Here is a 72,089-nt window from a genome sequence, read left to right as displayed (position 1 = left end):
GTAAAATAATATCATAATAAAAATACTTTCAAAACATCACATTGCCAGCATATTTTATGCAATTTGTCATCTTTCTAGTCCTATGTTTTAAGTGATTCCATTGAATTTCATTGAGAAGGACATATTAAATTATCTGTTCCCTTATAGCTTTACCTTGAGACTCTTTTCCTGATTTGTATTTTTTTGCTGTCATTAATAATAAAGCAGTTATTGCTAGGATGGTGTTTTTATTATATATTTATAGACATAGAATTAATTAGAAAAATAAAACACTTCATACACAACACACATTGTAAAATAGTTGCAAGAGATCATGATAATTTATACTATTAGTAATTGTGAATGGAAATGGAGGTCACTTAAAATCTGTAGATCCCATTTTTAATAACAAGTTTATCCCTTGTGATCAACTTAGAGAAATTTTTATATAAGGAGATATTTGCTTTTCTGCATAATAACTTTTAGTTATAACTAGGTACTAAATTTCTCAGAAATGACTGCTCCTTTCTTTAAAATCTTAATCAAAATAATACACATATTATTTAAACAATAAATTGCTCTGTTTAAATCAATACTTTTTATTTATAAATTATGCATTTATAAATATTATTTACAGATGAACTATCTATTGAAAGACATTCCCTTTCTTGTGCAACTGTTTCCTCAAAATAATAATTGTCTTCTATTTTGTTTTAATTTTTTATGTATCTTTCATTAACTCATCCCCAAACACTACCAGAAGTGTAAATATCCACCATTATGTTCAAATGCATTCATTAATCTATGAGACATAATCTTTATTTTACTGGTCAGGAAATCTGTTCTCTGTCCTGAAGGGAGACACTATTTCTGTCTTCCAAAGGCTACTTGCTATATAAACATCCTTGAAAGATAGTCTGAAACATCCTATCCTGAAAGATAGACTGAAACAGAAGCTGACATAAGACAGAGAGAAATGTGAGAGACTTATGGAGAAATGTCTTTCATTAATATACTTGAGTCTATTTCTGGGCTTTCTATTCTATTACGCTGGTCTAGCTGTCTGTTCATGTTAGTACCACATTCCTTAAATTATAGAGGCTTCATAGTATGTTTTAATACCTTGTAGGAGTAGACACCCTTATAGGTTTTCCTGGTTAGTATTTTCCTGACTATTGCATTTATTATAAATCAACTTAAGGAAAAGTGACATCTTTATGTTGTTGAGTCATTCCATCTAAGAACAGTGGGTGTGTATTTATGCAAGTTTACTTTTTGCTTTTCAGGAGTTGTCTAAATTTTTCTAACATAGTTTTATACATTTATTGTTCTGTTTATTTCTAAATATTTAATCTTTTTGCCATTGCAGTTTTTCTGTTTTAGTGCAATTTAAATGATTGTTTGCATATATGAATACTATTGATTTCTGTGTATTACTTTATCTTATTTAATTTTTTGTTTGTTTGTTTGTTTTGAGCTAGCTTTATCATTAATTCTCTGGGTGTTCCAGGTATGCTATAATATCTTCTTATTTACCAATTCCTATTCCTCTCATTAATTTATCTCATTTAAATGCATTTAATACCTCTTGTACAGTGTTACCGATCGTGTCTTGCCTTGTTCCTTATCTTAGAAGAATTCAGTATTTCATCATTAAGATGCTAACGGATTAAGTTATATTTCTATATCTTGTCATGTTAAGAAAACGTCAATCAATTTCTATTTTCTTGAGAATTTTTAGAAAATAAGAAACAAATTAGGAAATATTTCAGAGGTTTCTTTAGCATTTATGAAAATAATAATACTATTAATTCTCCTTCGATCTACTTATATTACTGGATTTCCTAATATTGGACCAACCTTTCATTCCTAGAGAATATTCCACATGGTCATGCAGTATTATTTTCTCAATGTAGTGTTGAATTCCATTTGCTAATATTTTATTTAGTACTCTTGCGTTGATATTCCTAAGTGATATTGGTCTATACTACAGTTTTTTTTTTTGTACTATGTTAGGTTTACATATCAGTGTTATATTTGCTTGGTTAAAAATAATTGGGACATTTTCTTTCATTTTCAGTGCTCTGAAACAACCTACAGGACATTTGATTATCTTTTTTTGGAGATGTTGGAGGAGTTCCACAATGAAACTTTCTATGTTTTGTGGTGTGTGTGTGTGTGTGTGTGTGTGTGTATGTGTCTGTGTGTGTGTGTGTGTGTAGGGAGGGATATTCTTCTTTAATCTACGTTAATTGTTGTGTTTAGGCTTTCTATCTCTAATGTAATCTGTATTTCCCCTGAAAATTAGACATATCAATTAGATTTTCAAATATATTTGTAGAGAAGTCTGAAAATCCGTTTCATAATTTAATATTTTTATGTTGAATTTTTTGTAATTTTGTATTTTATATATTTGTATTTCTTTTTTTTCTAAAATAAGCTGATGGCTGTATTTGTTAATTTAAAAAACCCCTGGAGTTTGATGAATTAGTTAGGTTTACAATTTTCCTATTCTCTGTCTCATTAACTTCAATGTATCTTTATAATTTCCTTATGTTTTCTTTTGGTTAAGGTTGTTGTTCTTTCTCTACTTTTGGCACAAAAATTAATTCATTTATTTGCATTCTATTAATTACAACATGTCTTTAATCTTCTCATTTATTTCTGACTCCTGCTAAAAATGTATCTTTGTGTAAGTACTGTTTTCATTATTATTTTTAAAATTTTTAAATTTTAGTTTGTGTTTCACTTTTCAAAAGAGTTACTTAGTATAATGAAAACTTCTCAAAAAGTTGAGAAATACTAATAAGTATTTCGTAGAGATAATTGGTTAGACTTGCAATATCCTTACCTAGTTTTTGACCCCTTGATCTGTCTTGTACCCAGAGTGTTTTGTTAAAGTTTATGAAAATATTTCTATTCACGTCTTCCTGCATCTTCTACAGCTTTTTATTCATTACAGAGAGGTATTTTCTGTAATATTTACTATATAGTTTATTTACAACTATTACATCTTTATTGTGAATTATGGTTTTTAGCATTAAAAAGTAACTCCATTATCATATTTAGTCGTAAATTGTACTTTGTCTGACACCAGGATCGTTATTCCTACTGTTTTTATTCACCTAGTATAATTTTGTTCATGTTTATTTTTAACCTTTGTTTTGTGTCTGTCTCTCATATGCAGCTTATAGTTGAGTCTACCTTTTTGAGCCAAATCGAAATCACTTTTCTTTTAATAGGTTAACTAACCCATTCATTTTAATTATACTACTCATATGTTTGTTCCCAACTTTGATAATGTCTTATTATTATATATATTTTATATTATGCTTATTTTTTTTCCTACAAGATGCTTATTTTTTGCTTTTTACATTTTATTTTTTAAAGTTGTTTTTATATTTAGGAAGGCTTTTGTTTTTGTTCTAGTGCTTACTTTTATATGCTAAATTTTACAAATGCCTTTAGTTCTCTGTTTTCTTATTTAATGTTTACTAGGTGTGTCTATTTTTAATGGTATCTCTTTACTTCCACCTGTTGCCTTTATATCAATCAATGAGCTAATTCTATTTCTTGTCCTCCATTTTTAGTATATTATTTTTATTTTTTACACAGCATGTTTGTGAGATGCTTTCTTTATCTCTTTCTTTGCTGAAATTTGTTTCTATTTATCAATTTCAGAAGAAACTCATCCTCTAGGAAATTCCTTAAGAATAGCTCAGAAGTATAGAATTCTAAAGCTTTCATTACATTTAATATTTGAAGTCAACTTGTATGATATAACATACTTGGTTCATACTTTCTTTAACTATTTTTCTTTTTAATGCTGTTCCATTTTTGCCTTCTTATGGTTGCGTTTGACAAGACTTATACTAGTCCATCACTTCTTTTCCCTCTGAAATGTGATCTTTGGCTTAGAGGATGTGAGACATTTTTGTCTTTATCATTTAAAGTCTAATACTTTTACAAGGCTTTGTCTGTGAATATTCTGGTACATTTTCTCATATAGTTGATGGGGTAAATGTTGGTCTTTTTATTTCTGGACATCTTATTGAAATATAGTTTTAAATATTAGTGCATTTATGTTGGTTTGCCATTTTCTTTTCCTTTAAGGGATTCCAATTATATTCATGCATTCTTTCTTTTTCTTTTCTTTTTTTTCTTCTGGTTTTCTTTCTTAATACTTTTCTTTAAGACCTCTTATTTACAACTGTCCTGTGGGTATCCTGTAACTAAGTCTGCATTTCTAAAAACATTTTATCTTTTTTCTTCCATATCTATTCTTTTTATTTCTTCCTGTTTTATGTCCATCTTATTATTAATTATTGACATTTTGATTTAAATTTTTTTTCAAAGTACTTGTTGGAATATATTTTATTCTCAGCTTGGACAGTTGTCTTACACATTTCTTCTGCTTTGTTTTAGGGTTGGGTTTTCATCAATTGAGGTGTGTTAAAACTCATTACCTGGTTTATTTTTTGTAGCAACATTGCATTGATTTATTTAGTTTTCTCCTGTTTATTTTGTGGTTTTGGGATAATTTGCAAGATTCTTAGTTCAGTGGTATTATTTTCTCTCAGTAGAATAAAATCAAGTTTCTTTAGTTGATTTTACTTTTAGGTTGTAATAGGGGCAGGAGTTGTGTGCTTCTAATTTTTTGGTCTTTTATTTTTATGTTACAGATTACTAAATTTTTTTTAAAAAATTTTCCTGTTTACTATACAATTTCCAAAGTATACTTTTCCTTTCTTTTGCATTTTTCTTTTCCAGAAACTATACCTTGAAAAGACTGCAGGTTTAAACCATATCCATTTAAGTATCTTCTCTGTTATTAGTGCTTTCACACACCAGAATACATTTCTAATAGTTTCACATTTAGCCTAAACTTTCTCTTTGAAATTTTGGAGCAACCTTAGACCTCTTGCAAGTTCCATACTTCTTTCTGCTCCTACAGTTTTTCACAAAATGCTCTTGTTCATCACAGAGGCTTGTCATGGTAGTGTGAGATGTCATTCACTAGACTTTTGTGTTTTTTTAATTATTAAAAAAAGCATGATTATTTTGAAGCTTGGCTATTTTGTGTCTTCTGGTTATCTGAAGAGCATGGTTTGTGTAGTTTTATATGTTCTTTTGTTCTGTATTCTTTTAGAAAGCTCTGTGGGGAGGGAACAAAGATATAGGCAGCCATAATTTTTTTGGCCATCCAAAAATTTCCTCTTTTCCTTTATAGATAGACTTAACAAAGTCCTACAACATTCCCCCTCTTCCTCTTTATCCTCTACTTGGAGAGGTATCTATTGCCACAAATCCTGAACATTCAGCTTTTGCAGTGCATGCAAAGTTTGTTCTTGCCTTTCCTCACTGCCAAAGTGAGATCTGGATATTTTTTGGCTTTGCTGTCATTTGGCTCTGCTAAGTCACGCTAATCAGTGACTGGAAAGCATTCACTTACTGACCTGCTTTCCAGCTACCAAACGTTACTATTAACTCTTCTCCCATTTTCCCTATATTTGGGCTTTTTTTTTTTTTTTGCCTTTGAACTGTATGTACTTTTACACCTGTGAGTTCTAGAATATTTGATTTCTGGAAGGTGTGAGGGTTTATGAGTGTTTTTAATCCACAATCTTTATCCAGAGGTTTTCGTTTGTTTGCTTTTGTTTAGACACAGTGTCTTGCTCTGTTACTTAGGCTGGAGTGCAGTGGGATGATTTTAACTCATTTTAACTTTGAACTCCGCGGCTCAAGTGATCTTCCCACCTCAGCTTCCAGATTAGCTGGGATTACAGGCACATGACACCACATCTAGGTAATTTAAAAATGCATATTTTTTATTTTATTTGTTTTTTGTAAAGATGGAGTTTGCCATGTTGCTCAGGCTGTTTATTCAGAGGTTTAAACTATTTTCATATGAGACATAGCTAAAGCTTTTCAGGACAAAATTACCCTTGTTATGTATTCTGAGAAAGTTATAATATGCAAGACAGAAAGGATGTTGTCCTCTAGTGTTTTAGAAAGAAAGGAGAATTTGGGCAATAATTCTTCATTTGTATGATATATTAACATTTCTTGGGATCTTTTAAAAAATAATATAGCATCTTAAGCCTTACTCCTGTAGTTTTGGATTTAGTAAGTCTGAGTTAGAACCTTAATATATATACTTAATCATCCCAAGTGAATTCTGGTGCTGTTATTTTAGGGATTGCACTTTGAGACATAATAAACTATGGATAGACTTTAAAAAATAAATTAGAGCCATTTCCATATTTCTATGAATTTCCATGGTAATTTAAACTGTTACTGGAAACACCTTGAGAGGCTTGGCTATGGTAGCTATTACTATTATTCATCAATATTCAATTCTCCTCTACTACTGGGACAAAGAAAAATTTGTTTGTATACCCTCTTAAATGTACCTATAACAAAATATTAGGAAAATTAAAGCAGTTAAAATAAGGTAATAATGTCTATTTCATTTGTTAATTAATTTTCATAACACACTAGCCTCTATGGAGTTGCTCAAAAGAGTAAATAAACCCTTATTAGTACTTATTCTGGAGGATTTCATGTGGGAGGCACCTCTGTTGAAAAATCAATACTTTTATTTTTGGACATTTGTTCTTTTGATATTTGATTTGCAGTTTATACTTGAAACTATTCTTTCATTTTTGTTTGTGATGTTTTACTCTGCATACAATTTCTTCTTCTAACAGCTGTCATGGAATCCCTGTCTGTACCTCACCTCAGTTTTGGTTTCTCTAGATGATAAGTGACAATGTTTTTTTGGTGGGGGTGGGGTAAGAAAGGTAAGAAGATAAACCAAAACTCACAGATGTTGCAGGTGTCTTCCCTCCTCTCCCCTCCCCTTTCCTCCCCTTCCTTTCTTCTCTTCTTTTTCTTTTCTTTCAACAGAGTCTCACTCTGTCACCCAGGCTGGAGTGCAGTGGCGCAATCTTGGCTTACTGCAACCTCCACCTCCCGGGTTCAAGCAATTCTCCTGCCTCAGCCTCCCAGCTTGCTGGGATTACCGGTGCCCACCACTATGCCTGGCTAATTTTTTATTTTTAGTAGAGATGGCATTTCACCATGTTGGCCAGGCTGGTCTCGAACTCCTGACTTCAAATGATTGGCCCACTTTAGCTGCCGAAAGTGCTGGGATTGCAGAGGTGAACCACCGTGACTAGCCAAGAGACAGTTTTTTTTAGGTGGTCCCAGGTCTCCCTCTGTTCAGTGGAACTAGAATATGCTACACAGCCTATATTCTATGTCTGCCATTTATAAACATATCTTCTATACTTCATTAAGACACATTCAGACATTTTTGGATGATGAAATAAGAAAGATATATCACTAGGAACATGTTTATTATATGCTTTTTCCTAATACAGAAATATATTCTTTGTTAATTTAATAAATATACAAGAAATATAGGGGAGATGAAGTGTGACCTTCAAAGATAAAAGATGATTGCAGTAGTAACTGATATAGTATTTTGAGTAGAAAACTGTTTAGTCACTGTTGGCAGAAAATGACTTTAAATTTTCGTTAGAACAGCTCTGGAAGCAGCTACACTCTTGTACCCAATTAAGTGTCTTCTGTTTGTTAACTTTTATTGAAAACTTATTATTCACCAGACACTGTTCTGATTCTCTGTATGGAAAAAGTCAATTAATCCTTATCATAATGCTGTGAAGTAGGTGCTATTATTACCTTCACTTTAAAGATAAATAGATGAGCATGATGAATATAGTTAATAATAATTTATTGTTTGATTAAAATTTACTAAGACAGTAGATTTCAAGTGTCCTTACAACACACACACACACTCTCACGCACAGTGGTAACTATGTGTAGTGAAGTATATGTTAATTGATTTGTGGTAATCATTACACAGTGTACATGTGTATCAAGTTACCACGTTGTACATCTTGAATATATTCAATTTACATTAGTCAATTATATCTCAATAAAACTGGAAAAAATAAATATAAATAATCTGAAAAACAAGAAAAATTAAGTAATTTGTCCCTGATTACTTAGGTAATAATTGAAGGAACTAAGATTTGTGCCTAGGTTTCTTCCTCAGAGTTTTTGATCTTAAAAATTGCACTATGGTTATTTATTTAACTTGTGGCAGATGGCATTATCCATCTGTGTCTCGGAGATAATTCAAACCTTCTAGCCTGAGGCCTTGCACACAAAGTTTAATATTTATAGGCTATGTCTCTGTATTTAAACAATGCAAGGCATACTTACACTCTTCACTAACCAAAAGGCCATGTAGCAGAAAAAAAAATGTTTTGCCTCCTTTATTTGAATGAATTCAAAATTAGCAAAGTCTGGTTACCTGTAGAAGCAGAAAATTAGAAATATTATAAATTAGGAAGCAACAATAATGCATCTGCAAAGCTCTTCTTAACCCGTTTTCAAAGTTATAGAGATTTTACGTAGGAAATAGTATTCTCAAGAACACTATGCTTTGTCTGTTTGTGTTATTACATATATTTTTCTTACTATTCATGAGATTTCTCAAGAGGTATGCTTTCATAAACTGTGAATCAAACAATACCTATTGTGTAATGCTGAGATGGACAGCAGTCATGCCTTTATTACATTTCACAGTGTATTATTTGGGGATTAAAGTGGAAGAAATCCAGATGGCTGCAATAATTTTGTCTTGGGTAATTTTTCACTTGTTCAATAGACGTTACTGATACATAATATTGAAAGCCAACTTGTAAAAGAAGTTTGGAACCATCTCTACCAAAGGGAATTCTGCCATAGCTAGTTCACTATCCCAGAGAAAACAAGATGTGATCACAACATGTTCCGTCTTACTTACTTGTTCTTTCATTTGCTTGGGATGCATGTAGTTTTAAATGTTACTTATTACTAATTCAACCAATGAAGCAAATATATTAGCAGAGACTGGACATTAAAAATTTTTAGGGAAATATTTTGGGTATATATATAGTTTTACGTCTCCTTCTTTATTTAATCAATTCAAATGGAAATTGAACCCCAGGTTAAAACCTCCAAGGTAGCAACTTTCAGAATTTGTGTATATCCCAAGTGGAAATCGGTGTCTTCTTTGAGGCTTGTATTTTGTGAGATATATCTGAAACTCTGGCTTCAACAAGGATGTGTAAACATTTTTGTAAGCGGCAGACACTCTTTTCAAATACAGACTGCCTCTTGTTCTTTGTGTATATCCAGCATCTAAATCAGTACCTGGCACAGAACAGGCAATTGATACACATCTGTAGAGTGAATGAAATAAACAATAATAATATTTGTCTCTGTTGGATAGTTTTTTTCCATGTAGAAAACTTTTATTTATTTATTTATTTTTATCTTTGTTGCAGTGTCTACTTTTTTTTCTGGGCTCTGTATTCTGTTGTATTCATCTCTGTGTCTGTTTTTATGCCAGTACCATACTATTTTTTAAAAAATCAACTTACTTTAAATTAACAAATAAAAAATTATACAGCAATCCACCCCTTATCTGTGGGGAATACATTCCAAGACCTACAGTAAATACCTGTAACCTCAGAAAGTAATGAACCCTATTATACATACCATGTATTTTAATACCATAAATATATAACTACAATAAAGTTTAAATTATAAATCAGGCAAAATAAGAGATTAATAACAATAATAATAAAATAGAAGAATTAAGTAAAATAAGGGTTACTTGAACATAAGCACTAGTAACCTAGACTACTAAGTGACTGATATTCAGGTAGTGTATACTGTTTAGGTATGCTGCACAAAGGAATGATTTGCATCCTGGGCAGGTAGGAGTTGGAGGGAAGAGATTTCATCACTATTCAAAATGGCATGCAATTTAAAACATATACATTGTTTATTTATGGAAGTTTCCATTTAATATTTTGGACCATGATTGACCTAACTAAGGCAACTGAAACCATGGGAAGCAAAACCGTGGATAAGGGGGAACTACTGTATACATTTATGGTGTACAACATGATATTCTGAAATATGTATACATGTTGAAGGGCTAAATCATATTAATTGACATATACATTTTGTCATACACTCATAGTGTATGTTTAATATATGCATATCTCCCATTGGTCATCAATGAAAATACCATAAATCTCAAATTATCTAAATCTGACTTATTGAGGCAAAGAGCAAAAACTAGAATTTCAACGGGATACAGTATGGTGAGGTATGTGTTGTTACTTGGAAGAAATCCTGAAATTGTATAAAGGGAATATTTAAATTTGATTTAATAAGCCATTATCAACATTGGAGACAGTGAAATCTGAATATTGTTTTGGGATTTGAATGCAGAATGTGAATTGTTTCTGAGAATGTGGAAGCAGAATATGGAAGCAAAAAAGACAAAAACACCTGTCTGTAGATGTGTGCTAATTGTTTAATAAAGGGGAAAATAAACATATATTTCAACTGTACACAATAACCTTGTGGTTAATTTAAATAATGACCTCTCAACTTATTTTAGGTTTCGGGGTATAATAATTCACTATGCTTTTCACTGATTCCAAGACAAGACAAAGAAGTGACAAATAATTGGAGATCTGCTCAGTATAAGTAGGGGCCGTAAGAGAATCTAAGCTATTGCTTGGGAGTGGGTACAGTAACCTCTGAGCAGAGGGCAATCTTGGTGGAGCAAGAATTTAATAAGCGTGGGTTAGAAGCCAAAAGAAGAAGCACCTGTTACATTTTCTTTCCATTTTTAATTATTTATAATTCCTTAAATACTTACCCATGTTGAATTAGAATTAGAATAGTCGAAAACCCCAGATCATGCTCACTGAAGGTGACACTAAAAAATACAAAGTAATGATGATGTGTGAAGTTAAATGCTGAGAATAAAACGAGATTTGAGTTTAGGACTGTGTAGATCTTCACAACGTGTCAGCATTCTATAGTTTGAAGTAGTGAGGTTTCTAGAGCTTTGGACAAGCCATAATTAATTTATTAGAGCAAAAGCACACCAAAAGCACACCGAAAGTCAAGCAAAAGATTTTTGAACTGGCTGATTTTTTTTTTTTTTTTGCCTTATTTACCACTCCTCCTTTCCATGTTCATTTGATCATCACAAGCTACCAGTTTATTAACCAAAACATTCCCTCATTGTTATGTGTATTGATTTTATGGTACATGTCCAAAGGAAAAAAAAAAGCTTCTTAATAAATAAGCTCTTTGAAACTCAGTGCTCCAGGTAATTGTATTTGTTCTAACACATTCTTCTTCTGTAAATAATTTTCATTGTTTTGGATATACATTTTTATTTGTTTTCATCTGAAAGCCTGTTCAAGACATTTTCTTCCTGGCTTTTGAAATATTGACAAATTCTCAACATATATCATTTTGGACTCTCATGGATGAACCACCCTCTTTCTCAGAAGTTAGCAAAATCTACTTTTGTCTGATCAGCCAAATTGGCTCTATTGCTGCCTCTTAACTATGCCTTTTAACAAGTGCCAAGACACATTGCGAGAAAATTGCAAATGGGAGAAACATGAGCATTTGTTGAGATTCTCTCTACTATCTGATTAGGAGATTATGTTACTTGTCCTTTGTGGAGTAGAATTCTCACTTATAAAAATTTTCCCTATCCAGTAATTTTTCAATGTCCCCAGGAGAATTCCTGGGAAGTTAAACCTGAGAACGCTGTTACAGAATCTTCCTGAAGTCCAGGACCTTTTAGAGTAGTTGAATAAAAAATAACATTCCAGAGTACATACTTCGGTTATTCAGAACAACACAATCTATAAAAACAGAAAGAAATATAGTAAAAAATTTCTTTATGTACCTATTCACCTTTTGAAATGCAGTGATTAATTTATCTTAGCAAATTAGTCTTGTAAGTGTAACTTGCCTTTACTCTTCTCTCTCAACATTCTCTCCTGTGAAATCTTGTTAAGACACTTATGGGCTTAACTGTCACCCATGTGGAAAATGTTTCTACATTTATCTCTCTCATCATGGCAACATTTTCTAGTCCAGTCTTTGTGATATTTTAAAGCCATATAATGGAATTTAATAATAGCCACTGCATTATTTTTATATAATGCTTTTAACCTTTAAAACACTTTTACCTTAGATTTTATATTAGAATAATGTCTTATGATACTCAAATCATGTTAGTTTGCCACTCTGGCACTAGAATGTATTAAATGGAAGGCAGACAAAATTATGTTAGAAATAGTTATTTTTCACATGAAGAAAGTATTGATTCTTGCTTTACATTTCTTGTTCAATATCTGAAATATTGTTTTTAGTCCATGATATTACACAGTAAGAGGAACGAATGGAAGCTATCCAGATTATAAAATTCCTGCAAAGCAATAATATAAGCAATAGCTGAGAATGGTTAACTGGATAAAGGGAACAATTTGGAGTTTTGTGTGGTACTACAAGAAGTAATACCAATAGATGAAAGTTAAAGTGAGATGGAATTAAGTGCAATTTAAGGAATACCTTTTTTTAATGCATGCTTATATCTGTGGCTCCTAGAGTTTTATCTGGCAAATGGCTAGCTCACAGGAAATGTTTGTCATTGTAGATGATCGAAGATGCATATATTGAGCTTTCTCTAAAAGGAGTGAGTTCATTGTCACTGCATATATCAGGTAGAGGTTGTATAATCTTTCACTGAAAATGTTGTATAAAGAAGTCTTGCATTGGGAGTGAGCTTGCACTACATGCATCACCTCTTAGTTTCTTTCCGTATTTATGTATGTGTAATTGTATAAATTCTTATCCCTATTGAACAGCCTTATGTTGGTGTCTCTATGCTATGTCTAACACTTAACAAGGTAAGAGTTTTCCTTTTAACATGAAGGTCTTTCTCTCTTTTTTGCAGATGTGCTTTTCAGTCCCTCAAAATAGTAGGCTACTAATAGTCCATTGTTAACCAGAAGTCTGATCGATAACGTAAGCAGTCAATTAAGACATCTTTTATATATGCATTGTATAGTATATTCTTACAATAAAGTAAGCTAAAGAAAATAAAATACTGCTAAGAAAATCATAAGGAAGAGAAAATACATCTACAGTACCTCATTGTATTTACTAATACGATAAGTTTACATAATCCATTTATAAGATGAATTGTCTATCTGAAATGTGGGGCAACCACAGCTGCAGACCTCAGCTTACTATACATATGAAGTAATTCAACTTTTTCTTGTGATATCATGACTTCTCTGCTTCTTGGAAGCACTTTCAGCATCACTAGTGGCACTTTATCTGGGTCCCATGATATTATCCAAGGTTTACAGTTTTGCACTAAACATGATGAAAAATAAGCACAATCACTTTTTACTATGATACATAATTTACTGGAGAGATGAACTGCTCATGAGGAGATGATTAGTGTCATCTTAAGCAGATACTTGCAACACGAGCTCATTGAAATAGAACAGAGATTATGAAATTATTATAGCAGTGCAGTATGTACTTCAGTTCATTTTATACAGTTATGATTTAATACTGCATATTTACATTTGTTTATATTTCTCTCAACTGCTAATGGTATCATATAGGTCTGTAGGTGCGTGTGTGCAACTTTTTAATATTTAACTTTTTATGGGACTGATGTGCTACCTACCGCACTAATGAGGCACCTAAATTTTAACATTTTATAGTAGATTTGTGTATATTTTATTGTAGTAAATTATAAAATAGTATATATATTTTATGCATTCATGACATATCTAACTTTTTCTTAATTTTTTCCATATTTCCAGGCTACACAGTTTATCTTTAAATTATTGCAAATCTTCAAAAAGTTTTCCAATATATTTATTGAAAACATAATCCATAGATAAGTGGACCCATGCAGTTCAAATCTATGTTGTTCAAGGATCAAGTATATATAGGAAAATGATAGACTTTTGCATATTAACCTTATATGCTTCAACTTTGCTCTATTGCTCATTCCAGGAGTTTTACAAAATTGATTCTTTTGAATTTTAGTTTGTTTGTTTCAGTATTATTGAGATAAAACTATATATAGATATATAACTATATATATAAAATTTATATATACATGAACCTGCCTTGCAAGGCATGTTAAAAGAAAACTTTATATATATATATAACTGTAGATCTCTCTATATAGATCTATAACTATAGAAAACATTTATATATAAATCTATAACTATAGATCTGTATCTATAGATCTATAGATGTATAATATTATACATCTATAGATCTATAGATGTATAATATTATATATCTATACATCTATATATCTACATATATAGTTATAGATCCATATATATATAAAGATTTTCTTTTAACATGCCTTGCAAGGCAGATTCATTGGCAACAAATTTCCTACAATTTTGCTTGTTTAAGAAAGTCTTATTTTTTTCTTTACTTTTGATTATGATTACTAATTTCACCAGGTTCAAAATTCTAGGTTGGTGATTTCTTTGTCTTAATACTTCAGATGCTTCAGTTCACTCTCTTCTTGGCTGTATGGTTTCTGAGGAGTTGGATACAATTCTTACCTTTGCTCCTCTGTAAGAAAAGTGTTTTTCTCCTCTGGCTTCTTTCAAGATTTTCTTTTTTATTTTTGATTTTCTGTGACTGGAATATAACATGCCTAGGTATATTTATTTATTTAGGCATTTATCCTGCTTTTCTTTTCTAACGTTCCTAGATCTGTGGTTTGATGTCTGACATTAATTTGGGGGAAATTAGTAATCATTGTTTCAAATATTTGTTACATTTCTTTCTCTTTTTCTCTTCTCCTGGTATTCCCATTCACATGTACCTTTTGTAGTATCTCAACAGTCCTTGGAAAATCTGTTTTGGTGTTTTATTTAAGTCTTTGTTCTCTTTGTTTTTTAGCTTTAGAGATTCTATTGATATATCCCCAAGCTCAGAGATTCTTCCTAAACAGTATTCAGTCTACTAATAAGCCCATCAAATATATATTATTTTATGTTATGGTGTTCTTGACATCTTAACATTTCTTTTGTTCTTTCTTGAATGTCCATCTCTCTGCTTTGAGCGTCCATTTTTTCTTGCATACTGTCTGCTTTCTCCATTAGTGGCCTTGGCATATTAATCATAGTTGTTCTACATTCCTGCTTTGAAAATTCCAACTTTCCTCCTTTGATAATTTTCCTGCTTTGATAATTCCAACACTCCTGTCTTATCTGAGTCTGCTTCTGTCATATCTGACTCTCTTCTCAAATTATGTTTATCGCCTTCTTGTATGTCTTGTAACTTTTTCTTGATAACTGGCCATGAATCTCTGAATACAAGGCACTCTGTAAATGGGCCTTTATCTGTTTCTTTCAATGGGCCTTTAGTGAAGTGGTGGTAAGGTTTTTGGGGAGTACAAGCATTCCATAGTTCTATGATTAGGTCTCAGTCTTAGTGAGCCTATGCCTCTGGAGTGTGAATTTCACAAGTGCTTCTCAGTGTACCCATCCCTCTTCCTTTGGTCAGACAAAATAGCTAGAATGGGCTGGAGTTGGTTATTTTTCTTCCTTCAGGGATGTTAGGCTCCAATAAAACCCCAGCTGGTAAGGCTCTGCTTACATAGTTTCTCCTGAGGGTAAACTTTGTTAAGAACGAAGTGCTTGAATATATTTTAAATTGTTACTTTTCCCTGTCCTCCTTTTGAAAGTATCAGGAACTTTTCTCTGATTTTTATTGTGAGAACCTGGTTGAGGTTCTAGAGTTAAAACTAAGAAACGTAGGGAGATCCCCTGAGACTGGGTGCCCTTAGAGTTTTTGATTTTTAGGCTTGTACCCAGTTTGCCTCCGGCAATGTATTAATTACAGTTTGGGATTTCCTACCTGTCAGTGATTCCTGTGGAGGCTTCTACTTGGTGATTCTTTGTACTCATCTGTCTGTCTCTCCCATTTGGGGGGCAAGAGTTTGCCCTGTGATCTCAGTTTTCTTGTGGATCTAAGAAGAGTTGTTGAGCTTTTCTTTTTTTTTTTTTTAAGTTTATGCAGCTTTTTACTTGTTTGGCTAAAGTGGCAACTTGCAAGCTCCTTATTTCCTGGACCAGAAACTAAAAGTCTGCCTGTGATTTTTCAAAGTCTTCAGAATATGTCAGTTTGGTGATGTTTTCTTCTCATGTTGGACCAGAAAATAATTATTTTTCTTTTCAAACTATACTATTACTCCTGGTAAAAATCAACTCATTTTTCCAAAAAACAATAAATTTAACACATTTTCTGTATTGTGTGATAACTTTCTAGTCCAAGTCAGTATCTCATAGTCTTCAGAGGATTCATTGTTGGATTGTTGCTTGTTTGACAAATCACATGAAAATAACATTATCATAGTGTGTGTTTTTTAAAATTTTAACTGTTTTGCATTTTTATCATCTTCTTTTGTAACTTTTTCTGTTGTTGAGGTAAAAAAAGTTTATAAACATATATTTCATTTAAAAGTTGCTAAATAAATGCTATTTTTAATTGGTTTCCTCTAAAGAGGTGTTTGCCAATAGGTAAGATTAGTATGCTATATTAAGTTATGAGTTGAAATCTAAATGAGAAGCTAAAGTGATTTCTTCTTATTTTTTATTTATTTATTTTTTTATTTTATTTATTTTTTTTTTTGAGATGGAGTCTCGCTCTGTCACCCAGGCTGGAGTACAGTGGCCGGATCTCAGCTCACTACAAGCTCCGCCTCCCGGGTTCACGCCATTCTCCTGCCTCAGCCTCCCGAGTAGCTGGGACTACAGGCGCCCACGACCTCGCCCGGCTAGTTTTTTGTATTTTTTAGTAGAGACAGGGTTTCACCGGGTTAGCCAGGATGGTCTCGATCTCCTGACCTCGTGATCCGCCCGTTCTTCTTATTTTTTAAGCTTCCCTAATTCTAGTTGCTGTTTCTGCGAACTAGAAATAAATTTTTAAAATACAAAAAAAAATAAGAAAGTGCTTTAAGTATCTATTAATACACAACCCAACTTCGTCAATTGAAGCAATTGCCCATTTGGTTTCAAAGTTGTGGAGGAGTAAAGCTATAAATCAATGGGAACTATCGTTACCAGCAAATCTAGAAACATTTAGTGGGCATTTAGTAATCACTAAGATATAGTAATCACCGCCATGGTATACATGGTATATTGGTTCTCTGGACTCCTGTCACTATTCTGATTCTTGGGGTACTCAGATACAAATCCCATGGTGATTTGTGTTTATATTCTTGAAAATCCCCTAAATCTATTGACAAAATAAAAAATAAAAATTAAAAAAAGAAGGGTGATGTTTTAGAAATTTAGATAATGGCATATTATGCAACAATGTTTGGCAGTTTAGTGATTCTTAAATGTTTAAGGAGGAAAAAATACTTTTTTTGTTGTTTCTCTTCTCACTTTCTCAGATTTTTCAAATCTTTCTTGTCTAATGACAGTTGCCTAGACATCTCTTGAGATAAAAAATGTCCTCAAGTAATATTTTAGTATCTTCTCAATGAAATATAAAATAAGAACAAGTTATATTCTTTTATGATTTTAAGAATTTTTTATTCATAAATCCAGTTATCAGATATTTGTAGAAGACCTAATAATGCTAGGAACTGTCTATAATTTTGTAATGGGATACAAAGATTAAGGTGAACAGCTCCTGCTCTATAATATAGATTGGAAAGGGAAAAAAATCAAACCCATAATTATAATAAAGTACAAATTACTTTAATATAGATCATAATGAATATGAAGAAGAGCATTCACTTCATTGCCTAAATAGTGACATATTAAATGATATTTTAGAGATGCTCATGTGTTTGGCAAGAAAACTGTAGGAAGGTGGTCTAGGCATGTGAACCCAAAGACTGTGAACCCAAAAAAATAAGAGATTTTTAAGAAACTACAAATAGTTCAACCTGGCAAAAGAACAGTATGTATTTGTGTGTGTGTCTGTTGGGGTTATGGGTGTGTGTGTGTGTGAATAAAAATAAATGAGACTATAAAGGTGGGTAGAAGAAATATGAACACTTAAGCCCTGTTTTGCATTTCTTAGGATGTGAGGTTTATTGAAATAGAGACATTACCAGATTTTAAGTAGAAGAAATATAATCAGATTTTTTTCTTTCGGGAAGATTGTACTGGTTTCAGTATGCTCGGTTTGAAGCATACTATGGGGAAATGGGAATTGGAAGCATACTATGTGGAGTTGGGAGTTGGAAGGCAAGCTAACAGCCATAGAACAAATTGATAAAATTCTATACTATGTTATAGGTAATGAGAATGTGGGCCATGAGAGGTTCCAGATTTTAAAGATATTTAGGAGGTAGATGACAGACATTTAAGAGCAATAAACGAAGGTGATGAAGAAAAGGAAGTGATTTATATATCTGGCCTGGGAAAATTGATGACATAAATGCTATTACCTTAATAAGCAATGAAAAACAATAAACTAAATTTAGGGAAGAAGGTAAGTAATTCAATTTTTGGCATACTGATCTTCAGGTGTTGGAGGGACAGTTGGGTGGATATATGCAGAAGGCAGTTATGCATGTTTCTAGATCAAAGAGGTAGTTATTGGACAGAGTTATAAAAATCACAGAAGAATGTGTGGCAGTTGAAATCATCAAGGTGTGCATTGAGAAGAAAAATTGTGCAAGGTTGGCACTGTGAATAGCATTAAAAGTTGAAGTAAAAAACCAAAAACATAAAACATGTCGCTAAAAAGGAGTAGTCATGACAGCAGGAAAAAGTAAGAAAAAATAGTGTTATGGAAGCCATGAGTGAAAGAGATACCCAAGATTTGTTTAGGAGTAGTCAATATGAGATGTTGTATTCAGTTCTAGGAACATAAAAATTGAAATAAATCTACTGGATTTATCATGTAAAAGATTGTTAGTGTCGGCTGGGCGTGGTGGTTCAAGCCTGTAATCGCAGCACTTCGGGAGGCGGGCCGGCGGATCACGAGGTCAGGAGATCAAGACCATCCTGGCTAACACGGTGAAACCCTGTCTCTACTAAAAAATACAAAAAACTAGCCGGGCGTGGTGACGGGCGCCTGTAGTCCCAGCTACTCGGGAGGCTGAGGCAGGAGAATGGCGTGAACCCGGGAGGCGGAGCTTGTAGTGAGCTGAGATCCGGCCACTGCACTCCAGCCTGGGCGACAGAGCGCGACTCCGTCTCAAAAAAAAAAAGATTGTTAGTGTCTTTAACAAAAAAAAATATTACATTGGTGGTAGAAGCCAAAGGCACATTCTGAAAATTCCATAAGCTAAGTGTAATAGAGTCCTAACAAATGTATAAAATGATATAATTTTTTTAAATATTTGTTATTTTTCTTTTTCTTTGCTACATCAGAAAACCGAAATAGCCAGAGGTACAGCTAAGGCTTTGAAGCAGGTATTTTATCCTTTATTACGCTTTTTTTTTAAAGTAATAGCACATAATGTAACTAGACTTTACTTTCCCGGCTTTGGGCTAAGACAGTTACTTTCATTTCTGTTTCCAAGTGGTCAATAAGTCTAAAGTGGAAGTGGAAGCCAAGCATAATGCACCATTGTTTATTTCTAACTAAATGCATTTGGTTTCTTAATTCTTTTTGTTTTATACTTGGAGAACAAATTTTAATTATTGTTTTCAATTAAAGATGGTTGGTGCTCTTACACTTTGTAAAACTGAAAGCATAACTAAGTCCAGATGAATTATTATAAGAAAAGGAACTATTTTACTCTGTGACAACCTTGGAACATATTAGAAAGATTTTAAATACAGTGATGTCTATTAATTGACTTTAAAGTCAACATTTAAAAATAAAAGCAGGGAATAATTTGTGGGTAAGAAGAGAAGTTTATGAGAATTTATGGAAAAACTATGATCTAATTCTAGTCTTTGTATATAAAAAGTTTTATTTTTATCTATGGTGTTTGCTATGAAATTTTTGTTAGAATACATTTTAAATAAAAACTAGTGATCATTAAAATAAAAGTTTTTGAATGATATAGTACATAAATTCTTTCAGGCAGTGACCAAATTCTCAAATAAGTTTAAAGTTAAATTTATAATTTTACTTGCTCTCTCTTCCCTCAACTATGCAAGTATTATTTTACAAAATAATGTAGTTAGGAATGCAATAATATAGATTTGATTAGAATAGTAGTTTTTGCTTATGAACTGTATTTGTTTTAGATTTTTTTAAAAGCTATTCTGTTTAATAAAAGTACTTCTACAATCTGTGTCTAATTTGAATATGACTATTGAGAGACTGTATGTTATTTCCTAGTAGAGTTTCCATCAGGCAGTGAACAAAGAGAAAATAATAGATGTTTTTTAGGAAACAAAACAAAACAATGTTCTTCTTGGTCGTTGGAAATACATCTCTTGGGTAATAATGGGTGCAAATTATTTACTGAAACTTATCATAAAACCTTCAAAAGCAAACAAAAAACATATAGAGCAGTAATTTTAAAAATCAAAATATGTTCTAAAATACTTTTATCACAGATTGAACAGTTTGTACTGTAGAAACACATTTAATGTTCTTTCTTTTTAGGGTTTAATTATTTGTCAGGAAATTTAATATTTAATGTCACAGTGAAGACATTCCATTTCTAAAATGATTCTTAATTTATAACATGGCTACTTTATTTGCAGAACTTATATATAGTAAAACATGGTCTAAAACTTGAACCTACAATAAAACCAAAGAAATTACAAATTATTTTTCCTTATACATATATTTTTATTTTGTAATATTATTTTTCTCTCTCTGTAAGATATAATGACAGATTAAATATCTTTCTCAGGTGATGATTTTCATTTAGTTAACAGATGTTTACTAAGCCCTTACTGTGGGCTAGGCATTCTAAGTACAGAGTGAATCGAGAAACATGGAAAACAGCAGTGAACCAAGGAAGCACAATAAATATCAGAATCATTATAACATTTCACATTAATAATATATACTACCATCTGCCCTAGGCAATGTATTTTAAATGCAAATATTTTAGATAGAAGTTGGTAGAAAGTTAAACTCTGCCGACTGTATTATATAGTTTAAGTGAGAAAGCTTTACAGGATTGCTACAATAAGCGCCTCTCATGTATCTATTTCTGTAGTCATCTGAAAATGAAATTTAAAAAGAGCTAAAGAAAAAAAAGATCAATCTGTATTTGAAGAACAAGATAAACAATGGAATCAATGGCTGTTCTGACTGTCAATGCTGTCAAATGACTTTTTTTTCCACCTACACTCAAAATAAGCAGTTCTCTCCTGTGAAGGGAGTTGCAGAAAAATAGTTTTGCCACAGACTCACTGTTGGATAACTGAGGGAAGAAAAGCCAGAAAACTTTAAGGAGTGCTTGGAATACTAAACAAATTATTTTAAATTTTCAAAATGAGTTTTTTTCTTTTACTAATTCCTTCATTTACATGTTCTCTCTATGAGAGATCTGCTGACGTAGCAGGAATATTTTTAAACAAAGAAGTTCAGGAAATCCAAAGAATTAAAGGTACAATCTTCCCAGCTCATGTTTATTTGCTTGCTTCTTTTGACAAGTTCTCAAAAGCTCTCTTACTATCACATAATTTATAATGTTATATTTGTCATGGGTTATTATTGAGATAGCTGGACCATCCTCAGTTTATTCATAAACTGCTCTTTGATGCAGAGTCAAAAGAAGAGATCAAATTGCATATTTACTGCAATTAAGAAAAATAATTATCGTTTGACTCCTAATTAGAAGACCTGGCCTTAATGAGATTGATAGGATCATTTTAGAGATTGTCTAAATTTGGTTGCAAGCAATAGAAAATAACCCAGGCATCTTATCCAAAACTCAAAGGAAATTATTAAGAGGATATTGGGTTATTCAATAGGATCCAAGGGAAATTTAAGCAACTAGATTTTAGGAATAGCAAAACCTGAAACAGTGCTATGACTCTTAGAAACCATAAGATACTCTACAGTTTCTTATAGAAGGGGCATGGGGTGTGGACCTGAAAAGAACACTAAAGATCGAAATGCTTTTTTGGCACTTCATGCTCAGAGTCTATCCTGCTAGTATACCAAGTAACTTTTCAAGGCATTTCTCCTTTCAGGCCAATTTCTCTTTCAGACCCAGATCATAAAATTTACACACTAAAAATGGTTACTATAAAAGTAAGGAATGATAAACCCAAGGAAGGAAAGTCAAAGGAACATTGCCCAATGCCCAGAGCATAGTCTAAGCTCCACATGTTGCTTTTCCCTAGTTGGGGTACATCTTACTTATGAAAGTCTAGCCCTTGGTTCCATGATCCCTGCAACTATCCTTGGACTTGGTCTGCCTCAACACTTCATTTCCAAGGAGTGAAGTGGGATTATGGTTTAGAAGATCTGCTGTCTCTTTAGAGTCTAACTTATTAATAATCAAACTTTCATATTTTGGGAAATAATGAAATTCTTCTTGAATTTCCTTACCACTGTTGCTTATAATCTTATGAGTTATGTTATATAATTTTTGTATTAGTTGAGGGGCTTATGTGAATTTTAATTACTGAAGGAGAAATCAGAGAAGCCTTGTAAAAATGTTTTACGTTCTTTGCTTTCCTGCCCTACACAACTTCTTCCTTTAAATCACTGGATGGTACATGCTATGGTCACTGGCATCCTGCATGTTTGAATCAGAACTTCTTTCCTCCTATCATATCACTTCCAATCTGCTTCTGATCTTTACATTTTCACCCTGACCTTATATCCAATCCTTAGTTTTGCCTTCATATTCTATTCTTCCACCTACCATCAACTATCATCCTGTAGTTTTCCACCTTAGTTTGTGTTCCTGGCTTTAAACATGGTTATTCATTTTGTTACAATGTGAACATACTTATTTTGCCTTGGGGAATTGAGGATAATCACTCTTCCTGCCCTGAAGAATCCCTGTAAATGATATTTCCACTAGCATCACCCTAGATCCACAAGTGGAGTCCATATGGGACTGACAGGTCTAAAGAGAAATCTTTCAAAGAGTAAAGTTTTGAAACAATATATGAAGAGTTACTATAAGACAAAGATATTCCTTGTTTTTAGATTTTTAGGTATTCTGTTAAAATACTGTTTAAGTTTTTTTTATACATAATAGGAAGTCAACTATATATAGATGATTTAGATACAACACATTAGTGTCTACACATTTACATCAGATTGAACCTCCTGACCAATGACAATATTAATGTTCAAATAATTTGAAACAGGCCTTTTAAATCTTTGAAATGGCTGTATTTATCATGCCTTATTCTAGTAATTTGGTTGCATTAATAGTGCTTGAAGTTAAATTGGTCATTGAGTAAGATTTATCATTGTTGTAACTTATCAGTATACTCAAATTTACATAATCTGTAACAGTAGTACTACTGCATGAATATGGAAAGCATAGTGTACTTTCTCACGTTGGTTTTCAGAATTCTGATTAATGTTTATATGATGAGAATACTATTACAATGTTAATTTATTCCAAGTATAATGTATTTACTTAAACATACTTTTAAAAGCATGATGTTACAAAATCTCCTTTTAAAAAAAAGTATAAGTAATATTTATTAATGGTTCCCAGGAGAACAGTTTATTTCTTGTAAAAAGATTAAATTTGGCTATTTAAAAAATTATGTCTTGCATTAGAAAGTATCAGGTTGCATTGTTAAAAAATACAATGCATCTGATAATTTTGGTGAAATATAACCTAAACATAGTTATTTCTAAAAGTTTCTATTTGATTCACTGATTTTTTTTTTTTTTTTTTGATGGAGTCTTACTCTGTCACCTAGGCTGGAGGGAAATGGTGCAATCTCCGCTCACTACAACCTCTGCCTCCCTGGTTCAAGTCATTCTTGTGCCTCAGCCTCTGGAGTAGCTGGGACTATAGAAGCCACCATGCCTGATTAATTTTTGTATTTTTTGTAGAGACGGGATTTTACCATGTTGGCCAGGCTGGTCTCGAACTCCTGACTTCAAGTAAGCTTCCTGCCTTGGCCTCCCAAAGTATTAGGATTATAGGCATGAGCCACTGCGTTGGCAATCCACTGATATTTCTAATATTCATGTTAAGTGACAGAAGACCACCAGAATTTTATTTCTAGCCACTTTGCTCTAGGGTGGGTGGTGGTGGGTAACTGAAATTTCCTCTGGCTTCATCTTCTTGGGGGTGTAAGTGGGGTCTCTGCAATTCATATGTGAGTTTCCAGTTTGTTTATACAGGATTTTATACTAAGTGCACCTCAAGTACTTTCAGAAATCGCAATAAGGTGAATCAAATGTACTGAGGAGTGAGCGCAATCATTTTAGGCATTATGGTACTACTCCAGGTACTCCTTTTGTCTGACCACTGCAATTAGTTCTTAGAGTACAGCAGTCTCCATGGGCTCCAATGGGTGGCAGTGTCTTTCAGGAGAATTCACTGGGCTCCTCTCCATTGTCTTGGCCACTATAGCCCCTCTGCTCCTATGCTGCAATCTCCTAATGGATGCTTCGCATGTTTCCCTGATCACTGCACTGCTTTACTGGATTTTCATGACACAGAAGCTGTTTCATGGTCAAAGAGAAAGTGACAGCTGCATCTCTATTTACATTACACCTCTGAAAGGTCCTAAAACAGCTCAATTTTTACACCCAATGTTGCATAATGTTTTTAGTTAAGAAATTACTTCCATTATTACCTACAATCTCTTTGCCTTTTGTAGAACTCAACCATAATTTGAGATCTGTGCTAGGAGACAAAGCTGGTGATAAAAATCATACTTTGTTTCTCCATTTCTACATTGATGCTTCCTTTTTGGGTCAGACTCCTTATGTCTGACTCTTTCTTTTTTCATCTCTCTGGATGGATTATCTCTCAGGGTGTTAATTGGTCCTTATGAAAACAGATTTCTGTTGAGCTTATACCAGTTTACTAGACAGACTTATGTTTGAATCCCTTTTCAATTTTTTCTTCCCTTGTTTCTCTTTTTTCTCTCCCTCTCTCCCTTTCTTCTTTCTTTTTTAAAAATTATCATCTTATCATCAAATGTATTTCATAAATGTCCAAGTAAAAATCACATACTAAAATAAAAGAGGTACTGTTAGCTGCAGAAGAGATCCGAGTTACCCCGAGGGAGTCTGAAGCAACTTCAGTCTTTGCCTCTTCAGAAGAAAGAAATCGTCTGAGGGGCATAAAGCAGAAAAAGAGACTGAGGAAAGTTCCAGAGCAGAAATGAAAGTTTATTTAACGGGCTTTAGAACAGGAAAGAACCCTTGGAAGAGATCCAAGTGAGTGCCTGAAGATTAAAGAGAGACAAAAAGAGCCTTTAACTTTGATCCTGAGACGTTATAGGCTGCCTTTTTCCCATAATTCTTTCCTTAGGGTGGGCTTCCCACGTGGGCAGTGTGTTCCTTACCCTTGGGAATTGAGCATGCGCAGTGTGTTTAGAAAGTTGTACGTATGCCTTGGAAGTTTTTTCTCCTTGGCATCTGCATTCAGTTAACACGTTTATTGTTAATAGCTGTGGATCATCAGGAGATTGTGTTACCCTTTGGCTGCTGAATTAACATTTTTAGAGAGGCATTGTGATAATCCTGGCACCATCACCTGACATTCCTAGTGGGTAGGGGGAGAGCCCTGTCCTGCCCCACTCATGCCTATCTATCTACCTATAAGAATACTTAACACTAAAGATCAAAGGGGGGAAATATTTAAAATATTTACATTTTAATTAAAAAATATTTTTAAAAGGTTATGTAAAATGATGACAAGGTAGAATTCAAATAAGGAAAATCTTAATTCATTCAGCTAGCATTTAATTTCTCCTACCTTTATTGAGAACCCATTTTTAGATTCTCATATGTTCGAGTAAAATAATAATTCTATAAGTTTTAATGGAAGTAAGCCCAAATAATATCAGCCAAATAGAAGGTCATTTTGGAGGCGAGCAGCAGGCATATTTCCAAATTTGAAAGGACAGAAATGTGATAGAAAATCAGACTTGTTTTGTATTTGTTATCCATCACTTTCAATGCCTTAACCAAAATTTACATTCTCACCTAGTCAGAGGGGAAAAATGCAAGTTGTAACAAAGTTCACTTGAATTTCCTGCCCTATCTCCTAGAAGAAACTATAACTCGCTCTGAGTTTATGACAATTCCCCTTAGGAAATAGGAGATTCTTCTAAGCATGCAGAAATAATTTCCAAAGTGCCATTAGGAATGTTCCCATAACCAACTTTATTTTTTTTTTTTCTTATAAGGACCTAAGCACTATTTTTACTTCATAATTCAAATAGAGACAAATTGAGAAATGGTTTTGGTTACTTTCTTACTGTCTATTCACCAAATCTAATTTTCAATTTAATTTATTGAACGTTATATTGAGTATTTACTATACAGATTATACTGTTTAAGTTTTGGGAGGAATTAAAAATGACAAAGGCATAATTCTGAAGTCAAGGATTTCACAATCAACTGGAAGAGACTTTAAATTCATTTTTTTCAGCAAAGATCTATTGGAAGCTATGATATAAGGGACATAAACTAATTAATAAGGAAATTAATATAAAATATTGATTAATTCTGATAGGGATGATGGATATCCATGATGAAAGTAGTAGTATGACCTGTCTTTGGAAGAAGTGAACAGTTGTAATAGACGGGTTTTGGGGGAGAGGTAATTGAAAAGACAGTCTAAGTAATGTACACAGCTTTAGAAAAGCACTGATGTGGGAAGTATTAGGATGAAAGATAATGTGGGAAAGCAGAACCATCGGAGTTTAGGAGGGTATGCTGGAGGAAGGGATGAAAAAGGCAAATTGGGAGTAGTTTGTGGAAGACTAAAATGGCATACTGAGGATTTTGGACTTTATTCTCAGTGTAATGTGGAGGAACTGCAAGTTTTGTATCAAAGATACATAAAAAAATTTCTCATAGAAAGAACAAATTTGTGACCGGGTGTGGTGGCTCATGCCTGTAAGCCCAGCACTGTGGAAGGCCGAGGTAGGCGGATCGCTTTTGCTCAGGACTTCAAGACCAGCCTGGAAAACATAGTAAGACCCCATCTCTACTAAAAAATACAAAAAAAAAATTTAGCTGGGCATGGTGGTGCATGCTTGTAATCCAGCTACTCGGGAGGTTGGGGTGGGAGAATTGCTTGAGCCCAGGAGGCAGAGGTTGGAGTGAGCCATGATTGCTCCCCTGCACTCCAGTCTGGATGACAGTGAGACCCTATCTTAAAGAAAGAAAAAAGAACACATTTGTGTTTTGATAAATTGAAAGGCTGGAAACTGAGAATATGGTTTCATTACAAGCCTCTGTAATAGCTGAGGGAACCATAAGGTGCCAACTAGAACTTTTACTATTATTCCTGAATTGGCTGAGGCCCAAGAACAGAAAGTGCCCCTCAATCTAAAGGAAGTATCAATCAACCTACAGTTGGAGAAAGCCACCTTACAGCTGTGCCAATTGAATGTTAGCCAGAATCCCAACAATATTCTACCACCTTCCTTTTCTAGTCATAATAAGAGGGGTTAGAGAGATAACGCGTCATTGGCTTTTTGGGTTGAAGAGTATTTTAGTGGGAGTTTATTCCTTCTCTTCAAAGCATATAGGTGCTTTTTACAGAATAAAACCTCATAAGGAAAATCCTATGAAAATCAAGATTAGCGGTATCTGAGCAAAGGCACTGGCATCTCATTCTCTTATTGGAATCATAATAAGTTGCCAACATGTAGTACCACCCTGATGTTACTCAAAGATCATAGTAGGTAGTGTGAGAGTCCTTGGGATGCAATTTTGGAGTCCTGGGAATATGGGGTAATTTTCTGTTTAGTTACATCCTACTACTATTGGAAAGAAAAGGGAATTGTTTGATGTCTGGGCTATAAAATTGGTTGAAAATATCTGGAACAGCCAAAATGAGCAGGACATAAAGTTTAAGAAAAACATCTATCGCGTATTGACTGTTTGCATGGTTTGAAGGACCCTACAATGTATGCATTGTAGAAGAGGTCCCTAGCTCTTCCCATAGCTCTTTGTGAAGGATCAACCATTGAGTAACTTGACGTCACATCCAACTTAGCAAATACATTAAGGGTGTATCAAAGGCAGACATAAACATCCCCTGAAGGAGTTTCTAGCTATGTCCTTTGTACAAGTTAGACAAGAGCATCACTGAATGGACACAGCCTTGAGAAACAGAGTGGAGACTGGATTTCAGCATCCAATTACCTCCTTTGCTGAGCACCCTTGTGCGTAACCTACACAACTCCACATGGTGGTTCTCCTTAGGGCAGGGGTGACACTGAACAGTGCCCCAAGAGAACCACATACACCAACTCTGTGAAGCATAGCATGATCAGCAGAGATCAACAGTGTCAGACTGAATTGGTGAGTCTAGGAACACCTTTTATCAGTATGTGGGCAATAAGATTAAGACATCTTTGTCTTCTCTATCCTCCTGTCAGCCTTCTACAGCAGAGAAACTAGTGCCTAGATAAAAAAGAAGAAGTGTCTGCAAGCCACCATGCACTGTCTCACTCTTTGACAATCAAAGCTCAGTTCTGCTCTTCATTGTGGAGGTGGGAGATGGGAGGACACAACACACAAACATAGAACCAAGTTTAAGAATAGTCTTTTTGAGAAAACCAGAACTAAGTCTTAAAAATAAAATGACACAATGACAATAGCCAAATGTAACATGAAAGGGATGGAATTTAGCCAAAATAATATTAAGTGGAACAACATAGCATGGTTGAAAGGTTATTACTGGAAAAATTAAAATTATTTATGCTTGTACCCTGATGACTTGAAACTCTTCCAATAAACTGATTACACACTAAGCTGAGGACTTGAATTTTTTAAAAAGTGGAAATGTAAGTCAAAACAAATTGTTTAACCTAATTTGTGAATTTTCCAGCCATGAAATTTTTTCTCTCTGTTCTTCCACCTTTGTCTAATTTTCCTTCCTAAATCAGAAGTTTTGGGGATATTGTGATCTATAGCCACACTTTACATCTACACTTTGTCAAGTTTCATATATTTGTATGTTTTCCAATAAGCCCCTTTGAAAACTGCAGCACACTCAAAATTTCTACTTGCTCAGTCTGAAATCTAGTCATTTTAACTCCAAATAACACTATCTTTTTATATGGAAAATTTTTAAAAAAACATACCCTTCATTAAATGTTCTATAAAACTATTTTCATGTATATTTCCATCATCCTTATTTTTCTGGTGACATATGCAGTTTCTTTTTATTGTTTACTTTTTCTTTAAAATGAGAGATGAAACAACATTATTTCAAGGAACTGAAAAGTGAATCTAAAATTATTTACTGAATTTCGTCTGTGAAAACATTTTTCTTTGGGTCATTTTGTATTTCCAGTGAACTACATTTTAGATTTCACAAATTAAAGATGAAAATGTACATCAGAACCTTTATTTAAAGCAATGTATTAATCAGGAGAACAATTTATTTTTAATGTAACTGTTTCTCAGAATCACTGGTTTATACTGAGAACTTTTCTGGAGGTTCTAGCACAGTAGCACAACTACCAGTATACCCTGGATGACCAACAGTCCTCCTCTATCTGGGAAGGTTGCTCCCTTCGATTAAGCTCTTGACTTCAGGAGGGATGCACATGGAACAGTAAGGTTGGAAGGGGCACCTGTCTAGCCAGACAGATCAGCCCAAACAACCCTGGTGATCAATGGGGTGATGTTGAAGCCAGATGACTCTCACTAGTTTATTTTGAAATATTCATATGCATCACTAGATTTTTTTCAAAGAAATTTAACTACATGTTATACAATACAATTCATGTACAGTATGAAAATACATTATTGTAGTAAGTTCTATATTTTCATGAAGAAAAGAAAATTAAACATATCTTAATTGTACAAATAGTTTAAGCCAATATTGACTTTAGAATACTAGAATTAGACAAAATGTAGGTCTTTTAAATTATTTCAGTACTAGGTTTCTTACTAGTTTTGAAAGACACCCTATTCTCGTTAGTGATATGTTTACTTACCAAATACTAGGGTGGATGCCTGCAGTATATCGCTTATATATGCATTTTACGTTGTTTTGTGTTTCAAGTTTAGAGTAAAATTTTTGACATAACATCACATTCTGAGATTACATTTTCTTCTGAGCTAATTGCACCCTACATGTTGGATATAGCTGAAATGTTAAAATCCAATTCTGATTCTCCTCATTAAGTGAATTAAGAAGAGTTGTATTATTGCTGTGTAACAGAACCAGAATTTACATGAAGGAATCCCCAATTTTCAGTTTAGGGTTATATTTCCCATAACTTATGCTGTCCATATTTCAAGTAAACATTTTTTTCTAACAAAAAAGACTGATGTGACTCAGTTTATAGTGTGTATCAATTCTGTCACATGTAAATGATATTGAAATTCCTGGAAACCAAGAATGAAGTGATGGAAGATCGTCACTTGATATTGCTTATCTCTTTAGTTCTGTCTTAAAATATCTTTTGAAACCAGTATTTTTTTCTTGATTTCTTTCAATAGCCAACACAAACTTTGTTAAGAGAAACAAGAAAAAGGAAAAATTAGAGAAAATATTATTCCAGGAAGTCTTAGGGCTGTTAAAACTACTGAAAAGGATTTACGTTTTCAAAGAATCTGGGATGTAGTCTCCTTCCTCGTAATTATGCAGGAGAATACACAAATGGTAGTTAAAATTTTAAATGATCTAGGAATAATACAGCCAATGAGGTCTATGGTATTTTTATAATACTGTTATCAAAAATATGGAAAATAGTATTTCTAAAGAAGAATGTGGAATTCATTTTCTGAGAGTAGAAACTATGCATGACCTTAGTCTTCAAGAACTGTAAGTTTTGTGAAGTTCATCAACTTCAGGACAAAATATGAATTCCTTAACTTAGTAAACGAGATTTTGTGACTGGCCACTGCCCACATCTTCAGCTTTGTTTGTGCTGTCTTCCCATATTTTCCCTGTACTTTTGTCACTCCTGGGTATAGGTACTTTCCTAAACTTTCTTTTTTATTTTTGGCAAATGGTAGGATCTTAGTTTTTCCCCAGCTCAGTTTTCAAGACTCAGCTTAGGTGAAGTGCCACTGTGTAATTGTAAAATTCTCTGTAACCCACCATCCAACTGTTTTCAAAGGATTTTTTACCTGTGTTCAAACTTAGTGAGCAAACACATTTTTAATACCTTTCTCTTTATTTTTAACGCATCTGGTGCATAATTTCTGGTCATAAAATATTTATTCAATAAATAAGTGATGTTAGAGTTAAGAAATAGAAACGAATACAAACAAAGCATATTTGCCTCAGTTAGGGGTTACTTCCCTAATCCTGCAGATCAGATCTTGCCTCCCTTCTGTGAGCATATCTTGTACTTTTTCTCTAAAAATTTCTGCAAGAAAAAACAATACTGTGAAATGCTTTTTGCTTTCACACATTATTCATAAAAGAATGACATTTTAATTTTTACAAATTGAGATGTCTTTTGTCACACCCAGTGATATCAGCCAGGCTCACCTCTGATGTCAGTGAGTTTACTACAGTTCATTTCTACATGGACGGGTCAGCCTTTAGTGCAAAAGACTCAAGAGCAGGGCAGGCGTTTTGGCTACACAGAGATGTAACAGGATCACAGGGCTTCACATCAGTTAACATAATCTCTGTTCCCAGTAGTGAATTCCAACTGGCCTCAGTAAAATTGGAATTTGCTTATAATTAAACAAGGAAGGAGACTGAAAACCCAGACACAAGTTTACAATGGACTAATTCCCATTGTTAATTATCAGAGCTATCAGACTTTCAAATTATAGTTTTTATTAAAATGATGTCATACACACAAACACACACACACGTACTATGCATATATCTATCATGGATTTTTTCTTCCTAGTCAATCATTCTATTGATAAAAGAAAGATAGCCATTTTTTTTGTAGTTAACTTTAGCTAAAAAACACATGATCACAAAACAAAACATGATCTCTGTTTTTACTGGATACAGCCTCTTCGTTTCCAGGGGTAAATTGTTTACATTTGTATTTTTAACACTTACATATCAGAAATGTTTAATTAAAAGAACCCACAGGTGAGGAATTTTAGTCTGGTTTTATTTTTCTTCATACTATTGTCAATGCTCTTTTACCTGTGGATTTCACAGTTTGCCTTCTAGGAAGTCTTCAGGATCGTGTGATAAGAAGAGGGGAAAGGGAGAAAAACTTGTAAGGCAACTTCAAGAGCTAGGAATCACTTCCCAGAGATATAAAATAAAAGGGTGGTCATTTTTATCTTTGTCCGTTCACCCTAACTATGCTTTGTTTTTAACTGATGAGTTTTTTCCATTTAGAAAGAGACCTAGTACTCAAGCTTGATTTTCATTTTTTGCTTTGACCCACAGAATCTGAAATCAAGGCCCAGAACACGTTTGCTTACTTTAATGTTGCCATTCTCATCTTAAAGATTTTTATTTAGAAGTATCTAGGAAACGTTTAGTTATATTTCTCATGAAGTTAAAGGAAAACTTACTATCTCAGTTATGAAGCAATTTACTACTTTTTCGTTCTGAGAAAAATCCTTTTTGTCCAAGAGTGAGATTAATTTAATTCTAAATTTGAGCATCAAATTCCATGGCTAAGCAAGTATATATAATGGGCACATTTTAGAAGAATCTTAGGTTAGATTCTAAATTCTAATTTTGTAATTCTGTCAATTTCCACTTGCAACATACCATCACGTCACATGAAGGAAGCCACTAAGGTCTAAATCTCAAGGTATAATTTTCAGAAAAGAAAGATTGTAATATAAATCTGAAGAAAGATGAATTTGAGTTGGGTTATTTAGTTTTCCTTTTTCCTTTTCACTTGAGTTATGCTTAAACAATAACAAATAACATTTTTCCTAATCTTTTTTTTTTTTTTTTTTTTTTGTAGGGAGAGGGTATAGAAACAGTGATGGTCAAGGCTAGAAAGAAGGAATTTTAGAGGAAAAATAATATCAATGTTGTAACCTCACAGAAACAGTATCTCCTAATTTGTTGTTTTTCAGTTTCTTCCTTTTCATTCCAGTGTAGGCTACTCTAAATAATCATTCTAGTTTCATTTGCTAGAATCATGATAGTGATATGTGAGTTGCATTGTATTTTACCAGAAATTAAATGTTCCACAGTACTTTATAAGGTATATGGATATTGATATTTATTTATATTTAAGTACAAATTAACTCTGAGTATACATAACCATGTGACTGCAACTATATTTCCATAGGTTCAAATGATATTAAATGAAGACCCCTAAGTCATCAGAAGCTGTGTTAGAGACAAGCAGCCCTGTCCATTTCTGTCTCATGGGCATTAACAAATCTCCCTCCTTCTCTGTTTTTCTTGTGTGTCTGCATTTTTTCTGAATATCTGTTCTAATCTCCCATTACTGCTGACCGGTTGACTTCTGATATTTTTCTTACTAATCAGTTTAATTTTTTCCTCTTCTCACAGCTTCTGGCTATTCACAGTTTCTGCTATGAATTATGAGGTAATTCTACTCAATTTTTATGACCTTAACTCCAAGTTTTCTCCTGGCTTTTAGCTCCTGTTGCTAGCTGCCTTGTTCTCTTTAGGTTTCTCATTTCAAATTCCAAAAGTGATTTGATTGGCCAAACTCCTCTTTTGGCATCAGACCACGTCATAAGTCAATTCCAGTCTTTAAATTGGATGTTGTTAGGTCCAGTGAATTGTAGTTGTTGGAGTCACATCATGAGATACAATTAAATTTAGAAGAGACCATGAGTATAGTAAGAGAAGTGTTAGAAACAAAGTAGTCTGAAGCTTCTGGAGCAAGAGCCATATCTCTTTAACTTGTAAGATTTTTCATTGCAACAATACCAGGAAAAGGAAATTTGTATTATAATTTTGATATTCATCCATTCAAATAATATTATTTTTATATGTATTGAATGACTATGTGCCAAGCACTGTTCTAGGCTGTAAGGTTATATTGCTGATCAAAATAAAAGTAAATTGCCTGCTCTTGTGGAGCTTGCATCTTCATGGAGAGAAACAACAATAAAAAATGAAAAATAAAGGTGGTAAGTGGTATAAGGGTGATATTAAATGTTAGGGAAAGAATAAAGCAAGTTAAAAGGCCAGAGACCTATGGTATGTGTCTAGGGTGATGGAAGGAATTGTTATTTTATACAACATTGTTAGGTTTGTTCTCTTTGAAAAAGTTTGAATAGAGACATGAATCAAACCCTTCCTTGGCTAATTACCTCCATTTATTCTCAAAGGAGTTTTCTCACACTGATATGTTTTAATATCCTTAAAATAAGAAGGGTTTCAGTGTTTTTTTGTTTTTGTTCTTTGTTTGCTTTACATTGCTGAGAGAAAAGAATATTGACAAGAATATGTTCTCCTTTTGCAGTCAGTGTTGAATAAAGTATTGTAGTCAATATTTAATCCCATTCCCAAGGGATGGAAAAGCTGTGTGTGGTCCTGTTGAGGAGAAAAATAAAAGAAATCTGAGTCCTCAATGATTTCTGAAAAGAAAGCTGAGCCTAAGACTGAATCTGAAATGAGGTCTCAGGTCTTGGATATTCTTAAGGTCGAATGTTTGTGTTCTTCCAAAATTCCATGTTGAAATACTAACCCCCAAAGTGATTGTATTAGGAGGTGAGACCTTTTGGAGGTAATTGCATCATGAGGACAAAACCTTTATGCATGGGATTACTGCCCAGGAGAAGACGCTCTGGAGAGACCCTTGCTCTACCCACCAAATGAAGACAGAGCAAGAAGGCCCTGTCTGTGAGCTAGGAAATGGGCCCTCTTCAGACACTAAATCTGCTGGTTGCCTTGATCTTGGATTTCCCAGCCACCAAAACAATTGAGAAATACTTTTTTGTTTGTTTATAAGCTACCCGGTTTATAGTATTTTGTTTTTACCACCCCAAAAGACTAAGACATGTGTAAGTTATGTAATGGCTCAATAATATCTAGAATGTAACTCATTTTATATTCCCATGTCGACCTAATGTTTTGATGTCTTGTTGCACTATATCAAATCTCTCAAAGTAGAATTGCATATTCAACTCAATCCTATTTTCTCTCATGTTCCTTCTACATGCAATTAGTCACCAGTTCACTTGAAACATCTGCAATATATGTTTCTCTGCTTTGTTTCTTTTGCTATGGTCTTCATCCACGCCTTTGTACTTTTTACCTTAAATTATTGCAACATCCTCCCAACTAGTCTCCTTGACACTAACTCTTTTCTATCCCAGAGTTGTCATCTAAAATAGAAAAAGGTGACCTTTCTATACGTTGACTTAAACTTAGCTGAAAGCCCTTCATTGCTTTGTGTGGAGATTCCAAACACGAAGCTCTGGTATTGATCAGACTTAGATTTGAATACCATCTTTGTTTATCATTCCATGCCTTAATTTTCTCATCTCCCACCATAATCTCCCATGAATTGCAGAAATGTTACCTTTCCTCCAAGACCCATTTCAAATGTCATCGTTGAGGGGGAAGGGAAATACTTCCTACACATGCTGACTCTTTCCATGTGGAACAGTCTCTACAATAATCTCTACTTTTATGTTCTCTACTTACATCCTCTCTTGTCCCTCTAAGGAGAGATGGAAAGACTTCTGATTGGTTAAGTTTCAGAAGAACTGGACATGTGTGCTTCTGCCCTTTCATCTCACGTTCTTTGTGGGAGCTGGCTGATAAAGAGGACATGTTTTTTTCTCATCTTTCTGCCATGTGGTGAGAGTAACCTGCTCTCATCTTCCTAATCTGAGACTCAATATTACTAAGCCCATTTTTAGCATGTATGTAAGGCACCTATAATAGATTAGGTACTCAATAAATTATTGTTAAACAGATATTGAATGAATATGAAAAATTTGGTTTTTCATTTACCTGAAGAGGTCTGTCACAGAAATGTGATGATTTGGTGTACCACTTTTGAGTCCCAATAATCGACTTAAAGAAACTTTCTCTGAAATCTTTGATAAGTGTAAATACCTCTTCAGTGAATACTGAATTGTCTGTGCAGTAGAATTACCGTGGGGTGCTTATGAAATTTTCTACAAATTCCTGGGCATACCCCTAAGATTGTGATGTGGTATATTGGAGGTCTAGGTCAAGAACTGATCATTTTAACAAGCACTGCAGACGATCCTTTAAATAGAGTTTGAATACTGTCTTTAAGTTCTTAAAGAACTTTGTTTATATCTCATTACTGTATTTTATTTATTGACACTCCTGTTTTCCCCAGTAGGTTATGAACTTATCAGGGACGTTTGGTCTTAGCATTTCAAAAACATAGTACAGAACCTGAAACCTGGTAACTAGTCAATACATGTTTGTTAAATAAATGTTTGTTGATGAAGTCACACAGGAGGCTTGAATTTACTATTTTATTTGCCAAGCAAGAATTTTGGGATATTTAAAAAAGAACACAATGAAGACATCATATTCCATTAAATAAACTTACATTCGCTCATGAACAGTCCCATTCATGTATTTTTCCAACTATAGAGCATTTGGCATGTTCAAAAAGTATTAACCATCTTTTTTCATGCATGATTCATAAATCTACACTAAACTGACATAAAGCCTTTTGACAAAATGCAGGGTAAAATAATAAGTAATTGCAAATCTATACTATGTATAATGTATTTTTAAAAAAACATTATCCTGAGTTCTGGACACATAAATACATCAAAATATCTCAGGTTGCCTAGCTTTCACTTGTATGTATTTTTTCATCTAGCCACAACAGCATGTTTGTAGGCAACAGAAAAAAGGAAATCTTTTTTTAAAACATAAATCTGTGAATTCTCCTCAAGAGAGACATAGGCAATATTTGCTGCATCACTTAGGGAGTGAAAGGAAAGGGGGAAAAATCGGATTAGCTTCTTTGCAGCTGTGTTTCAGTATTCAAGACCACACCTGGACCCGGTAAAGCTTCTCTGATTATAAACCTTTGGCAAAAAGGAAAAGTTACTGCCTGAAAAAGCAGACTGTTTCTTTGGGGATTCCTTTTGGCTGTTTCAGTATTTAACAGATGTACTAGCTTAAGCTTTATATTTTGAAGATAGAATGGAGCATGGAGAAGCACTGCACTCTCTTATTGAAAAGTCTTATGGTAAATTGGGGTGTTTAAAATGTATTTAGAAATTGACAATATATCACCCAGAAACATCTCCTTAAATCTCTTCATTTTATCCTGAAGTATAATAATTTATCATGTATAATTCTGATATGAGTATGGTATTTGTATACTATAATTACAAAACTCATAATTTTGTAAGTGTTTACAACCTGAGGTTGGGATCCACATGTATTCCAAGTCTGAAGTACCAAATGAAAAATATTGTGATTATCTGTTTTATTTATATATAAGGCATATCTTGAGATGCACGCACCCCCCCCCCCCCCCCCCACACACACACATACACACTTGGCTTCCGTAACGTAATCAGTCCCCGTTATCAATGGTAAAATAATCATATCTTTTTATTTTGTCATTTAAATACAACTGGTAAATATTTTTATTGCACAATATTCATAGTTGAATAACAATGATAAGACAAACAGTAAATGAACTACTAGCCTTCCATCAACATTCATTGTCTTCACAGGAAGTTTAAATATAATTTAGATGAAAATGTTCTAGTGATATAGGAGTAACAAAGCATATCTAATGGTAAATGCTATTTTAATGGCTTTGAGTTAGTTCATGGGAACAGTTTTTATATCCAGTATCAACACTAGGAACTTTCATTAAAACCATGGTAATTGCCATAAGAATTATTTTATATAGATAAGCATTACACTTAAAAAGCCACCCAGGAAGAAGTGCCAAAGTGCTTGTAATTATATTGCTAGTAGTCAATTATATCTTGTAGATCTATTTTGGGGGTCATAAGAAATATAAGAAAATACCAGTAATATTCCATCATAGAAAGAACGAAATCTTGCCATTTGTAACAACATGGATAAATGTGGAAGTACATTTTGCTAAGTGAAATAAGCCAGGCATAGACAGTTACTACATGACCTCACTTATTTGTAGAATCTAAAAAAGTTGAACTCATAGAAGCAGAGAATAGAAAGGTGGTTGCCAGGGGCTGGAGGTGGGGGAAGACAGGAGATGCTGGTCAAAGAGTACAAACTGCCAGTTACAAGACAAGTAAGTTCTGGGGATCTAATGTATAGCGTGGTGACTATGCTTAATACTACTCTATCGCCCACTTTTTGATGGGGTTGTTTGTTTTCTTCTTGTAAGTTCTTTTTAGATTCACATAGCCCTTTGTCAGATGGATAGATTGCGAAAATTTTCTCCCATTTTTTTTTTTTTTGAGATGGAATCTCGCTCTGTCACCCAGGCTGGAGTGTAGTGGCCTGATCCTGGCTCACTGAAAGCTCCGCCTCCCGGGTTCACGCCATTCTCCTGCGTCAGCCTCCCGAGTAGCTGGGACTACAGGCGCTCGCCACCTCGCCCGGCTAGTTTTTTGTATTTTTTAGTAGAGACGGGGTTTCACCATGTTAGCCAGGATGGTCTGCCTGTGCACTCTGATGATAGTTTCTTTTGCTGTGCAGAAGATCTTTAGTTTAATTAGCTCCCATTTGTCTATTTTGACTTCTGTTGCCATTGCTTTTGATGTTTTAGTCATAAAGTCGTTGCCCATGCCTATGTTCTAAATGGCATTGCCTAGGTTTTCTTTTAGGGTTTTTATGGTTTTAGGTCTTACGTTTAAGTCTTTAATCTATCTGGAGTTAATTTTTGTATAAGGTGTAAGGAAGGGATCCACAAAGACTTGGAACCAACCCAAATGCCCATCAGTGATAGACTAGATAAAGAAAATGTGGCACATACACACTGTGGAATACTATGCAGCCATAAAAAAGGATGAGTTCATGTCCCCTTGCAGGGGCGTGGATGATGCTGGAAACCAGGAAACTATCTCAAGCAAACTATCACAAGAACAGAAAACCAAACACCACATGTTCTCACTCGTAAATGGGAGATGAACAATGAGAACACATGGACACAGGAAGGGGAACATCACACACTGCGGCCTGTCCTGGGGTGGGGGTCTAGGGGAGGGATAGCTTTAGGAGAAGTAACTCATGTACATAACGGGTTGAAGGGTGCAGCAAACCACCTTGGCACATGTATGCTTATGTAACAAACCTGCATGTTCTGCACATGTACCCCAGAATTTAAAGTATAATAAACAAACAAAATTTACTAAAGTTCTGTAGTATTAAGTGCTGATTTTCACAATTTAAAAAACCATATTGACTCATTTATCATCTTATATTCCTTTAAGTTGAAAACATAAATTATTGACAGTAAAAACAATTTTAACAAAAAGTCAGAGCACTTGGGCTTATTGAATCTTTAAAAAATTGAATCTAAAAAAATATAAAAAGTAAATGAATCTTTAAAAATGAAATTCAATCTCTCTGTTTCAGTTTCAGCAACTATAAAATAAAGGAAATGAACTACATAATGTATAAGGTTCATTTATTTTTTAAACATTTTTCAGTCAACTGCTTACTATGTACCTGATTTCTACTATGTGTAAAGCATACACGTAGGTATTGTAATTGTTGTGATAAACAAGACTAAGTTCTCCCTGCTTTGGAGTTTACCTTCTGGTAGGAGAACAGACAGTAAACCAACAAGCGAAAGAGTACATGATTCCAGATAGCAGGAAGTATAACAGCAAGCAAGGAAGGGAGTAGCAAGTGACTGCAATGGAGTGCTATTTGACTGACATTTTATCAGAGCCAAATGAGAAGAACGTAGTCATAGAAAGACCTATTAAACTGTTTTCACTGTGGAGGCAGGAGGAAGTTTCCCAAGTATGCTAGTGAATTTGGTGGGGTCAAGGAATAATGAGAAGTCCAGTATTGCTCAAACATGATAAGCAAATGAGAGGTAGTAGCAGAGAGGTCTAAGAAGTACTTGGAGTTGGCCAGGCGCAGTGGCTCACCCCCAGAACTTTGCGAGGTCAGGGCGGGTGGATCACTTGTGGTCAGGAGTTCGAGAGCACCCTGGCCAACATGGTAAGACCCTGCATCTACTGAAAAATACAAAAGAATTAGCTGGGTGTGGTGGTGGGCCCCTGTGATCCCAGCTACTTGGGAGGCTGAGGCAGTAGAATCACTCAAACCTGTGATGTGGAAGTTGCAGTGAGCCGAGATCACGCCATTGCACTCCAGCCTGGGTGACAGAGTCAGACTCTGTTTCCAAAAAAAAAGTACTTGGAGTCGAACTATGTTGGGTTTGATAAGGAGTTTGGATTTTATTTAAAATGCTATGAAAAGCCATTGTAAATTTTAAATAACGGATCTGATGTCAACTTATCTAGCAAAAAGAATAATATGACATGTGGAGAGAACCATTCTGTGCTAAGTCTTGTGGACCAGTTGCATGTGTATGTGTATGGATATGAATTATACATATACATAACTAAACATGATTCAAATCATATGGTCCTGTAAACATTCGTAATAATTGAAAATATATCAATAAAAATATAGTTGAAAAACAACATCCAGTGAAAATCTTAATATGTAGAAAGATAGTGTGAGGTACTTATTGACACCTGGATGTTGGATATCACTGTACCAGGGAACCAGGGACCTGCAACAGTAGAAGGACATCCTGCAGGTGTGAAGGTACAAATGGAGAGAGCAGTGTTATTAGAGCTGGGTGAGAACTGGTGACCTAGAAGTCAGGAGAAAAAGCTGTCAATATAGAGGAACATTTTCTGCCAGACCATAACACAAAATCACAGAGAAAGCAACATAGGAGGCAATACCCTGATGTCTACTGGTGGTCTGTCTCATTGACTGAAACCAATTCAATGTCTGAAGGCAATGGAGGCTGGATGCTGCAGTCTAGAGGCCAGCCTCCCACGGCACAGAGTGACACAGACAAAAGTAGAGATGGATTTTTGTGAACAGAAGGAGGTGAACCAGGTGTGATTTTTTACGTAGTTAATTCTCACAACAGTATATGTTAGGTACTTGTGTTATCCTTAATTCACAAATGAGAAATATCCCTATGTCACAAACCACAGAGGTTAGCTACTTTATCTGTGTAAATGCTCAAACAAATATTTAATCCCAGTCTCCAGGGCAACTATTGAGAGCAATGTTTTCATTTTCCCTGAGATTGAGTTTGAAGAAGGGCCACTTCTAGGCATGAGACTCATCATGCATTGGATGATACTACACTGCATTGGCAGCATTGATTATCACACATTTAGGGGAGATAAAGGTATCCTTTTGGAGGATATTCTTGTTTGTGAATAGGAGTCATTCCTTAGCTCTCAACTGAAAAATCCCAAGAAAATAACTTCTAAACTATGGAAGAAGAGAAGACTGACATCTCCTTTTCAGTTGAATGACTGCTTATCTACCAAGATTGTAGACCTGACTCATGATATCAGAGTAGGAGGAGAGACCTTTGAGGATACAACAGCGCATTTTGATAGACTGAGTCAAGATCTGTCCCCTCCCTTAATCTCCTGGCTCCCTAGATATACAGAAGATAAATTATGCCTATTTATGGTACTACATATTGGACACCACAAAAGAAGTTTGGACATAAGAAGAATTCATATGGTGTTACAATCTGGGTATCGGTTGCAAGATGTGACCTCATCTTGTCAGGGACCACCAAAACTTAAAGAAGCCACTGGGAATTGAGTTGTTCATTAATGATGCCTGTTGAGGTCAAACTGGTCACTCTTGTTCCGTAGGCAAGCAATAGGTCAACAGTGATGACCAACAGAGCAGATACTTCCATATCACCAACAGCTAAAATATGAGATGCCCTTTTCCTTTTGAATTGATCATGAAACTGAAGCTTTAAAATGAAGAGGACAAAGTCAAATTAATTGGCATAAGCCTGTTTTTACAAACGTTAGAAAATCAAACTGTCAAATCTTTTTAGAAGTCTTCTGTTCACCAGAAAAGTGGTTTGACACAGCATTGCTGGTTAATATTATTAGAAAATGAAGATAATTTCATGCTATAATTGAATGAGTTATATATGCTGTGATTTTAGATTATACTTTCGAATGACATCCTTTTAAGAACAAAGTGATGCATAAATAAGTAAATACATTCTAGTCCTCAGGTTTTGTTACTTATGTGCTTTTTAAATTATATTTTAAGTTCTGGGATACATATACAGAACATACAGTTTTGTTACATAGGTATACATGTGCCATGGTGGTTTGCTGCACCTGTCAACCCATCACCTACATTGGGTATTTCTCCTAATGCTATCCCTCCTCTAGCGCCCTACTCCCCGACAGACCCCAGTGTGTGATGTTCTCCTCCCTGTGTCCGTGTGTTCTCATTGTTCAACTCCCACTTATGAGTGACAACATGTGGTGTTTGGTCTTCTGTCCTTGTGATAGTTTGCTTGAGATAGTTTCCTGGTTTCCAGCGTCATCAATTTTTATGGCTGCATAGTATTCCATGGTGTATATGTGCCACATTTTCTTTATCCAGTCTATCACTAATGGGCATTTGGGTTAGTTCCAATTCTTTGCTATTCTGAATAGTGTATGTAGTAATACTGCATATAAGCTACTCAGAATTGTATGAAATGCTGAGAAATGATTAAAGAGTTCTAAATATCTTAAAGAGTTCTAAATATCTTTGAGCTACATTATGTTTTTTTAAAAAGGCAGATCATCTACCATTTTCCCTGTGAAAACTTTTAATATATCTTAAAATAGCAATAAAGTAAAGACACAGGAAACTTCCTGAGGATTAGGGGCTGGCTAGAATTAAAGGCCAAATGCTTTCAACAACTTCTAATCAAAGATGAATCCTCAGGAAATGCCTTGTATCCTCATCATTATTGTTTAATTAAAGTTCCTTACTTGAATGTAATCTGCTACCTCTTTATGGTTTGTTGATTATTAATCTTGAGGCCTCTGTGCTAAATGGCCTTTCTCTGTGACTTCGTTTTCAGACACTTGCCCCATTCTTAAACACGTGTCCTTGGGGAAAAATTAATGAATCCTAAAACACCCTATAAAGTGTATATATTAATTTATTCCTTAACTGTAGAATATTATATTTGTTTCAATGGTATTTAAAGCAAAATGCAATTAAACCTCTGCCTACCTCCATCCTGTAAGTGACATCCTTGCCTAGTATAATGACAATATCAATTTTTAAATCATCTTGAATACAAATTGCTTCTCATATGTAATTGTTTTTATAGCTGTAAGAAAAAGATATAAAGGAGGACAACCAAAGCAATTTATTTTACATTTTTGAGAAATGAAAATCCTGACAGCTACTGAATAATTTACTCTCATCTGAATACCGACTGTAAATTTTATGTATGAGGAATGGGAATGATTTGTTTTCAAACTACAGGTAATATAAGTTTTCTTCAAGCCTCCCAGCAGTTGAATTTCCTTTGAGTACTTAAAAATGCCAAGCCATCTTTAAGGTGTTTCCTTTGCAACTTGCCTCTTGTAAGAAATGCTAACACATGAGGGAAATAGTATATATATATGGTTTATTGCTTGAGAGTATTATTAGCAGCTGCTTTTTAAATGTATTCTGTTAAAAAATATAGGTTGTAATCCCTTCCACTGAAACCTAGGAGTAGCTAAATAATGAGGCCAAGCTCAGGAAATGTCAGAGGAAGGTGCATCCTGGGAGTGTGTTAGTCCATCACTTTCAGGAAGGGACAATCTAGTCTTCTGTCAAGTTGGTCTGTTCAGGCTTTCTCAGCGTGGCAAGCTTCCTCCGATTCATGCCTCTGTAAGTAGTTATAGTTCAAATAGGAGTGGCTCTCCTAGGTTTCAAGCTCCCCTTCTAGGAAAATGTTTCCATCATTCACCATTTCCTACAATTGTTATACCTCAAGCTGAAAAAGCTATGCCTAGCTGGGAAAAGGCGGGATTCTGGAACTCTCCTTTTCCGGTCTATCACCTGAATTAAAGCCAGAGGGAGGGGAAAGGGATATAGCACATTATGATATCGCCACTGAAATGGAATTTTACAAAAAGTTTTAGAAACTTACAGCTAATTCCTGAATGCATGCTTTAATTTGCATAGACATAGAACTAACTAGGATATTTAGTATTTCCAAAGTTAGGTTTGTAATACTCTTGACATTTTTTCACCCCACCCCACCTTTCTTACATATTTGTAGCATTCTAAGTTACTTTATTTGAAAGTGATTAAAAAGAGCTAGGGTGGGATCACATTCTTTCTTTTTCCTCTTGGTTTCCTCTTGCCAAATGAAAGCCCAGCTCAATGGCTATCCAGTTGATAACCTGCAATATGGAGTCTGAGCTGGACTGTTAAAAAGAGTGTTTGCACTTTTCTTGGGCCCTCTGGACTCACCTGTTCTTTCTGCAGTATTTGTTGATAAAATTGAGGTTTAAAAAAAAAAAAAAACAGTAGTCCATGAATTCTTCCCAGTTATCTTCTATCATAGGAATTTTCATAGGGTGCTTTGTAGGCATTTTTCAAACCTCTATCCATCCCCTCCCATAAGGATATCACACTATCATATTATCCAGGAAAAAAAGACTTATTATTTTCATTCTGAAAAGAATGAAAATAATCTTTATATCAAGGATAACCCTTGATATAATGCCAATGTTAATTCATAGCATCTATGCTTTCTCCCAGCCTAAAAATAGAAAATGATATAAGATTAAGTTTTCTGTTACTATTATAGCAAGTGGGAATTCTGAAGGATAAATATTCTTACTGTTGTTATAATACTTTCTTTTCATGGACAATTTTCACATGTAGGTAAAACTTAAAAGATTGTATGCTTATGTTCATAGTATCTACAACATAGACTAATAATGCTGAACTACATACAACACTAGAAAATTGCATGTAAAATTGCAGCAAAGATAAATTGCCTAGAAAATTCTTTAAGAATTTTGATGCCCTTTAAAAGATAGAAGGGAAGAAAATCGTCCTTTCTGACTTACTCATTCTCCTAATGTTGAGTAGATTAGATAAAATTATCAGTTGTGCAAAATTATCAGAGAGGAAAACATAAACATTTCTAGGCAGTTCTCAAACTGTCTTCTTTTAGTTAAATATGGACACAAAACTATTAAATAGTTTTTGAAAGTATTTAAACTCTGTTTTTCTGTCCATCTTCCTAGTTGCCTTTTTTTGATGTTTCAGAGATTTTTTTTTTTAAGTATATGTTATTTGCCATTTCTCTTATCTCTCTTTGTGAAATGAAACAGTTTTTTTCACAGAGTTGTTTTGTTTAAATCACTCATGGGTGCAGGAGGGGACATCAACAGTTTTGATGCAATTCTCATATTCACTTGTTACTTTTTGGAAGTGTCTCCATCCACCACGGAGGGACTCTAGAGGAATGTCCAAAGCTGCTGTCCTTCCTTTTCTGCTGAGGCTCTCTGTGCCACTGGCCAGCAGGGTGCAGTGTCTTTCTTGGCTTTAGCTTTATTTTTCAGGATATTTTCTGGCCTCATTAGGATCACTTTTTTTTATTGTCAGCCAGCTTCTGAACTCTCAGGAACAGACATCCTCACAAACAAAATGATATTATGAAAAACAGACCCCAGATATTGGCACATCAGCAAAACAGATGGGGATTTAGGAAAGAAAAAAAAAGGAAAAAAAAAAAAAAACTTCTTTGGAAAGATTACCATTTCTCTACTATATACAAAATGTTGCTCCATACTCTAATTCAAAGCATTACAAATTTTAACTTAAAAAAGAGAATTCTAGTGCAATTACATTAAAAGAGAACATGTTGCATAAGTCAATAGAAGGGATCCAATTGTAAGATTTTAAAGAATTTGCTTGTCAAAGTCTCTGGATTAGTGGTTATGAACTTTTATCTAACAACTTCAGAGGCTCAGCAAATTTAAATAACTGAAACAAAATTTATTAATAACTGTAAGAATTGTTTATATAAACTTTAAAGATTTATTTTGATTAAAATCCTTAGTCTTTCTAATTAACCTAACTTTAAAATGATTAATTAAAGAACTGTGAAACTAATTTTTTTTCCAACATTGAGATCTCACATTTATAGAACATTTACAATGGGGGAGACACTATGTTTGTAAAAATCTGAATTATCTCATTTAAGCCTCAAAATAACCCTATAATAAAGATAATTTGATCATCTCATTTTTTAAAAGATGAAGAAACTGAGAAGTGTGCAGTGTGGTCCAGCTCACAGAGCTAGCTCATGGTGGAGCTGGACTGGGCTCCTGGCAGTCTGATTCCAGTCAGTGCTCTTAGCTACTAGACCTTAACTCCCCTTTCATTCAGTCCCTCTTGATGCCTGTGGTTCTCAACTTTGATTACACACTAAATAATTGAAGATTTAAAAATAATACCAATGCCCAAGTCTTATTTCAGAGCCATTACGTCAGAATTTCTGTAGTGGGGAGATTTCATCTGGGCATTAGTAACTTTATAAAAATTGGGATTATTCTGAATTGCAATCAAGATTTAGAACTGCTGTTTAAACCAACACTTGTTTCAGGCAGTGAGGCTACAAGATGAAAATGATAAAAAGTTCCTTCCCTCATAGGGGAGTGTATTCATTTCCTGTGGCTGGTGTAACAAATTATCACCAACTGAGTGGCTTAAAACAACAGAAATTTATTTTCTCACAGTTCTTCATGCCAGAAGTCTGAGATCAAGTTTATGGCAGGGCCATTCTCTCTTGGGAGGCTCTAGGGGAGAGTCCATTTCTTGTCTCTTCCAGCTTCTGGTGGCTGCCAGCAGTCCTTGGCTAGTGGCCACACATGTGATTGCATTTAAGGCTCACCTGGATAATCTCCCCATCCAAAGATCCTTATTTAATTACTGTGCAAAGACCCTTTTTCTAAATAAAGTAACATTTATAGGTTGCAGGGATTAGGACTCAATATACTTGAGTGGCTATTCATCGTACTAGAAGGAGTTGAACAACTGGAGAGAGAATTTAAATATAGAATTAAAATGCTATTAAGATAATGATGATATTTCTAATAGTTCCAAGGAAGTTATGGAGACAAAAGGAATCCACACTTTAACCAAATGTTTTTTAGTTTACTCACCTGATGGTCTCTTAATACAGATTACTCTCCATCTGTAAAGGCTATGCTTTAAAGTGACTATATACTTCCCAGGTTTAATTTTTATTTTAAAACAGTGGATCTCAAATTTTATCATGAATCAGGATTATTGATCTGGGATGGGATAATGGCAAAGAATGGATATTTGACTTATTTATAGCTATTTAATAATTTAATGATCTGGTGAAAAGGGTGAGAATATGTATATATGTATGACATTTTTTATAAAATATCCTTTTATCCTTCTTAGGTTAATATCTAAATTTTTTATAATACTTATTAACTCTTAAAAATCATAATTCTTAAAAGGTAATACAGATATATTATAGAATGTTCAATACCAGTACTTTTTTCAAGCTAAATATATACATTTATATCTGTAAATATTTGTTTATTGATTTAAACTTTTTAAAAAATAAAAATGCCATTTTAAATAGTAGATCTCTTGGAGCTTACAGAAGTATTACTCTAGCTATTGCGAGCATTTGGAATTGCCTAGAAATTGACAATAGATTTTTCTAATAAAAATGTGACTAATGATGTAAAACCTTCTCACTTCCAAAATTAATCTGCAGTTCAATGTAAAGACTATAACTTTAGGAAAGAGCATACCTTTGCAACTTGCCAGCAAATTTACTAACTTGAGCAAGTTATTTATCCTTATCTCTCACATGGGATTAATAGTATTTATTCATGGAATTTTTGTGAGGATTAAATGAGAGTACATACTTGAAGTTTCCAGCACGGAACCTAACCTGGATTTGACTCTTTAAAAAAAAAATTGTCGGTTGTAGAAAAGGTCAATAGTTTCAAGGTCACAAGAAATAATTCACAAGTTCTAAAGATGTTCATTTCTTGTTGGAATTGTTAGCATCTCACAGAATCTTAGAGGTCTCTAAATGGATATCAGATATTGATTATAATTAGTCCTTGAACAGAGGATCAGAGTAATGAAGTCATTGGTTCTACAAAGGTTTACGTCTTAATGAATTTAGACATAATTTGACTTTGTTCTGCATAGAAAGCCCAAGTACACACTGCGAACTCTTTCTTACTGAATTTCACTGTTACAGATCTTCTGTTCAATTTTTATGGTTATTTTGAACACTACATTTATGCTATAAGGCGTGAGTTAGAATCCAAATCTAGTCACAATCATGGACATAAAGAATATCACACGTTTTCAATTTTATTTTCTGTGCCATCCAAAAACACTCACTGTAGCAGATTTAATTTTATTTTTCAATGAAATGTATTTGATCAGCAAAATAAAATAATCTAAGAAACATTAACATTGTAAACATACAAATGATCTTTATCCTGTGCCCAAAGCACTTTATTTCCTGAGAATTACTGAACAATTTTTTCAGGCAATTTTAAATGAATTCACTTCGCGTAATATTGAATCTAGACTCTTTTTCAATTTATACAATGTTATATATTCTGAAGGGAAAATGACATTATTTTGATACATTTCATTTTAAGACTTAGTTCAGAAATTTTCTTTTGTATTATTTACATTTTGAATGTCTTAAGCATAGAGAAAAAAACTGAATGTTCTACTAGGGCGGATATTTAAGCATCTAAAGTTTAATTCAATTGTTAAATGCACAGGTTTAAGCATTACTTCTGAGAAAATAAGGGTATAGATTTACAAAGGTAAAGGCATCAAATTCTCAAATTTTCTCCAGAAGGAGAACTTCTTAAATGCAATAACACATTTTATTTAGAAATAAAATAAGTTGCCTAATTTCACTCACTGGAAGTGACATAGCCAGGATGCAGTACATAAGCACCTTTGATTTTGGGATGCTTGCTCCTAACTACTTTAGTCTATACATCTTTTTCTTAATGCCCTCAAATTGTAGCATTTTTCTTACTAGATTTACTTTCACCATTTTTATATTGTTATAAACATTGTGTGTGTGTGTATAAAACTGAGATCTCACTTGCCTTTTCTTTTAAATTTTACCTCTATCTCCCTTTTATTTTCACTCAATTTACCTTAAAATTTTTGTCTACTTTTGTCCCCTCCATGTTATTAGGCTATAGGAAACAACATTTCATGTGATTCATTGGATAACATTTAATCGTTATTTAATAATAATCGTGAAAGCAGAACCCTGAAGAATAAATGGGTCTTTATATAAAACATAAATTTCTAAAAATAAGAAAATTATTATATAATATGTGTTGATGGATATATATATTATATATATAAATATATATATATATAATATATATAAAAATATAAAAAAATATATATATTATATATATATAAAATGGCTGAGGCATGGAGGGGATTTAATTAATGGCCATCATATATATATGTATGTATATATCCATCAACAGAGATTAATAATTATTGCTTTATGAATTTGTCTTGAAACTGGATAGGAGATTTTAGAGAGTTACAAACAAAACACACATATTGTGAATTCTCTCAGTTTTTATCTGTAAATTTCTTACTTAATTATGGATATATATATATATATATAATGGCTAAGACATGGAGGAGATTTAATTAATGGTTTTTGATTAAAAGGGCAGTAACTAGAAATTTATAAAGTAATATGAAAAATGAACACACACAAAAACCTTATAAACCGTTATGAATACCACGGGAACTAAATAAAATATTGGGGAAAATGGCAATGAGGAGGTAGAATGCTTTTTATCTGAAAATTAGCTGAACATTTAGGGTATATAATCATAAAAGGAACAATCTCAATTAAAAAACAGAAAAATCTTCATGTATTGGTAATATGATTTATTTCGGTAAAATATTTATAATTTTGGTACAATTCTATTTTTGTTAAAATTTGAAGGATAACACAAAAGTTATAAACAATTAAAAACTTGAATATAAACTCAATAAATTGGAATTTGATTTTAAGTGTTAACATTGTTTATAATTGCATAATTTTATCCTTTGCTCCATGTAATTTGAAAGCTAATTATCCTTCAGGATTTTATAAATAATAAGGGGTATACAATTTTAAATCAAAGGATGTTCTCAAGGCACATCACTCTTACTTTGGTATTCATGAGTAAGCAATTATACAAATGTTGTTGAATTAGCTTAATTTACTAAAATCAAGAAAATTACTTCAAAAATGTAATTAGTATTTCCAGTGCTATCTGAAATAAAAGTATCTTTTTCAAATATTGTTTCACATTCACAAAGTCAGGTTTCACCTTGGAAAATACATTTGGGATATGATTTGTTTATTAAGAAATTGACCAAGGTCAAACTCATTAATTTGGTCAATGGGAATGACAGAATAAGAACCTTTCAAAAATCTCCTCCATTAAAAAAAAAAAAAAAATGGCAATACTATCAAAGTAGTCAAATATAGTTTTCCGTAACTCTAGAAATTAACCAAAGTCCTAGAACAATTAGAGAAGTATTTATTCAAGAAAAATGGCTGTATGTTCTTAGTAAGAACTCAAGCTTTGTGGTAGTTTAACTTCCTCTATTTCCATCCCACTCTCCCTAGCTTGATCACAATCTTGAAAATCAATAGCTCTGCAATGGAGGTAGAAAATAGCTTATCAATCACTGCAGTGAGTAGAACAGATTTGGAGATCCTCCAAAGCATTATTCTCAATTAATTGTCATTAATTTTCTGGAGGTTCCCTGAAAACCCTTACTCACAGGCCTTGTCTTTATTTGACCTGAATCAGTGCTTATTCAATGCAAACAGCATTTTCACTGGAAATATTTGTGAAAAATCAGTGATAATAATTTGACATTGTAGCTGCCTGAGGTAGAACTGTCAGGTGGGCAAATAAGAAGCTAACCAGAAATATTAAAAAGAAAAACTGGGGAAGGAGATGTTGTCATAGGTGGCTTTAGCTCTAATATGTTTAGAGCTGTCTCAACTTCTAAGTATTAAAGAGACACCCCAATACACATACAGAGCCAGAGAAAACTGATTGGTTTGAGTAATTTAAGGACTTTTCTGTTCAAAAATTGGCTGACCACTAAGTTAATTGAGCAGAGATATCAGCGGCCAATTTGGTAAAGAATATAGATTTTTACAAAATTAGTCCAGGGAAGTCACTAAACAAACAGCAACAACAAATGACAACACAGGAATAACAACAATACACCCTTGGGAACAGGGCTCTGATTTCCAGAGTTGCCACGTTGTATTATTTTAAATGCCCAGTTTTCAAAAAATTTATGAGACTTGCAAATAAGAAGCAATGGCCTCCACACAAGAATAAAGAAGTAGTAAATACAAATTATTTTTGAGGCAGGTGTGTTAGACTTACTAGTTAAATATTTTAAATTAACTATTTTTAATATGTTCAAAAAGTAAGGGAATCCATGTCTAAGAATTGAAGGAAAATTTAAAAGTGATGTCTCCCCAAATATAGAATACTAATAAACACTAGGGTTGAAAAGTACAATAATTGAAATTAATTCACTCACTAGAGGTACTGAAGCAGATTTGAGTTGTCAGAAAGTCAGCAAACTTGAATATTGGTCCATTGAGATTGTCCACCTTGAAGAACAAACAGAAAAGAAATGAATAAAAATTAAGCAAACTGTAGAGACTTATATGACACCATAAAATGTACAAATACACAATGTAAATTCTAGAAGGAGCAGAAGTAGGGAAAAAGAGGCAAAATAATATTTGAAGAAGTAATCATTAAAAACTTACAAAATTTGATAAAAAACAGCAACCTAAACAGCCAGGAAAGCCCATGAACTCCAAATAGAAGATACTAAAAGATATTCAGATCTAGGCATATAATAATCAAACTGTGCATACAGAAAGAGAACTTTGAAAGCAGCAAGAGAACCACAACTCATCAACATGAGAATCCTAAATTGGATTTAACAGCTGATTTCTCATCAGAATCCATGGAGGTAATAAGGCACTGATGTGACATATTTAAATTTTTTAATGATTGTCAACCAAGAATTCTATGTCCATTAAAACTTATTCAAAGTGAAAGAAAAACTAAGAAATTTACAGATTAAAACTGAAAGAATTCACCCTGCAATACTAGAAGACACGCTAAAATAATTTCTTAGAAAGAAAACTCTTAACTAAAAGGGAGTCCTTCAGATTTCAAGAAAAGGACACTAAAAAGTAAATTGAATTCACATGAGAAAATAAAGAGCATCAATAAAGGTAACTATAAGGGAAACATAAAATACAATATGTGTGTTTTGTTTGTAATGATCTAAAATCTCCTATCTAGTTTAAAAGACAAATTCATAAAATAATAATTATAAATTTGTGTTGATGGATATATACATTAATTTATATGACAGTAGAAACACAAAGAAACCAGAAGTAAATGGAGACATATAGAACCAAAGTTTTTGTATATTACTGAAGTTAATTTGGTATTAATTCAAACTAGAGGGTTATAGGTTAAAATATTAATTGTAATCCCAGGGAAACCACAAAAAGCTAAAAAAAGTATTAAAAATGATAAGGTAGGTTAGAAAATATTTAATACAAAATAAGGCATTAATGGAGGATAGATGAACAAAAAATAAAAAAAAAGACACAGAAAACAAATAGTAAAATAGCAGGTGTAAATCTTACCTTATCAGTAAGTATATGAAGTATAAATAGATTAGTTATTCCAATTAAAAGCAGAAATTGGCATAATAGATTAAAAAACATGATCTAACTATATACTCTCTATAGGAGATTTACTTTAGATTCAAAGACTCAAATAGATTATATATAAAAGGATAGAAAAATATACTCCAAGCAAATAGTAAACAAAGAAGAGCTTGAGTGGCTATATTAATCTAAGACAAACTAGACTTTAGACACAATTGTTATAAGAGATAAGGATGTTGATAATGATAGAAGGCTCAATCCACCAAGAAGATACAGCAATAAAAACATATATCAACCAAAAAACAGTGCCTTATAATAGCAACCTTAAGAGAGCTGGAATAACTAACTATATCAGAAAAATTGACTTTAAACATGAAATGTTATTATAGAGAAGAACAGATATTTCATAATGGTAAAATGCTCAATCTATCAAGAATGAGCAAGAATTTACATATATGGCTCTAACAACAACTCTAATATACATACAGCAAAATACTACACAATTGAATGGAGAAACAGATAATTCAGCTATAATAGTTGTACACTTCAATATTCCATTTATAATAATGGATAGAACAAATAGAAAAGGGATGAACAATGAAATACAATACTTGAATAATACCGTAGACCAACTAGAACTAACAGACGTCTGTAGAACACCCAGCAACGACAGAATATACATCCTTCTAAAGTGTTCATGGAACATTCTCTAGAATAGACCATATGTTTAGCCATAAAACAAATATTTAAAAATATAAAATGATTGAAATAGCACAAAGCACATTACCTGAATAGAAGGGAATAAAATTAGAATCAATAATAGAAAGAATTTGGGAAATTTATAAATATGTAAAAATTAACTTTGAGGTGAATATAAAAGATAATAAAACATACCAAAACTTACAGGACACAGCTAAAGTAGTGCTTAGAGAAAAATTTATACCTGAAAAATGCCTTTCCTATAACAGAGAAAGATATCTGAAACCTATAACCTAAGCACCCACCTTAATAAATTAGAAAAGTGAGTGTAAACTAGACCCTCTGAAAGCAGACAAAAGAAAGAATTAGTAGTGGAAATAAATAAAATGGAAACATTTTACAAGTAGCAAAAAGAAACGAAGCCAAAAGTTGGTTCCTTAAAAAAAATCAACAAAATTGACAAACTTCTAGCTAGATTTACCAAGAAACAAATAGAAAATACTTAAATTACTAAAATCAGAAATGAAAGAGAGGAGTTATTACAGAAATAAAAATAATTATGATAGAATACTATGAACCATTGTATGATAATGCATTAGACAACTTAGATGAAGTGGAAAATTCCTAGAAAGAAATTACGAAAACTGACTCAAGAAGAAATAGTAATTCTAAATAGTCCTATAAGAATTAAACTGATTAGTAAGACCTACCCACCTCTTTTCCTCACCCCAACAAAACCATCACAGATGGCTTAACTGATCACTTCTACTAAATTTTAACCAAGATTTAATATCCATCCTTCATAAACTCTTATGAAAAATAGGAGAAGAGAATATTTTCCAACTTGTTTTATGAGATCAATATTACTCTGATACTTAAAACAGACAAAGACACCATGAGAAAACTATGGACAAATATCCTTTATCAATAGAGATTAAAAAATCTTCAACAAAATACTAGCAAACCAAATCTGGCAACATGTACATTGTATTACGCAATATGAAAAAAGTGGGATTTATTTCAGGAGCAAAAGATTGATTCACGCATGAAAATCAATCAATGTAATTCACCATATTAATAGGATAATTAATGAAAACTGCATGCTCATTTAATATATGCAGAAAAGTATTTAACAGAATCCAATACCCTTTCATAATAAGAATACTCAGCAACCTAGGAATAGAAGAAATCTCCAATGAGGTAAGAGCATCTACACAAAACCCACAGCTAACGGCATGCTTAATGGTAAAAGATTGAAGATTTCTCCTTAAGATCAGGAATAAGACAAGGATGTACACTCTCACCAGTTGTATTCAACACTATACTCAAGGTTTTACCCAAAGCAATTAGATAAGAAAAAAAATGTCATCCAGATTGAAAAGGAAGAAGTAAAATTATTTCTATATGAAGATAACATGATTCTAAAAGGCCTAAGAAATCCACCAAAAATGATTAGAACTAATAAGTGAGTTTAGCAAGCTTTTCCAGATACAAGGTCAATATACAAATTGTATGCTTATGATTTTTTAAGTCAAAGTTTTGTTATAGTAAAAGTGGTAAATCTAAATTCACAAAGTTATAGATCTGTAAATAAATTGTGAGGAATCCATATGTTTGCATACTGTGGAGTCATTAAAAATAAGTAGAATCTGTATGTTTACTGAGATACAAAAATTATCAGATTACTGATATTATTAAGTATAAACACATGGTAGATTAATTGAATTTATAGCCCCATTTCTTTTCTTTCTGCTTTTAATCACTTGTGATGTTCTTCTGAGAAGGGACCCCACCCTTTGTAATTTACCTTGGTCAGAGAATTAGGCAGATGTGATAATGTGCCAGTTCTTTGTCTTTAGGTAACTTTGCATAATTCCACTTGCTCCCTCTTGCATATCTGTGATTGCAACCTGAAGAGCATGCTCAGATTAGCTCACACTGGTCTCAATTCACCCCAGCTGAATTCAACCTAGATCCAAAGACTGTAAATAACCCCTAGAAGAATAAGTGCGCTAAGAGGAGGCTGGCAGAGCTGTTCATCCCTGAGCAGCCGAACCCTGAGATGCTCAAGAAATAAATGTTCATTATATATGCTACTGAGTTTCTGAGTGGTTTGTAACCCAGAAAAAGCTAAAGCATAAAGAACTATTTTAGTAAGAAAAATGCGCATGTGGTCAAGCATGACAAAACATGTTTAGCAAGGTAAAGTAAATGATTAACTGTGGTTCTTTTAGCATTATGAGTAGGAGTAATTTTATTTTTTCTGGATAATCATGTATTGTTTTGCTATGGGTGGAATTTTCAATAAAAATGATAATAGGTTAAAATTATTTGTCTTCCTTTTTAAAGGGAATAAATCAGTGTTGAAAGTTTATTACGCCAAATAAAAATTTTTCCTTAGAAAGTTTGAAATGGTTTCTGACTCTGAATAAGCTTAAAGTGATAGAAATAAAGGTATATGAATAAACTATTTCATATTATAAACCTTGGATTTAGTGGCTTTTACTGACTCTATTTTGGGCTATATAAAAATCTGAAAGTATTATTGTATAGAATTGAAATACAGATTTTAGTTCCCTCTATTTTCTTACCAAAATGTGAATAGTGTGTTTTTTTGCCATTAAAAATGTTATCCAACTTCTTCATGGATAAAAAGTAATTTTTCCAGGAATATTCTCTACGAAAAAGTTAAAACAATGTTTTGAAATGTGCCTACGGTACTTAGTGAATGATATTTGAGACAATGGCAGAACATCTTTGCTTTTGATCTAAAACAGGCAAGATGAATTCATCCATAGCTCTAAAATGTACCCTGGAAGCCTTGTAGGTTTTGTAGTGTTAAGTTGCTTTATGACTGTTAAAGTCTGAGAAAATTTGGAAGTTATATTTCATATTTCTCTTTTCCTCAGTCTTCACATCCAATCCATCAGCAAGTCCTGCCACTACTTTTCTTCACCTCCACTTTTATCATGATATTGTCAAAATATAATTTTTAAAGTTAGAAACATGACTTTCTTACAAATGTCAAGTGAGCATATGCCAAACACTGATTTAAATCATTAATAAGGGAGTCAGTAGGATGATAAAGATAGTTCAAGAGGCATTTGGAGAATAGAGACTGTTAGGAAAGGTATACTGAAATAAAGTTGCTACGCTGGGCACAAAACTGGTTAATACCTTGCAGAGCAATGAAGTATAACCCTTCTTCTGGAAAGAAATTATATATCTCCAATGGACAAAAACTACAAATGAACATGTAACATTACAGAGTCCTAGCTTTAATCAATAGTAAACAGCAAAGCAAGCAAAGGTACATACTAGGGAATTAGATTATTCTTCGGTGGTCCTGTTAGATAATGTCCTAGTATGACACTGAAATAACTTGCAGATATTATTAGCAATTTTGGGTAATTTTTTTTTAACAGTTCTCCATTGTTATTATAAATAACCTTCATCACAAATAAAGGTCAGCCTTCTGGTGTTTGGGCCTAATTGACATAGATTGGTAAACAGTATTAATAATCACATACACTTTTTTATAGTATGGTCAGCAAATATAGTCATTCAGTTTTCAGCAACTCTTATCGTCAGAGAATTAATTTATTTCTAGAATTCAAGACAGTTCTTCATGTGGCCTTGGACCAACTCAGTTCTCCCTCATTTCTCCTGTAGTTCTCAAGGATAATTGTAGAATGTGCTGGGAATGCAACATTCTGAGACAAAGGGGAAAAAGCCTGGGCTCTGTTCCTGTTTCTCAGAGAAATAGAATTTTCTTCAATGCTTTATCCCAGTGTGTTGTGTTTCTCCAGAGGTCTAAAACCCAGCTGGGCTGCCTTTTGGAGTCCCTCAGCTGTGGTGCAATTGAGGCACAGGCAGACAAGATTTCGTCTATCCCGGACAGCTTTTCTGAGTCTTAAATCCAGCTTGCCCTTGAATCCTAGGCTTCTGGGTTATTTGCTGCCTTCTTATGAGTAATAAATTTGCTTTGCTTAATTTGTTATGTGAATGCTCCTTTTCACTGGACTTGTGCAAATAGTAGAAATTGCAGCCCAAGATGCAATAAGCTGTAATTGTAACCAGTCCACAGAGAACATTGCATGAGGAAAACACTGAAAATAATAAGAATATACTAAAATAAATTGTATTGGATGAAATATAACCACAAATTCTTTTCTGTTTCTTTTTTCATCAAGTCTTTGTTTCCTCCACTTAAACTTGGGTTGGTCTTGTAACTTTCTTTAACCAATACAATTAAGCAGAAATGGTGGTTTTGTGTCTGTCTTTGCACTACTGTATCATTCTGGAACCATGTCTAACATAGTATAGGTCCTCAAAATAAATATTTACTGAATATATGAATAAAAATGTAATGATATTTGTCTTAACACTATTTGCCCAGTTGACAAGTGGGTTATCAAGACATATACATTTTACTGAAAGGAAACTACATGTTTTACCTCTGTACAGCAGTATCCTCCTGTTTTTATGAGGCACCCTTTCTCCCAGAAGTTCAGAATTCTTGTCCTGGCTGCTTTACATCATGGCAGCAGCCTATGTTGAGTTCTTGACAGCCTATGTTGAGTTCTTTACCACTGTCTTTTAAAGTACATTCCTTGTTTTTATTTAAACCCCTAGAAGTCTCTGCCATGGCATGATGAGTAATAATAAGTTTATCAGATAAATCAATCTCTATCTCTGTATTAACCATGTAAGAGAAAACACAGAATAAAGATTATGGGTTTGGAATCAGACTCAGAAAGACTCTGATGTGAGTCATAACACTCATCTTCAGCTAGTAAGGGTGGTGAGTTTAGACCAGTATGAATTTAGACCATTATTTTATTTCTTGAGACTCATATGTAAATTGGGGAACATAAAACTACCTAGTAAGGTGTTAAGAGAATTAAAAGGAGCTATGTATATATAGTTTCTATTGTGTAGTAAAGGGTTAAATTATTTTGGCTATTATAGGAACTGATTTTTCCCCAAATATCATATTGCCTTTTAGTAGATGTCTCCAAAAGAAGTTGAAAATTGTAATGGCGAGAGATAGGAGAAATCTTGGGTTAGGTGCCTCTTTCTAGATAGCCATTTCCATCTCCTTCTCCCAGGGCTAACACTGCTTACTTTTAAAAAAGACACTTTCAGACATAAGTGGTGAATTTTTGAACTACGGTTAACTAATTCTAGCCAAACAATTAAATTATATTTCCAGGAATTCCTGTGATGATTGTATCTGCAGTAAATTAAGAATTATAAAATCAGAAATTATATTTATCATAGCTATTTTACTTGATAGAATCTCTTGATGTGATTTTTTTCTAAGCCCTACCTCTCAAATACTCATTTACTACTGTAACAATCTACATGTCTAGAAGAGTGTTAAATATGGGTTGTGTTTAACAAGTTTCCCCTATTCTAACAAACATTCTTCTTTTGTAGATTCTGCAGAAATGGAATCTCAACAGGTCACCTTGAATATATGAGGTTCAGGTGAAGTGCTGGATGAGGAGTAATTCAAAACATGTTGAATTAACGAATAGCAAAACAGACAGATAATATTCTTTGGTCCTTGTGAAAAAGCAGTTATAAAAAGATTTCTCCTAATTCCTGAAGTTTCTATTATTTAAAAATGAAGTAAAATCTTAGAACCCATTTCAGGTTACTTGGTTCACCTAGTCTCAGCTCAAAAAGATGTTATAACTACTCTTTCAATAGCAAATTAACTCTTATTTACTAGAGATATATATATTTATAATTGAACTTCCTTTTATTGAAATGAGCTTCTGCAAAATCACAGCTGAATTCATCTTCTTTCTTTTTTATTCATTTATTTATTTATTTATTTTTTCTGAGACAGTGTCTCTGTAACCGAGGCTGGAGTGCAGTGTCATGATCACAATCACTGCAGCTTCGACCTTAAGGGGCTCAGATGATCCTCCCGATCCTTCCATCTCAACCTCCCGGGTAGCTGGGGACTACAGGGACACACCACCATGCCTGGCTAAATTTTATATTTTTTTGTAGAGACCAGGTTTCTCCATGTTGCCGAGGCTGGTCTCAAATTTGTGGGCTCGAGCCATCCACCTGCCTCGGCTTCCCAAAGTCATGGGATTACAAGCATGAGCCACTGCACCTGGCTTTGAATTCATCTTCCATTACTATATTCTACAATTAAGAGTTTAGTTCTGAGGGTAGGTTTTATTTTTTTCACCAATAAAATTTAGAACATGGATTGTTAAACAGCACAGTTGGAGTGCCTGCTGTTGAAATATATTGACTTCACTTTAGAAAGGGTAATTTAGGCTCTTTTGCCCTCCTGGTTTTTGGTTATGGCATTAAAGTTATGCTTTCATGCTGTGAAGATTTAATTAGTATTACAGTGAATATAACCAATGTTGATATTCAGATTGTCCTCATATTTTCTCCCTCAACAATTATTTGGGAGCTATATTACACTGGAAATCACATGAACTCATTCCCTGTGTTTGGTTTAGGAATAGCCTAACATTGTTTAAAAGAGAATGGCTTTAGAGTGCTCAAATTTTCCATAAAAGTCTGTGTGCTCCATTTAAAAGAATTAGCTGTTCTACTTTTGTATGAGCTGTCCTCTGCTGTGCTTACTGTGGTGGCAGGAATCACCTTTCTGGGGTGATGCAGAGGCAGTAAAAGTCATTCAGTCAGTGCCAGTGGTGTTCAGGTTACTTTTGTGACTGATGTCATCATTTTCAGTGCTTTATTCTTGAAATCCATTATCCATTCAGTAATATCATAACATTGGGGGGAAAAGCTATTTCCTTTTGGGTTTCAACAGAATAAATTAAAATTCTTTAGTTTGTACGTATCTGAAAGATATCCTAACAGGTCTGTCTAACTAAGTCAGCTTTTGCCACTCAACCAGCACACAGTCTTTCCTATTTACAGCATTTGTAGCTTTTTTTTCAGTCACTGCTTATAAATTAACAAGATCATAAAAAGCCCCAATGTTTAAAAATGTTATGTTGCTTTAAAAAGTCAATGTTTAAAAAGTTATTTTGCTTCAATTGCTTTTTAGTAAAGATAATAATACTGTAGTTGACGCTGGAAGTTTTCTGATACCTAAAAGCCTGTCACAATGCAAACCAAACTATGTGAAGTTGTTTCCAAAATAAAGTCAAAATAAAAGAAGCAAGCCACTCACTAGAGATTCAAGGTGGGGCTTAGGGGAATTTTGGACTTTTCCCAATTTCCATTGGCACTTTTCACCTCACCCATGCACCCGAATGCATATTCACAGAGATGCTTTCATCAATAACTTTTCCTTCTCTTGCATAAAATGTTATGCAATGGTCCATCAAAGCCAGTATTCTAATCCCATCCTCTTCCTACACTTCTTCATAAAAATTTGGCAACTTCCACTGATATCATCCTCAGTTTCCTCCTATGTGGTCTGAAGACATTGAACTCGATGGCACATGATTTGTTACATCTTTACGTTTCTATTATAAATGTCTTCATCCAGTACTATGTCCAGGTGAATAATGAGATTGAAGTGAGTTAAACAGTAAATGTAAAATTTTCTGCAAAAAATATATATGTGTAGGAAGTGTACACTGATATTATTTCAGTGGTTTCTTATCCCTGAACTTGCTGAACACTATACTAGTCGTTGACTGCAGTGAAACAAACATAGGAAACACATTCCTTTAAGGCTATTACTTTCTACTGGAGAAGAAAGGACAAATACACTGGATTATGAGACAGCAAAGAAGACTGGCCTGATATATATAAAACATGACTCTTGTTCATAAGAGATAACTTAATAAACATATTTGTTTATTTAATATTTTGGAGAAATATATTTTTATTATTTTTTTGTGTTCTGTATCCCAGAAAATGATATTATTATCCCTCTTACTCAAACCAGAACCCTGGATTTCTTTGCTCTTATTTCCTCCTTTTTCCTGCTTCTTCTCCATAAGCATTCAATCACCTGCTGAACTTGTCTGCTTCTTGCATCCCCACTCTATGACCATAGTTCAAACTATTAATATTTCACTCCTAAATTATTTCAAAAGCTTAGCAGTTTGTCTCTGTTCCTTTTCTGATATTCTTCTATTTGTCTTCTAAGCTTCATTCATACTTTTTTTCAGTTTTTAGAATTCCCTATGTTTTCTTATTTTTATATTTTTATACCTCTTGTTTTTTGTGTTACTAAGATACTATATCCCCTTCTTATGGTAAATTCATCAGCTTAGATATGACTTATTTCTAATATTTTTTGAGCCCTAAGATCTGGGTTTGGTGTCTTTCCTACATGCTTGTACACAAAATTGCACTACCTCTATAGTTATTGTCCCCAGATTACATTTTAATTGTCTGTTTGTGTATTTGTGTCAGTAACTACACCACAAACTCTCTGAGACCTAAAAATCTATTGTTTAGTATCTTTAGCATGTACAATTAAACCTGATATTCAGTAATCATTGACTGAACTGGTAGATAGAGGATGAGGGTTGGCAAACTATGAGCTGTGGGCCAGCCAGCCATTTTTGTAAATAAAATTTTATTGGAACACAGTCATGCCCATTAGTATATGAATTGTCTGTGGCTTTTTTGCACTACAATAGCAGAGATACAAATTGGAGCAGACACTCTAATATGATCTACAAATCTGAAATATTTACCATGAAAATTTTGGTGACCATTGCTACAGGGCTATGCAAGTTTTTTATTTCTTCTTGAGGGAGCTATGGCAGTTTGTATCTTTCAAGAAATTTTCTCTTTCAAACTAAACTATCAAATTTATTAACATAAATTTATTCAAAATATTCCTAAATTATTCTTTTAAATATCTGGGGTCTGCAGTGATTGTCCTTTTATATCCGCAATATTTATAATTTGTGTGTTCTGTGTTTTTCCTTAATTAATTTGACTAGAAGTTTATCAAATGTTTTGGTCTTTTAAAATAGCTAGCTTTTAGTTTCAATGATCTCATTAACTTTTTCTGTTTTCAGTCTCACTAATGTAAGCTCTTATATTTACTATTTTATTCCTTCTGCTTGCTTAGGGTATAATTTCTCTCTATTTCTTGTTTTTTAAAGGATACTTACTTGGAGTTTCATGAGTGTCTTATCTATAATTTGTTGTTTTTCATCACTGTTAGACAATTCTGAGCCATTTTGTTTTCAAATTTTCTTCTGTTCACTTTTTCATTCTGGATGTCAATTGCACATATGTTGGACAATTTGATGTAGTCACACAGTTCTTGGATGCTCTTTTCTCTTATTTTTCCTCTATTCCTTTTCTGTGTTTTGTTGTGTAATGCTAATATTTAAATTGGTAGGATTTTAATACAGCAGATTACTATCTGAAATGTGGGTGGGCCCCATTCACTCAGTTGAAGGACTTAAGAAAACAAAAAATGACTGAGATCCTTTGAGGAAGAGGAAATTATGCCTCCAGATTGCCTGGGGACTTGAATTGCAAAATAAATTCTTCTCTGGATCTGCAGTCTTCTGGTCTGCTCTTCAGATTTCAGACTTGCCAGCCCCCACAATTGCATGAATCAAGTACTTAAAATTAATCCTATTAATTCTTTTTTCTGGAGGATCCCAACTAATGCAAGCCAACACAAACCCACCACCTAATCCTTGAGTCAGTGGTACATATTTTAGGTGTTTCTTATAGTAGAATCTCATTTCCAGTACCAATTTCTGTTTCATTTACCTATTTCTGTGAATCAGCTAGAAATTTAGGAGATTAAAATAATAACCATTTTACCCGCTCACAATTTGCATAACAAAAATTTACGTAGGGCAGGCCTGGATTATCTCTGCTCTGTGATATCTAGGACTTCATTTTGAGTGACTCAAATGGATGGAGGATGTTGGAGTGGTTTGATTTAGACCATGTGTCTGTGGCCTTAGTCCCGGATGACAGGTAGATATCTTCGTTCTCTTCCATATATCAATGTGTCTAACTTGAACGTCTTCACTGCATAGCCATTTCAGTGTCTCAAAAAGGTTTCAGTATACAAGCACTTACCAGTACTCTGCTCGCATCATATTTGCTATATTGGTCTGCTCAAGTTGCCATAACAAAAGGCCACAGGTGAAGTGATATAAACAAAAGAAATTTATTTCTCACTGTTCTGGAGTCTGGAAGTCCAAGATGAAGGTATCCTCAAGGTTGGTTTCTCTTGAGTCCTCTTTCTTTGTCTTGCCATCCTCTCTCTGTGTCCTCACATGACTTTTTCTCTGTGCATTCACATCCCTGGTATATTTTTTTCTTCTTATAAGGACACTAGTCCTATTTGAATAAGACCCCACTGTCTAGCCTCCAGAACAGAGAAAAATAAATTGCTGTTTATATATTATCTTGTCTAAAGTATTTTGTTACAGTATTCCAAGTGAACTAAGACACTTTTGTGAAGGCCCAGTCTTCAAATATAATTACTTGGGGGTTAGGGCTTCAACCTGTACATTTTGGAGAGCTAGGATAATTCAGTCCATAACATTTTCCAGTGTCCCATTTGGCAAAACAGGATACATGGCCAAGCCCAGAGTCAACTTGGAAGGTACAACAGTATACTAGGGGCAGGAAGACTAGAGATGTGGTACAATAGGTTTCCATCAATATTGTGCCAATCGGAGAAAGATGTATTTACAACTCAGAGAAACAGCTGCTTTCTGACAATCATTTTATTTATTTATTTTTTACATACTTGCTCTTGTGGTCTCCTTTTCTGCAATGTCAGTCAGCATGGCATATCTTATTTATCTTTGTAATTGCTTCGCAGGGTAGACATTAACTTACTACTCAGAGGTCAGACATGTCCTATCAAGCAATTTATTTAAAGAGGGGAGCAATGAGGAAGTTAATAGATTTTTAAAGCAAATTAAAACTCTCTTGTTGCCATTACAGCGTGAGAGATTAAATAAGCACCTCTTCATATTTCACTCACAGAAATTATCCTAAATGATTTGGTCAAATTTTAAATTTGTGGAAAAGTGCAATTCAATTTCCTGGACAAAGACTACCAGGAACACATCTGTATTTGAGCAAGGTGGGGTTTATCATTTATTGCAGTGAAGGAGAATGGACGTCACAATGAACCATTGGAGTATTTTAGTCAGGATGTTATATGAGAGTTACTTCAGCCTGGGCAACAGAGTGATATCCCATCTCTACCAAAAATAAAAAAATAGCTAGACATGATGGCATGCACCTGTGGGCCCAGCTACTCAGGTGGCTGAGGTAGGAGAATCAATTGAACCCAGGTTGTCAAGGCTGTAGTGAACCATGTTTGTGCCACTGCACTCCAGCCTGGGCAACAGAGCATGACCCTGTCAAAAAAAGAAAAAAAGAAAAGAGAAAAGAAGGAAAGAGAAAGGAAAAAAAGATAAGAAAAAGTTACTACTGGATTTCAGCTTTGGTTTGGTGATTTGGGGAAGGGCCCAAGGAATTGAGGGTCTGCTATAGATTGGGTGTTGTCCAAAAATGGGTAACATGGGAACGAGGACTCCTCTCTGTACTTAATGTACCTAATCATTGGGTACTAAACAGATCATATCTTTAAACTTGGAATTGATAAAGCATTCCTATTAGCTGGGAATGGGGAATGTTTGGGATTTTGCACTTGAACAATGTTCGTATTTTCTGTGTTCAAACATCATTACAAAGTGGTCTTGTTTTGCTTTGATCTATAATGGTCAGAGAGTGGTCTTGTCTGGTGTTAATGTTCTATGAAACTTCATGTTCAATAGGAGAGCACCAAGGCTAGCTGTCTGTATGTCAGGGGCTGCATTTTCTTTCTAGCTCATGTTATTTCATTCTAGATCAGGTGGGAACATAATACTTAATACAAACTGCTGTTTCAATATGTTCCAAGTAAATCTTTCCTACGACAAATAAGAAACTATTTGGAGTTTGTCTGCATTAGTTCCATGTTTTATACTTTTGATTTCCTGGCTTTGACACCGAGTGAGTTTCATAAAATCCATAGAGGAAATTCCTTCCAGGTTTGCACAGTCTGGATGGAGTACTTCTCCTTATTTTCAAGGAGTATATTTTGGAGATTCATATGTTGTGTGGTGCTGCTCCTAGGCAAAATTAGAGCAAATCAAGGCTTTTTTTGCTGTGATGATGTTACAACATTGCCTGTTACTTTTCTCTGGTATCATTCTGTGAGCATTCACCTCTGTCACTCCAGGTAGTCAGAATCTAGACTCTGCCTCTGAAGCACCACCCTCAGCCTGTCCTTTTGAGCTGAGTGCTTTGGGCCTTTCCTCCTTAATTACCCATCAGGATATACTTGCCCTGCTCCATTTCCTCAGTTCCCACAGCTACATCAAAAATTTGGCTAACAAATCCTTGTTAATGCTTTATTACTTTTTTAACACTTCATGACAAATCCGGTTTTATTGTGGCTTCCTGGAAAAAAATCTTTTGACTTCAAAATATGAAGCCTTTCTGGACTGGAAGTGTATGAGTTATTTGGGTCAGACAGATCATTTTTCTCCCCCTCAAATTTCCCAAACAAAGCTGGTGGCTTTCTATCCTGTTCGTTCTGGTTGCTGACTATTCTTTTTATACAAATCAGAGTAAGAGGATTTGCTTATTAATGTTCTGCCAGGCCTTGAACAATGAAACTAGCATCTTCATTCTGGGAAGAGTTTAAAGGACACTTTGTACTTTGGAATACCAGTTTCTTATAGGGGATGAAAGAAAGTATCTTTCATTATTTCATTACTTATTTTCAAACAATAATCTTTCTCTCTGTCTCAACCATATTTTTTTATTTGAGATACAGGATTACTCTGATTTTAGTAATAAGTCCAAATAGTTACTTAACTTAGCAGATGGTTACTATCATTTTCTTCAACAACAACAACAACAAAAAGATCTCTCTTATCAAAAAGAAAATGCTCTGTGGAGAGGATTCAAAGAAAAAAATCATAATATTTATAGGATGATTAATTATTTTTATCAATTTGCCATGACATCAAAGAGGATTTCACACATCCTGAGAACACCACAAGGCCTCCCTAATTGTTAGATTTCTCTCCAGAGATGAAAAAATTTAAATAGTTTCACTACTGAGCAATTTATTTAACATGTGTGCTAGAATGATTTCCAGTGGTTATTGGAAGTTATCTCTTTGCAACATTAATTGCAGAAAAAGGCTTTCAACTGCTAATGCAGCAAAACACATCGGGTGGTTCCCATCATTTGGAGTATGTGCTCTACTTGAGGGATGATGAATGGGCAGGTAACTATCAAAAAATATATTAAAAATGCATATAATTCCTGACATTTCTAGGGAAGAAAGATGGCTTTATCATGGTTTTTATAAGAAGATTAAATAAATAAAAATGGGGACTTTAGGAGAGATAATTACTCAAATTTGACTTTCAAAATATTAATTAATGCAGAAAATTTGGGCAATACTACTTAATGGCACAAAAATATAAACTTTATAATACATTTAAGAAAAGAATAAAGCTCAGAACTAACCTCCTAGACAAATGTAGGATGTCATGTAAAAATATGCACCAAATTCAGGATTGCCTATATTCAGGAAAATCTAGCTGTTAGAAGTAAATGGCAGAGATTTTTATCACAACTTTTGGAGGAATTAACTACACTATGATCTTATTTGGACTAACCTCAAAGGCTATAATGATTTGTAATACAAAATTCTCCAGGCCAAACTACAACCAAACTCCAGCTAACATGGTTGGTTACCTGCTAGGGTTCTCCAGAGAAAAATAACAAATAGAATATACAGGAAGAGATTTATTATGAGAATTGGCTCACATAATTATGGAAGATGAGAAGTCTCATGATCTGCAAGTTGGAGATTCAGAAGAGCTGGTGGTATAATTTAGTCTAAGTTTGAAAATCCAAGAATCTGGTAAACCAGTGGTGTAAATCCCAGTTGAAGAACAAGTAAAGACTGATGTTCCAGCTAAAGCAGGAAGACAAGAAGCAAAAAGAGGTGAATTCATTTTTCCTTTACCTTTAGTTCTATTCAGGCCCTCAAGGAATTGAATAATGCCCAAACGCATTAGGGAGGACAACCTACTTTACTGAGTCCATTGATTCAAATACTAGTCTCACCTGGAAACTCCTACACATAGAAATTCAGAAATATTGTTTAAACTGGACACCCCTTGTTCAGTTAAGTTGACAGAAAGAATTAACCATCATGTTACCTTTTTTAAAACAGGAATATTATTAATAAAATGATTTACTCCAACAAATTAATTTTCTCATGAAATCTACTCTATTAAACTAAAGTTTATGAAGATTTTAAAGAAAATTTGCCTTTTCTTTAGATAGATAAAATTATGCAACACTTTTATGTTGTTATGCAACATTTATTTATGCAATAAACTACATCCTCTGATTAATGAGTATGTCAAACATATTGTTACTTCACTTCTGGAATTCTAGTCTGAGGCACAAGGTTATACTAATTTAACCTCAGAAACATATCCACTTTTGATAAAAGATTCCATTTAGAAAAATGCCCCATATTCATTGAAGTCAACTGGTAAGAAATATAGGTCATCAAATTGGAAAATACAGATTTTGTTAAAAGCTGCTGCATTATAAAATAATCTATATATTTCATTATGTGTTATGAATTCTATCATTAAATTAAATTAGACTTCCAGAATGCTACAATTTTGAATAGGAAGCTGCAGAAATGTGTCTTCATCTAAACATTTTATTGATAGTGTATAGAGATTTAGTGTCTTTGTGCTTCTTTTTTGTGTGGGCTTCTAGATGGTTCAAACCAAGTCCGTACATATGTATATATGAATCTGGGGAACCAATGGTGTAAATCCCAGTCTGAAGAGACAGGTAAAGATTATCATATATATGTGTGTGTATACATATGTATGTATATATATAATATATTCATTTTTTTAGCTTTGAGAAGTGGAAGTTTTTAAGTGTGTGAAACACACAGCAGCATTGTCAAGCTATGTAGGCTCCCAAAGAAGATGACAGCACCTAGAGGGTCTATAAATGAAGGCATTTTAGTAGTTTTGATTGTTTAGTACTTTCAGCAGCTGTAACAAATACTCAGATAACAGTGGATTTCAAAATCTAGAATTTATTTCTCACTCATGTATAGTTTAAGCATAAGAAGTCCAGAACTTGAACTATGATTATACAAGAATCCAGAGTCTTTCTATCTTGTTGCTTTACTTCTACCTTGTGTATTGCCAAAGGTGTGCAATTAAACTGACTCTTTGAGAAAAAATTACTGATTTGTATTATTTGCTGATTTTTGTGGCATAAATACTCCAACAATAGCCAATTTTAGGGTACCAATGGTTAAAACCCTGGATTGCAAAATTCCAGCTCTGGAATATCAGTGTGAATTTATAGTCATAATTATAAGAGGGACAATAATGACTGAAATGAAGCAAGTTTATATGAATAAGTTAATATAAGATAGCTGTTAATTTGAAATGATTTTTCCATTTCAAGTAACAAAGAAATGAATAATAACCAAAGTGCCTAATTAATAACAGGCAAAGAACACTGCAGTGCTAAGTTAAAACAATGACAGAATGATAGGTGTTCCAGAAGTTAAATATGATCTGTGTGTACTAATTATCATTATATGTTTTTCTGAAGTTTCTCTGATTGACATTTTAAAAGATTTATTAAATATTGCATTACAGTAGAATGGTTTAAGAAAACAAATTGAACATTGAGAAGTCTTTCCCAATCCCCAACTATCTATTACTGAAAACAAATCAACAATGACAGTTTGAGAATTTTATATTCCTAAGAGTTCAGATAGAAGAGTAAGATATCTATGAGAGGTTGTTTATAATCATAGTTGAACAACAGGACTGGGTTTATTTTAAAAAAATGAAAGTCCATGACAATCAGTACATTTCATATAAGATTCTGGAGTTTGCATTAAAAGTACATTTATATTCCCAGATTACATTATTCAGACCCACAAATCAAAATATCACCTCTGTGCTAATCAGTGATACTGCCTACGATGTGCTACACCACCCACTTTCAGCAAAACACCACCTATTAGACCTCCTCACATTCTGTAAGCCATTAAACTATAACCTGAAAGAGTGGTTACATTGACCTTCTTTCCTTTGTCTCATGATTCTCAATCACATCAGATGTTTGTTAATTTATATCTTGCAATTCTTCTGTTATTTTAAGGGGAAAATTCCAAAAAGAGTATATTTTATATTTTTTCACTTTCTCTTGTTGAATAAATTAAAAATAAAACTCTTCCTCCCAATGTAAAGAATTGACACTATAATAACTTTCATGTACGTAAATCTGTTGTTCTTATATTTATTATTTTCTACACTTTTAGTTATTTTATCATTCAATTATTTTTCTTTTCTTTTTCTATTTTTTTTTTTTTTTTTTTTTTTTTGAGATGGAGTCTCGCTCTGTCACCCAGGCTGGAGTGCAGTGGCGCGATCTCTGCTCACTGCAACCTCCGCCTCCCGAGTTCACGCCATTCTCCTGCCTCAGCCTCCCAAGTAGCTGGGACTACAGCGCCTGCCACCACACCTGGCTACCTTTTTGAATTTTTTTAGTAGAGATGGGATTTCACGGTATTAGCCAGGATGGTCTCGATCTCCTGACCTCGTGATCCACCCGCCTCAGCCTCCCAAAGTGCTGGGATTACAGGTGTGAGCCACCGCGCCCAGCAATTCTATTATTTTTCTATTCTGAGACTCTGAGTCACTAAAGGCTTAGGACTGATATTTTCAGTTTTTAAAATCACTATCAAAGTTTCATTATTATTATTATTATTTACCTGATACAGCTACTCATCCCCCTGTCTATGTAATACTTATTTATGTGTGTGTTTTTAATAGGGTTGATCTTTTTAAAGACCACTGGACATAGACTCAGATTTGAGTTCATGTCTGGTCTTTTCTGTAATCTTGGCCTAATCAGCTGATCTCTCTGATCTCAGTTTCTCCATTTGCAAAGTGGGGATAAAAATACCTGCCTTAGTGATTTATAGTGATATGGAGGGCTTACTTTAAGAATGAACTATTTTATTTTGAAAGATCATTTTATTTGGTATTCTGTTCAAAATGGTGACTGGAATTGAGATTATATTTAAAATCTCTGATCTTTCTCATCAGATTTTAGAACACATGGAAATAAATTAAATTGTCTCACCATACAATTTTTTAAAATCTGTTAATTGCAGTATGTTAAAGACATTGGAACTAGAATATTTATTCTAGGAAATATTATCCTAAGGGGCAATACTCTAACAATAACAACAACAATAGATAATATTTATCGAACAGACTACATGAAAATCACTGTTTTAAGTGCTTTATAAGTATTAACTCACTTAATCCTCACAAGAAACCTACGGAGAAAATATTAAATGATAAAACAGGAATATAAGTTGAATGTTTAAGACAGATACTGCCAGTGCTATCTGTTCAAATTCAGCCCACATTTAATGCCAGAAGGCGAATTTTTCTCCAACATATGTTTATTTCTTCTCTTTGTCCTTTTTTTTTTTTTTTTTCGAGATGGAGTCTCACTCTGTCACCCAGGCTGGAGTGCAGTGGCGTGATCTCGGCTCACCACAACCTCCGCCTCCCAAGTTCAAGCTATTCTCTGCACTCAGTATCCCTAGTAGCTAGGATTACAGGCGAGTGCCACCAGGCCCAGCTAATTTTTTTTTCTTTTTCTTTTTTTATGTATTTTTAGTAGAGACGGGGTTTCACTATTTTGGTCAGGCTGGTCTCAAACTCCTGACCTCGTGATTCGTCTGCCTTGGCCTCCCAAAGTGTTAAGATTACAGGCGTGAGCCACTGCGACTGGCCCTCTTTGTCCTTTTAACACTTATTAAGAATCCTATTAATGTCAGACTCATTGGCTTTATTTCTCTGTGACTGCTAAGGAATATGCATTTTGGTGTGTTAACTGAAAACTCTTATTGTGTAACTTGGAAACTTCCAGTTTAAAATCGTTTTTGCTTAAATTCTCTCTTATAAAATATTACTTGGGCTATACAATTTTCACTTTTATTATCATTTGCCTGCTATAGCTTTCCTCCACACCAATTTTCTATGTACTATTTCTTTTAAGTGTGTGTCTGATAAAGGCTGTAAAAGGATTTTTTTTTCCTAAGTCAATCCAAGAATCTCTGTTTTAGTGGATCATAAAATCCAGTGACATTTGTTGTAATTACTAAGTTTTATTTTCCAATTTGTTTGCGTTTTCTTTTAACCAGGCATTTGTCATCTTTGTCCTTTCATAACTTCTATTTGCTCACTTTGTTTTTGTATTTTATTTTCAGTCATTTTAACCATTATATGCAAATAACTTCTTATATTTGAATTTATTCTGCTAGTTTGTACTGCTTCCTGTAGTTAGCAGTTTTTAAAAATTTGAAACTATTTCTTATTCAAATATTTCCTTATCCCATTCTTCATCTTCTCTTCTTTATGAAATCCAAGTACCCGTTGGTTGACTCTTTCACCATGACTCATATATCTTTATACATTTTTCTTTATATTCCATTCTTTATGCTTCAGATTGGATTTATTTTCTGAGATACCTTCCAGTTCACTGCTTCTCTCTTCAGATTTGTCTAATCTTTTATATTAGACATTACTGAGCTCTTAATTTCAGATATTCTTCAATTCTAGAATTACCATTTGATTCTTTCATATAGTTTCTAGTTCTTGGCTGAAATTG

Source organism: Trachypithecus francoisi, unplaced genomic scaffold (genome assembly GCF_009764315.1).
Source record: "Trachypithecus francoisi isolate TF-2019V2 unplaced genomic scaffold, Tfra_2.0 Lachesis_group13, whole genome shotgun sequence".
Classification (NCBI taxonomy): Eukaryota; Metazoa; Chordata; class Mammalia; order Primates; family Cercopithecidae; genus Trachypithecus; species Trachypithecus francoisi.
The sequence above is the reverse complement of the archived record's forward strand: the minus strand, read 5'-3'. Positions refer to the sequence as shown.